Raw genomic sequence first — 72,089 nt, forward strand, 5'->3', positions numbered from 1 at the left:
TTATTCTCATTTTATCCTTCTTTCCAACCCTGTAGTCCAATGTTCTCCTTTATACTGTCCCTCTTACGTGATTATTTTTGTCTTAATATATTTGTCTCTTCTTTTTCTCTCTCACCAAATCCTCGCCTTGCTTTTTCCCTCTGCCTTTGCTTCTTTCTATCAAATATGCCATATTTCATTTTGGTTCTCAGACTTGTGCCTCCCCATCCCTTTTACTGGTAGTTAAAATCAAATGACTCCAATTAACTCTTTAAATCTGAAATACATTAGCATATTCTGATCAGAACACTTAATCTGGATGATACATGAGGATATATAGTGAAAGAAAATGAGATACACTTTGAATTAGGTATTTGTAGCAGATTCCTACATTTTGTTTTCCATTTTTTGTGGTCATTATACTTTGATTAAAGATTATCTATTATTTTTCTATATTTGCATGCATTCATCTCCCTCAAGGCAAATTCCTATTGTGCAATTTTGGAGGTTTCTCATTGACTGGGTAGGTCCCTCAAAAACTGATCCAGTTCCCCTCCCACACTGTCCGCCCAACAAGGAACCTATCTGTAGTTTTTCACAGATCACACAAGTAACTCATCATTGAATGCTTCATGTCCTAAACTAGGCCCTTTCTTAGAGGTACACTGCCTGTAGATTCAAATATGTGTCTAATCATATATCTAGACAGGCCATTTAATACAGTATTTAGAATGAAGCTTCTTCATACTGGCTAGATCGAATCCCATCCTATCACCTACTAGCTGTGTAATCATCAGCAACCCCTATATGTTCCAAGGCCTGCATCCCATGTTTATCATGAGGATAAAATAATAATACAAATCAAGTGCTGAGAACTCTGCCTAGTCTACGTTAAGCAATTTGTAAATGTTAGATCTTGTTATGACTTTGAACTAGAAACTCTGCTGGGCTTTAGAGATAAAATGTTGAACAAAAGCAGACATAGCCCTTTCCTTTGGAGAGTTTACATCACACAAAACCTACATATAACAAATGACATAAATTTGTCATTCAGGCTTCACTATATTTTACTTAATATTTGTTTAATAAAAAAGTAAATATTTTAAATTATTTGAGAATAAATGAAGCATATATAGCTCAGAAAATTTAGAGGGATATAAAAATCAAAGCAGTGTATTTCCTTTTATTTTGTCTTTATAAGCAAATATTTATAAAATTAGTACAAAACACATCAACCACTTTCTAATTTTATTACTAAATAGTATGAACTGTAAAATGTCCTTATATTTACAGAAAAACAAAAATCTATCCATTTCCTAGAGTTCAACACACTACATATTTTTCTTTTTCTCATTTTGCTATTATAAATAACGTATCAGTGATATGCTACCAGTGTTTATTAGTGTTTAACAACATTCTAATTATTAACATGATTCTGAGAGGGGGAACAGTATTTTATATGGATGTTTGTAGCATTTTAGCCACATTATAGATTGATTTCCATTCTTTAATTTCTTTATTATTTTTAGGTCAAGTATTTTCAGGTAGGTTCGAAGATCATATATCCATGATAAAGAGCAAATGATCAAAACCAAATTTAACAAAAATATTATTAAAAGTGTCAAAAAAGTATAAAGGTGTGTTTTTACCTGTGCCCATTATGAAATGACAGCCACAGCCAAAGAAAAATGAGTCTGGTAGCAAAAGAAATGTCATGAAATCAATGAATTAACTACTTGCATTTAGCATCTTGGTTATGCTTAATAATTCATATTTCAAATAACCCTCAAGTATGAAAACAATTATTAATCTAACATATGTTCACATAGGGTTATATAAAAATAAATATAAATCTGAAAACCACTCTAGTTGAACATTTGAACATTATTGTGGGATGGAAATCTCTTTATGATTTCTGCTTTGGTCTAACTCGGACATGAGTGGATGTTTTTTAAATGATAAAAGAGTACACCTGAGACTGACTGAGTAAATTGTACTGTGTCCTCTCACAGGACATATCAATTCCATTGCAGCTGAGGAAACAGAGGCTTCAAGAGGAAGAGCTCAAGTTCTCATCTTACGCTAATTAATTTTGACAATACATAAAAATACGTCCTAAATTCATATATTCAAATATACTGATGGAAAATAAAGCTGTTAGTTTAATCTTAATGCTCAATATATTAATTTCTAGAATCTGCATAAGCAAATATATGCAAATTTTGAGAAACATTCACTACAACTCAATTAGACAAGCTATGCATGTGTAATGTATGATGGATATTAAAGTAGGTTACAGAGCCAATGTGGAACTCACTTTTTCTAAAGAATTTTAAAATCTATGTAAGTATCAGAGTCAACATTTTGAAAAGTTGCATGTAATATACTAGAAAATGTCCTACAAACTCATTTTGCTCAAGGAATACATGGTAGGCTTTAGTTAATGGTAGTTTTAGAATCATGCCTTGAATCTTTATAGAGTTCTAGAAAATATAAGAAAAGTCTATCAATATATCACATTATCTTTAGCTCCTAAAACTAGCTCCTTTAAAGCTCTTTTATCTTTTAAAACATAATTATGTGTGACAAAGTTAAGAGAAAATAATTTAATTTTTATAAAATAAAATTAAACTGAGAGTATTGGTAAATTATAGTATTGCATGTGAGACAATTCTACACTTCCTTAACTCTGGAGGAGTATATCTGCTGATTTACATATGTGTAGCAAATAATACATAGCATATCAATAGGTATAATTATATATGACTATGTTAACTACATTACAAAGAGAGGCACAGACAATAATCATATATATCTTGCATACCAAAAATTTTGGCAATTTTATGTCTTTTGTGTCTTGATAAAAACAGGGCCTCTTTATTTTCAATTTACAATATTTAGTTAATTTATCAGAATAAAAAGCAGCAGGAGTGCTTTCAATGTTGGATTTATCTTTGAATTCACATTTCCAGTTAGCAATAAATGTATTAATTGAAAATTGTATGTGCACTGTATTCAGTGAAAACTTGTTTTCTGTCACAGTATTTTCAATCAATTAGTGCACATTCATCTTTATGATAAATTTTGCTTTTGACTTTTTTAGATAGCTCAATAATAGTAACAATATTATTAAGGAATATTTAAATTAAAAAAAATGAAAGATAAGTGATTTTTTTTTAGCAGCATAATTCAAACAAATTTCTTGAAACATGTACCATGGTCTAACACACCACATTCCCAGTAATATGGTTTCATAAACATAGCTTCAAATTTCTAAGTACTTAAGTGTCTGTGTTTGGGTGGGGATTCATGTAGGTACATCTGTTATACAAGTGACTGCAACAGATGCAGATGACGCCAACTATGGAAATAGTGCCAAAGTGGTCTATAGCATATTGCAAGGACAGCCATATTTTTCAGTGGACCCAGAATCAGGTAACAACATCTAATACTTGGTCTCTTTCTCATTATGCAATACATCTGGATGCACATTTATAGATTTTTCTATAGTTAAAAAGCTATTAAGTGTCATGTTTTTATTTATTCCTTATATTGATAGTTATTCCATGGATACAGAAGCAGAATTCCTATTATTTAAAAAGATTTGAATCCTTAGCCCTTTAGACTAGTATTTACTGAGTTTAAATTTATTACATTAAATACAAAATTTCACAGAGATTCAACACATTACATGTCTTAGGAAATACTCAAAGCCAAAAAAAAGTGACAATCATCAAAATTAAGCTTATTCATCTAAAGACTTTTGACTAAAGTTAGTTTTTCTAGTCAAAAGGATAATTAAATTGATTAGCAAAAATTTCTTCTTGAACAACAGCCCATGGAAGAATTTTTTTCTGTTCTGTGAATTATGTTAAATTGGTTATGTATGGATTGAAAGACTTATCTAGGTACACTGACATCTTATCATCTGTTTGTTCTGATTAATGTCTGTAAAATGGATCTTGCATGGCTTAATTTTAAAACACAGTGATTGAATTGCAAAATATTTGTCTATTTTTTCCAAAAGGCATAATAAAAACTGCATTACCAGACATGAGCAGAGAAAATAGAGAGCAGTACCAAGTGGTTATACAAGCCAAAGACATGGGTGGCCAGATGGGAGGCCTTTCTGGAACCACCACAGTGAACATCACTCTGACAGACGTCAACAACAATCCTCCTCGATTTCCCCAGAGTAAGAGAGGTTTCAGTGATACCATGTGGAAAGTTTCTCAAACACACTATGAACAGTTTAATACTTTTACTAGTAGTTTCACTACTAGTTTATGGATAAAGATGAATCCACAACCCCTCCTCCCACAGAATATCATGATTTCCCACAAATTAATTAAAAGTGACTAGAATCATTTCATCATTGAGTAGGTAATGGAGAAAACAAGGAAATGAGGTTCTTTTTGGCAACTTTATAATTATCTTCTTCTACCTTTTGAAGAGTTATAAAATTTTCCGGACTACCTTTCCCAACATTTCCTATGATCATCTAGTTCTTTTTCTTATCTATTTCCTGGTTATGAGCGTGGACTCTCAAGTCTGACCACCAGGCTGCAAATCCCATGTCTATCACTTGTCTTGCCTCAGTTCTCTTGTTTGTATGTAAGAATTATAATCCCTTATTTAATCAATTCTAAAACACAGGTTTGTTGATGTTTTAACGTCTCTGAAATCAGATACTATATTAAAATCAATGTAAGTTAGTTTAATTGGCCACATTTTTCTTTCTTATTGGCCCACAGTCTCATGAAATAACCTTGGTTGTGATGGCATCTGAGATATGTTAGAGTTTGCTGGTATCTGTTACCTACTTGTGAAGATTAAATCAGTTAATAGCCTTTCAGTTGTCACGATTTCTATGTTAAACCATGGATTCTTTGCAAGCCATGAGGTCCTACAAAAACAGACTCATTCTCTGCTGAAAATATTTCTATGTTGCAGCAAATAAAATTATAAGAGGTCCTATCTTGAAACGTTCTGTTAAGGGCCCTGAAATTTCAATTTATAACATTGATTCCAATAGAGTAAAGCATTTTTTTCAAGCTAATCAAATTTGAAATACTTGATGATACAGCTCTGGATGGTGGACATATACAAATGATAAATATTAAAAAATAAACTTTGCTAAGAATATGAATAATAAGACTAATTAACATAAATCTAAACTTTGCATTCAGGTTCCTTAAACATAAACTGAAAAAGTATGATGTGATGAATTCTCAAATGACTTGCCACTCTATAATTTTATGATCTATTATAATCTCAGCAGAAGGTTTGGAACTCGTAATAGTAAAAATGTTCTTGAACTAAGAACTGGGCTAAGCATGTTAAAGACGTCATTTCATGGAATCTTAATAACAAACCTATGAGTTAATAGCTATCATCATCTCTATTTTACAGATGTGTAAATTAAGGGTTAGAGAATTTAACTAACTTGCCTAGTGATGAAAATTCAAATCCAGGGCAGTTGGATTTAGAAGTCCCTCTTCTTAACCACCAAGCAAATTGGAAAGAGAACAGACTTTGAAGTCAGGGAGACTTAGTTTTGCCTTCTGCTTTTCCCAGTTTTACAGGATGATTTCTTTGAGCCTTATCTGAGGATAATACACCTGCCTTCATTCTATAAGGACTAATGTTAGAATTAAATAAATTAACATAGAGGGCCTTTGGCCTTATATAGATTTCAACACATATTAAATGTTTAAAAACATTTCTAACTTTCATTAACATTTTTTGTGATATTTTCCTATTATCTCTTAAATAAATCCTCACAAACTAAAATGCTTTCATGAACAGCACAATGTAATGGCTGAAACTGCAGGAGACAGAAACGCTCATATCCCACTTAAAGACATTAACAAGCAAAAAAAAAAAAAAAAAAAAAAGAAGTAACTTGCTGTGTATGGATTTATTTTTTCTATCCCTGAGTTACAATATAAGAATAAATGCATGTTCTAAATCATTTAGTATAAGTAAAAATGTGTAATGACAATGTTGAATGCTTCAGATAAGCAGTAAATAATTGTTTTCCTTGCCCTCTTAAGTCAAAAGTTCTGGATTCTAGTATCAGGACTACCATCTATTATCTAAATAACCTTGAGACATTCACTTAATCTTTCTGGAACATATATTTCTCATTTACAAAATGAGAGTACTCTGCCTTTATAAATTATTTTTCTAACTTAATAAATCTATAATTTTTGACAGCTTACAATTCAATATGACGAAAAACTCTCCTAATTTGAAATTAATTTAAGTAAAAAAGGCAGAGGAAATGAAAGATTTTTGTTGTCTAAAGATGAAACAGCTTTGATTTAATTTTCAGGTACGTATCAATTTTATTCTCCTGAGTCTGTACCTCTTGGAACTCATCTTGGAAGGATAAAAGCCAATGACCCTGATGTGGGGGAAAATGCTGAGATGGAATACAGCATTGCTGAAGGAGACGGAGCAGACATGTTTGATGTCGTCACTGACAAGGATACACAGGAAGGGATTATAACTGTCAAACAGGTTTCTTCTTGCTGTCTTCATTTCCTCATTGAGTGCTTTATAGTTTATTTTTGCTTTTCAAGGAAGAAAAGCCTAGGATTTATTTTTCCCATCCTTTACATGCTTCTATCCTTCATATAAGTGGGAATAGTTGCGATTTCACTTCAAATAAGTTAAGCATCTTTATCTTTGACACTTAAAAACTGATATAAAACCTCAACAGCTTGTGCTTATAGTAGACAACAATCAAACAAGGATTAGATACTCTCAAAAGTCTTTGTTTTATATTGCACCATGGTATTATTTCATTCACTGTTTAAAATATTTAAATTGTTAAGTGTGACGGTTTATTAAAATAGATGAAGCCTGAAGATGCTTGATTTTTAAAGCAGTGGAGAACATTATAAAGCGTTATACAGAATAATCAAACTAAATATTGATTACTTTATATCACCCTAATTTCCCTGCTTTCATTCACAGCTTTTTTTCCACAGTGTTCAGATTAATAATTTTTTTTTTTTCTTTTTAAAACACAGTTTTAGAACTGTAGGACTTAAGGAAGCAACTTATGTGAATGGTTTGTTAAATCTCAATTTTATGTTTCTGCTGATTTTAAATTTTTATAACTTTAATAATAATAATATAGTAATAAATAGCCTATGTATTAGATAATACATTTACCTATGACTACCAAAATGTAAAATGCATTACTAAGTGTGAATCAATCTTAATGTGTATACTATTATATTGAATTACTCCTTATAAATGTGTAAGGCAAAAAAAAAATTTCCTAATTTATTTGTTATACCCATGAAGCAATAATTGGGAAAGTTATTTAACCAGAATTACTGGGACTATTAAGAGAGGTGGTTATTAAATTTTGAAATTGTCTTCCATTTTTATGTCTGCTATATTATACTAATTTTTCTTATTTTATTTAACTTCAGAATTTAGATTATGAAAACAAAATGCTGTACACTTTAAAAGTGGATGCAAGTAACACTCACCCTGATCCACGATTCCTGTACCTGGGACCTTTCAAAGACACAGCTGTGGTCAAAATATCTGTGGAAGATATGGATGAGCCTCCTGTGTTCAGTAAAATTTTTTACTTGATAGAAGTAGATGAAGATGTAAAGGAAGGCAGCATCATTGGACAGGTTACAGCATATGACCCAGATGCCATGAACAATTTAATAAAGTAAGTATTTTGAGAAAACTTAAGTTTGAAGAAAAATGATAATCTATTTATAACCTGTGTGAAAAAAAATTGTACCATGTATGATCAAGTACAGTAATACAACCAAACACTTCCATAGCACAGACTTTTAGCTGGGCTGTCTTCTAAGTGCTCTGGATATATTATTTCATTTGACTCTTATCACATATTACAAGGTAGCTCTTATTATTATATCTTTCTGTAGATGATAAGACTAAGGTACTGAACATTTAAATAACTTGCCAAATAATTAGTCACTGGCAAAGCTGGGTTTGAGGTTCAGGCTGTCTGGCTCCAGTGTCCGTGATTCCAATCCCTTAGTTATTGATGTAATTCTTGTCTCATTGCCCTTCTTAGATAAATCATAGTTCGAATAATAAGATATCTAAACAAATACATTAGAAAAGAAGTTCTTCTAGAAAGCTTAAGAGATACCTTGAAAATTGATGAAAAATGTCTTTTGAAAATAGTCCCTAGGCACATTTTACATCAAAACTTTTGAGAAGCAAAATATCAATTGTATTCTATTAATAAAACAGAGAATTGGTAAAATGAGTAATGATATTTAAGAACAGTAAAACTATTAAAAATTGGTATAGTATAGTGCAGAATAGTGTAATACTTTCCCAAAATTTGAATATTGTATTAACCATTTAAAAGTTTTCAAATATGCCAGAAACTATGCTTAAGGAGAATATAAATATAGTTGTGACATAGATGGATGAATAGGATGGGTGGATGAAGATGGGCAGGTATGTTGATGAAGACAAAAGAGACAGACAAATAATATATTGTCTGTTAATATGTGGCTAGTAAAATGCCTAAAATTATGCTTTGTTTAAAATTTAATTTTTTATACAACAAGGACTGACTGTATAGCACATGGAACTGTACTAAATATCTTGTAATAACCTGTAATGGAAGGGAATGTAAAAAAAAGAATATATATATTTATATGTATATATAACTGAATCATTTTGCTGTATACCTAAAACTAACACAATATTGTAGTAAATAAACTATATTTCAATAAATTTTTGGATCAAATTTAATTTTTAATTAAGGAAAATAAATGGTTAAATATTTATTGGGAATGCCCAGATTTCCTGGAATTCATGTCATACCATCATACATAGAAAATCAGTGAGCACAATACTAAGTATATAAGTATTAAATTTAGTTTAAGATGTAATAACTATTCATGTTAATTTACAAAGCCACGTTTGTTGCACTAAATATACCCTAATTTATATTTAATTTGTTGGTCAATTAATATATTTTTAAAATAAAGAAAGTTTGTGAAATTTTAATCTGTAGTTAGTACTCAGAGTTTAGCTTGAAATATTTGGTTAGTTTTAGGTTAATTAGAATAGAATTCACTTAACTTTCTCTTTTAAAAAATGTTCAGGTTCAAATTATATATTTTGTATATTGTTAATTAATTTAAAAACATGACTTATAATGATACCAATGCATAAAAGATTATTTTACTCTGACACTTTTGTATCAGTATACATGAAATGGATTAATTTAAAATCTTCGTATTATATAAAACAAAACTCCTAAAATGAAATGAATAAGTAATCTAGTTTTCCAGTGGTCTACACATATGTTCCAGCATTTTTATATCCAAAATGTTTATTTATGTTTTACTGAAATTGAGTGTGGCTGATTAGTTTTGGCATTTCTTATATGTGCATTTATTTTTGTAAGTAACAAAAAGAAGTTTAAAGTATTTTTGTGTTCTTTGCAATATTGAAATAGAAATAAATCACCACTTATATTAAAAATGGATAAGGGATTGTCCATACCAATAGCTATAAATGCTCAGTAAGTATCTGTTCTTGATAGATTTTGCAATTTCCAAAAAATAGTAGTCAATGTCTTTTCTACTTCAATTGTGGCACCAGATTCATGACATGAGACAAATATTTTGCCTATCCTTTCCTCTATAAAATAATTGTTATCATTTATTGAGCCCTTGCTATGAGCTGGACACTATCCAAAGAGCTTTATATTTATTAGATCATTTAAACCTCATCACCACATTATAAGGTGAGTACAACTGTTATCACCTACATTTTTAAAAAAATTTATTTTATATTGGAGCAAAGTTGATTAACAATGTTGTGTTAGTTTCAGTTGCACAGCAAAGTGATTCAGTTACACATATTTATGTATCTATTATTTTTTCAAATTCTTTTCCCATTTTGGTTATTACAGAACACTGAGCCGAGTTCCCTGTGCTGTACAGTAGGTCCTTGTTGATTATCTAATTTTAAATACAGTAGTCAGGCTCTCAGACTTAGAGAACGAACTTATGGTTAACAGGGGGGAATGGGGAGGGAGAGGGATAGATTGGCAGTTTGGAATTGACACATACACCTACATTTTAAAAAAACATAAACTGAGATGCAAAGAGTTTAAGGAACTTTACTAAGGACACTGTACAAATAATTAGCAGACTGAGGTTCAAACTACTGATGATCTGAATGCACAACCAATTCTTTAGCAGATATATTCTGCGTTCTTACTGACCTAATTATTAATTAGAGATAATTAACATTGTTTCACATTCATAAACTGCTTTGACCGACCTCAGGGGTACAAAGCAAAGCCTCAAGGACAAAATTATACAAAAAGCAAAATATGGCTTTTGTCCCTCAGAATTTGGTCTAGTTTTTCATCATTTTTTCCATTTCCCACAATAGGAAATTTCTTTTTTTTCCTTCCAGTTTTATTGAGATATAATTGACATATAGCACTGTAAAAGTTTAAGGTGTACAGCGTAATGATTTGATGTGCATACATCATGAAATGATTACCGCAATAAGTTTAGTGAGCATCTATCATCTCATATAGATACAAAGTTAAAGAAACAGAAATTTTTTTTTCTTTCTGAAGAGAACTTAGGATTTACTCTTTAACAACTTCCATTTATAACATACAGCAGTGTTAATTATATGTATTATATTGTATATTATATCAATATCACTAGTACTTACATATAACTGAAAATTTGTACCTTTTGGCTGCCTTCATCCAATTCTCCCTCCACCTACCCCCACCTCTGGTAACCACAAATATGATCTTTCTTTATGAGTTTGTTTTTAAAGTATAATTTTCTTACAACACTATGTTTTTTTCCTGTTGCACAACATAGTAATTCAAAATGTCTATATATTTCAAAATGATCACCACGATAAGTCTAGTTACCATCTGCCACCTTACAAAGGTATTACATAGTTATTAACTATATTCCCCACACTATACATTTCATACCTATGGCTCATTTATTTGCCAAGTAGAAGTTTGTACCTCTTAATCTCCCTCACCTATTTCTTTCCTCCCCTATACCTTCCCCTCTGGAAATTATCTGTTCTCTGTATCTATAACTGTTTCTGTTTTGTTATATTTGATCATTTGTTTTGCTTTTTAGATTTCACGTACAAGCGAAATCATACAGTATGTGACTTTCTCTGACTTATTTTATTTATTTACTCTAGATCCATCCATGCTGTCATAAATGGCATAATTTCATTCTTTTGATGGCTAAGTAATATTCCATTGTGTATATATGCATATATACCACATCTTCTTTATCCATTCATTTATCACTGGGCACTTAGGTTGCTTCCATATCTTGGATATTGTAAATAATGCTGCAATAAATGTAGGGGTGCATATATCTTTTCTAATGAGTGTTTTCTTTTTCTTTGGATAAATACCCAGGTGGAATTGCTGGATCATATGGTAGTTTGGTTTTAATAGTTTTGATGAATCTCCATACTGTTTTCCATATCGGCTGCACCAATTTATATTCCCACCAACAGTACATGAAGGTTCCCTTTTGTACACATCCTGTCAACCTTCGTTGTTTGTTGTTTTTTGATAATAGCATTACGACAGTTGAGGTGGTATCTCATTGTGGTTTTAATTTGCATTTCCCTGATGATGAGTGATGTTGAGCATCTTTTCATGTGCCTGTTCACCATCTATATGTCTTTGAAAACACGTCTGTTCAGAACCTCTGCCCATTTTTTAAACAGGCTGTTTGGTTTTTGTATATTTTGGCTATTAACTACTTATTGGATCTATTTTGGCTATTAACCACTTATTGGATCTATCATTTGCAAATATCTTCTCCTGTTCAGTAGGCAGCCATTTCATTTTGTTGATTGTTTCTTTCACTGGGCAAAAACTTTTTAGTTTGATTAAGTCCTATTTAGTTATTTTTGCTTTTGTTTCCCTTGCCTGAGTAGATATATCCAAAAAATATTACTAAGACCAATGTCAAAGAGTTTATTGCCCATGTTTTCTTTTAGAACTTTTATGGTTGCAGTTCTTACATTTAAGTCTTTAATCCATTTTGAATTTATTTTTATTCATGGTGTGAAAAAGTAGTCCAGTGTGATTCTTCTACATGTATGTGTCCAGTTTTCCCAGAACCACTCATTGAAGAGAATATCTTTTCTCCATTGTATATTCTTGCCTCCTTTGTGGTAGATTAATTGCCCATGTAAGTGCAGGTTCACTTCCGGGGTCTCTATTCTGTTCCAATGATTTATGTGTCTGTTTTTGTACGAGTACCATACTGTTTTGATTACTGTAGCTTTGTAGTATAGTTTGAAATCAGAGCTCATGATACCTCCAGCTTCGTTCTTCTTTCTCAAGATTGTTTTGGCTATTCAGAGTCTTCCGAGTTTCATACAAATTTTAGAATTATTTGTTCTAGTTCTGTGAGAAATGACTTTGGTATTTTGATAGGGATTGCACTGATTCTGTAGGTTGCCTTAGGAAATATGGATATTTTATATACATTATACACAAAACTGATTCTTATAATCCATGAACATGGTATATCTTTCCATCTGTTTGTGTATTCTTCAATTTCTTTCATCAGTGTTGCATAGTTTAGCAAGCACAGGTCCTTAACCTCTTTAGTTAGATTTATTCCTATGTATTTTATTCTTTTTGATGTGATTGTAAATGGTATTGTTTTCTTAATTTCTCTTTCTGATAGTTCATTTTTAGTGTCTAGAAATACAGATTTCTATATATTATCAATAATTTTGTATCTTCCAACTTTACCAAATTATTGATGAGTTCTAGTATTTTTTTGGTGGCATCTTTAGGATTTTCTAAGTGTAGTATCATGTCATCTGCAAACAGTGACAGTTTTTATTCTTCCTTTCTAATTTGGATGACTTTTATTTCTTTTTCTTGTCTGACTGCTGTGGCTAGGACTTCCAAAACTATGTTGAATAAAAGTGGTGAAAGTGTGTATCCAGGTCTTGTTACTGATTTTAGAAAAACTCTTTCAGCTTTTCAACACTGAGTATGATTTTAGCTGTGGGCTTGTAATATATGGCCTTTATTATGTTGAGGTAAATTCTATCTATACCCACTTTGTGGAGAGTTTTTTTTATCATAAATGAATGTTGAATTTTCTCAAAAGCTTTTTCTGCATCTATTGAAAGGTCATATGATTTTTATTCTTCAATTTGTTAATGTGGTATATCACATTGATTTGCAAATATTGAACCATCCTTTCTTCCCTGGGATAAACCCCATTTGATCATGGGGTATGAACCTTTTAATGTATTGTTGAATTCATTTTGCTAACATTTTGTTATGGATTCTTGCATCTACATTCATCAGTGGTATAGGCTTGTAATTTTTTTGTGTGATCTTCATCTGGTTTTGGTATCAGGATGATGCTGACCTCTTAGTACGAGTTTGGAAGCATTCATTCCTTTTTAATTTTTTGGAATATAGTTTGAGAGATTGGTGTTAACTTTTCTATAAATGTTTGGTAGCATTCATCTGGGAAAATATCTGGTCCTGGATTTTTGTTTGTTGGGAATTTTTTTTTTAGTTACTGATTCAATTTTATTACTGATAATAAAATAATAATTTTCTATTTCTTCCTGGTTCAATCTTGGGAGGTTGCACATTTCTAAGAATTTGTCCATTTCTTCTAGGTTGTCCATTTTCTTGGTGTATAATTGTTCATAGTAATCTCTTATGATCCTTTGTATTTCTGTGGTGTAGGTTGTAACTTCTCTTTTTTCATTTCTGATTTTGTTAATTTCGGCCCTCTCTCTTTCTTCTTAATGAGTCTGGCTAAAAGTTTATCAATTTTGTTTATCTTTACCAAGAACCAGCTCCTAGTTTTAGTGATCTTTCCTGTTGCGTTTTTTGGTTTTTTGGTCTCTATTTCATTTATTTCTGCTCTTATCTTTATAACTGCTTTCCTTCTACTAACTTTGGATTTTATTTTTTCTTCTTTTCCCAGTTCCTTTAGATGTAAAGTTAGGTTGTTTCTTTGAGGTTTTTCTTGTTTCCTGAGATAGGCTTTTCTTGCTATAAACTTCCCTCTTAGGCCTGTTTTTGCTGTATCCCAAAGGTTTTGAGTCATTATGTTTTTTTCACTTAGTCCATTTACATTTAAAGTAATTGTTGATAGGTAAGTACCTATTGCCATTTTGTTAATTGTTTAGGGGTGGTTTTATAGTTCTTTTTTGTTCCTTTCTTCTTCTTTTTCTCTTCTCCCTTTTCATTTGATGGCTGCCTTTAGTGTTTTGCTTGGATTCCTTTCTCATTTGCATGTATGTATCTGCTATAGATGTTTGAGTGGTATCAGGATGATGCTGGCCTCTTGGTATGAGTTTGGAATTATTCATTCTTCTTTAATTTTTTGGAATAATTTGAGGAGAGGTATTAACTCTTCTATAAATGTTTGATAGAATTCATCTGTGAAGACATCTGGTCCTGAACTTTTGTTTGTTGAGAGTTACCGTGAGGTTGCTGTTACCATGAGGTTTATATATAGCCATCCATATACATATGATTATTTTAAGTTTCAGATCTCTTAAACTCAAACAGATTTTAACAACCCTGCATTTTTACTCCCCAGCCCCACTCCACAGTTACTGTTTTGACATCATATTTTACATCTTTTTGTTTTGTGTATCCCTTAGTTATTTATTGTATATATAGATGATTTTACTACTTTGGTCTTTTAACCTTCCTACTAGCTTCATGCATCGTTGATTTACCACCTTTACTGTATACTTGTCTTTACAAATGAGATTTTTCCTTTTGTAATTTTCTATTTCTAGTTCTGCTTTTCTTTTTTACTCAGAGAAATCCTTTAATTTTTCTTTAAATTTGGTTTGGTGGTGCTGAACTCTTTAGTTTTGGCTTGTCTGTAAAACTCTGATACCTCCATCAAATCTGAATGAAACCTTGCCCGGGAGAGTATCATTGCTTGTAGGTTTTTCCCTTTTCATCACTTCTAATATACTGTGTCACTCCCTTCTGGCCTGTGTAGTAACTGCTGAAAAGTTGACTGATAGCTTTATGGGAATTCCCTTGTACATAATTTGTGGCTTTTCCCTTGCTGCTTTTAATATTCTCTCTTTAATTTTTGTAATTTAGTTATAATATGTCTTGGTGTGGTCCTCTTTGGGTTGATCCTGTTTTGGACTCTGCTTCTTGGCCTGAATGCCTGTTTCCTTTCTCAGGTTAGGGAAGTTTTCTGCTATAATGTCTTCAAATATGTTCTCTGCCCCTTTCTCTCTCTTTTCCTTCTGGACCCCAAAATGTGAATCTTAGTATGCTTAATGTTGTACTAGAGGTCTCTTAAGTTGTCCTCCTTTATTTTTATTATTTTTTTTTCTTTTTGCTGTTCAGCTTCAGTGATTTCCACTACTCTGTCTTCTTCCAGCTTGCTGATCTGTTCTTCTGTATCATCTAATCTGTTGATTCATTCTGGTCTATTTTTTATTTCAGTTATTGTATTCTTCATGTATTTTGGTTCTTCTTTATATTTTTTTAACTGTTAAAATTTTCTAACTTGTCACTTTGTTCATCCAATCTTCTCCTAAGTTCTTTGAACATTTTTATGATCATTACCTTGAACTCTTTATTGTGTTGATTGCTTCTCTCCACTTCACTTACTCCTTCTTGTGGGGTATTATCTTGTTCCTTCATTTGGAACGTATTGCTCTGTCACCTCATTTTGCCGAATTTGCTGTTTTTATTCCTATGTATTTGGTAGGTTGGTTACATTTCCTTACCCTGGAAGTGACCTTTTGTAGTAGATGTCCCATGTGCCCCAGGAGTGCACTCCCCTCTGGTCACCAGAGCTATATCCTCTAGGGGTGCCCTCATGTGGCCTGCATGGTTCTTCTGTTGAGGCAGATTGAGTATTGCAGATGGTCTGGTAGGAGTGGCTGGCCCCAGGTCTAGTTGGTTACCAGGCCCTGCCTTGTGTGGAGGCTGCAGGCTGCTGGGTCTCAAGGGGCAGGGTGACATGGTAGCTGGCTCTGGGGCCCCAGATATCCCGGGGCTATTACTGGCCCACAGGTGGGCAGAGTTGGTGACTGTGGTGATCGTGGGGCCAGGGGTCATGAATTTCATGTCAGTCTGTTGTTGGACAGGGCCAGGTCCCAGGGGATCCCTGGACTGGTGTCTGCCTACGAGTGGGTGATGTTGGTTACTGTGGCTAGTTCTGGCCACTACTGGCAGAGCTGGGTCTTGGAGTCTCTGGTTTCAGGGACCAGGGGCCCCAGAGTTGGTGCCAGCCTTCTGGGGGGTAGGGATGGGGCCCAGGGGATCCTGGGGCTTGTGCCTGCCCACTGGTTGATGAGGCTGGTCCCAGGGCAAGTGCCAGCCCACTGGTGGGTGGAGCATATTAGTACACCTATTAAAATATCCCCAAAATCTTCCCCCAAAGTTTCCTAATTCCCATTTGTAATACTTCCCTCCCAAACATCCTGGAACCAAACCCTGTTCCCAGGTAAACACTGAATTACTTTATGGCAATATAGATTAAATTTGATTGGATTTTCTTGACTTTATACAAATGAAATCATACAGTATTTATTCTCTTCTGTCCAACTTCTTTCTTTTAGCATAACTATCTTGAGATTTTCCATATCATTGTGTGCATTAACAGTTTAATTTTCTAATTGCTGAATAGTATTCCAAAGTGTGGAAATACCACAATTTGCTTATATGTTCACTTATTCATTGATATTTTGAGTTGTTTCAAATACTTGGATATTATAATACATTTATACACATTTGTATATAAGTACACATACAAATATTTGTGTATCAGTATTTGTATAGTTACATGCGTTCACTTTTCTAGAGTAAATACCTAGGAGGGTTATGATTGGAACATGTGGTGGTTACATGTTTAACTTTTAAAGTGGTTATACAATTTTACATTCCTATCAGCATGTGTGATGGTTCCAATTTCTCTACATCCTCACCAACCCTTGGTACTGTCAAATATTTTAATTTTAGCCATTCTAATAGATATATAATAATATCTCCATTACCTTTATGGCTAATGATGTTGAGCATTTTTTTCATATGTTTATATGTCACCAATATATGTTTTTTGATGAAGTGTCTATTCAAAATTTGCCTAAATTTTACTGGGTTATGTCTTTGTAACTGATTTGAAGACACACACACACACACACACACACACACACAGTGGATACAAGTCCTTTATCAGTTTTATGATTTGCAAATATATTCTCCCCAAGTCAGTGGATTGTATATCCATTCCCTTAAAGTGACTTTCAAAAAGCAAAAATTCTCAATTTTAATAAAATCCAGTTTATTAACTTTTAAATTTATGGATGAAGCTTTTAGTGTCTTATATAGGAAGCATCTGCCTAATCTCAAAATTCTCATTCTATTTTTTTTCATGTAGGAGATTTATTCCTTTTAGTCATATTCTCATTCTATTTTTTTTCATGTAGGAGATTTAATGCTTTTAGTCATATTTATATCTATGATTCATTTTAAGTTAATTTTTATATGGTGTGAGTTATGGATCAAAGTTTTTTTTTTCTTTTTTGTATATGGATGTTTACATTGGAAATGCAATGTTTCCTGCACCATTGGTTGAAAAGACTATAATTTTCACTGAATAAACTTTGTACATTTGTCAAAACTCAATTGTTTATATAAGTATGAAACTAACTCTGGACTCTCTCTTCTATTCCAATTATATATTTATCTATGTTTACAAAAATGGCACATTGTTGTATAGCTTTATTAAAAAAGTCTTTAAATTAGGTAGTATTCATCATTTAACTTTTTTTTTTCCTACCTGAAGTTGCCTGGTAATTCTAGGCCCTTTACATTTTCATATATCAAGTGCTATAAAAGAGTCTCCTGAAATTTTCATTGGGATTGTGTTGAGTCCATTGATCAATGTAGGCAGAATTGATAATACCTTAATGATATTGAATATATTAATCCATATACAATGTGCATTTCTCCACTCATGGAGGGTGTTTTCAGCCATGTTTTGTGGTTTTATGTCTACATATCAAGAACATATTTTATATTTTTTGTTGCTTTATTGCACTGGCAAGAACCTCCAGGACAATGCTAAACACAAGTGATAAGAACAGAAGTCCTTTCCTTCCTCCTTGTCTTATGAAGAAATTAGTTTTTCATTATTAAGTATGATGCTGTTAGTCTATTTCTGCTTTTGTATTTAAAATATGTTCCTTATAGAATCATATAGCCGTGTTTTGCTTTATTGCACAATGTAACATTCTGTTCCTTTTGTGATGTTTAGACCATGTATATTTAATGTGACTACTGATACTATTAAGTTTAATTTATCATCTTGCTATTTGTTTTCTTATTGCTCTATCTTTTCTTTGTTTCACCTTTCTAATTTTCTGCTTTCTTTGGATTAATACTGTATTTTATTTTGCATTCCTTTTTATTTCCTTTTTTTATGTTATCACTTTCTTTTTTTTTTTTTTTTTTTTTTGCTGGGTATAGAATTTTAGATTGAGGGTAGTTTTTTTTTTTTTTCCTAGCTCTATAATAAAGATTTTTCACTGCCTTTATGTTTATTTTTCTCTTTGTAACTTAGTTGTTCCTTAGGATGCATTTAAATTTTGTTACTGGTTTTAAGCAATTTGATTACGATGTGATTTTCTATAACATGCTTCATGTATTTTGTACTTGAAGTTTATTAAGCTTCTTGGATCTGTGAGTTTACGACTTTTCTCAAACTTGGAAAACTTTTCAACCACTGTTTCTTCAATAATTTTACCCTACCCTCCTCTCTTTCAGATCATTTCATTTTAATTATGTTAGGTGTCTTGAAAGTGCAACACAGCTCACTGGTGCTCTGTTTTTTAATCTCCCCACCTTAATCATTTTAAATATTTCCCATTCATCTTCATTTACAAGTTTACTATTTTTTTTCCTGCAATATCTAACCTGCTTTAATTCCATCAGAGTATAATTTTCAACTCACAGACTGTAGTTTCTCCTCTAGAAGTTCTATGAAAGACATATACCTATATCTATCTATCTGTCTATATCTATATTATTTCCTTAAACTTTCCTCTAGTTAAATATATAGAATGCATTTTAAATAACTTTTTAAATATCACTGTCAGCTAATTCTGTCAACTGTGTCATTTCTGGGTTAGTTTCAATTGACAGATTTTTCTTTGCAGTCACATTTCCCATTTTTGCTTACCTGTGATTTTTGACTGCATGACAAATATTGTGTTTATGCTGTGTTAATTGTGTGATAGCTTTGCATTTCTATAAATACTATTGAGCTGTGTTCAGATGTGTGGCTAAGTTACTTGAAACAGCTTAAACCTTTTGGCCCTTGCTTTAGCAGCCCTTTGTCTAGATCTAATTTTGCCCCATAAATCAAGTAAGAGATTTCTGAGATTCTACCAAAGCCCCATGAGTTACAAGTTTTCTACTTTGGCTGATGGGAATTAGACTATTTCCAGACACATGCCAGTTCAATTCTGCTCCCTCTGGCCCTTATAATTGGTTACATCTATGGCTTCATTTTATCTGCTCTCATGCATGTTCTGATTAGCACTCAGCTGAAGAGCTGAACAGGATCCTCTTCATATTTCTGTGGCTCTCTCTCTGTGAAGCTCTATCCTATGAAGTCCTCTGCCCACCAAATTCTACCCACCTTGGTCTCCCTGGACTCTCAGCATTATCTCCTGAATTCAAGGGATTGACAAGCTCCATCTGGGCTCCCACTTCCTGCATTATTGTTTAGAAACCCTCCCAGGCAGCAGCCAGTTTTGAGGATCACATCATTTCTTCCTCTTTTCTCAGGAATTACCCTCTCCGTCTCCTTGTATCTAATGCTTCAAAAATAATTGTTTCATATATTTTATTTGGATTTTAGTGGGTTTTGGCAGGGTGTGTGTATGTGTGGTAAATCCAGCCCCTGTCATTTTATATTTGAAGAGGACATCCAAAATATCATTTTGAACATGTTTTTGATAATATAATTGTAGCCATTCATTTTAGAAAACATGGATTGCATAGGTAATTTTGTAGCAAATAAGACATCTATAATTCTCCCCTCAGTAGATACTCCAGTGCTATTTATTCTACTTCCATCAAGTATTTCATCTTTTAAAGTTTATCAATCTCCTATTTTTTTTAATTAAGTATAACTTATATAATATATATGGGTTTATATATTTTACTAATTGTGAATATTTGCTAATGTCATTACAGTTCTTGATAAACTTCTATTGTATAGATAACATACTATCATGTAGGTAATGCATCACTAATGAAAATTTAGATTGTCTGGAGATTTATAACTGATAATTTCCTCATGATACAATTTTAGGAGAAAAATTTCTTGATCAGAGACTGATAGCAAAACTTGCAACCTTGCTTTATGGTATATAAAAGTGGCTGATACCTTTTTAAGTCCATAGCTCTTCCAGAAATATTTACTTTTTATAGGGTACTCAAGTCTTGAAAAAACAATGAGCAGTAGTTTTACCTGTAAAATCTCAAGAATCTTGACAAAGGGAAGAAAAATATTTGGAGAACAGATGAATCTGAAATTATGTTCCTAAAATTATACTGTCAAGTCTGACAAAATATAAGGCCATGCCTGAAAATGTAACATTAGGCTGATTCCTGTTAACATAAAAATGTATGCAAAAAAAGCTTTAGCTATTCAATTATAGTATAAAAATCCAGCAATAATTCAACAAGGAGACAACATTATAATATTTAACTCTTTCGTTTGCTCTGATGGCATTTAGAAGGATGACTGATCCCCAGAGCAGAAATAGGCTATGATAAACATCATGGAACATTTTCCAGGGAAAGTTTGGAAAGTAATTCTCACCCACCGGTAAATCTGTTCATCAAACATATTTTCTGAAATACATCTGCCACTTGCAACATAAGATTATGGTTACAATTAGCAGCTGTTGTCAGCTCCGCTTCACCTCATTAGAAATCATGGAGTTCCTAAGTTATAGGGTTGATTATAGCTTTACAGGTTCTGAAAGAACATGTTGTCTCATTTCACACCAATTTTATGCTCAACATATTTAAAGGTTCAATGAATTTTAGAAGAAATCAGTTCTACCGCAGTCAAACAGAGAAGTAAATAAAAAACAAACTTGCTGGTGAGAAATTTAGTGATGTCACCATAAAATGTACATGATTCCACCATAAACTGGAATAAGTGCCTTCATATATACCAGTACTTCTTTAATATTTGCTTGATTTTATTACAGAGAGTAAAATAATAGTAATTTTAAAATCATGTCAATAATATATGGAAAAAAATAAAGGTTTGAACTATTTGTTAAAGCAGTATAGCCATTCTCAAGGAAGGTTACATAGTTTGTAGCTAGAAAACACATTTCTGGAAAGCAGTAGCTGGAGAGGAATAAGCAAACTCACAGCCTAATTATATTGACTTAGTGGAAGATGTACCTGGAATTCAGGAAAGGAAAAGGAATACTATCTTTGATGTATTCCTACATATTACTGATTTGTTCTGGTGTCTGTAATTTAATTTACATGTTTTTTTGTAGTAGGTGAAAATATAGGGATCTGCTATGTGTTTGATTCTTAATTGTAGAGCTTAAAAAACAAACAAACAAACAAACTAGAACCAGAGTTCAGCTTCCACAGTGTCAGCTCGCCTGTGATCTTTTTACCTTGTTATTTTTGCTGCCTATGTGATTGGCTCCTGTTTCTGCAAAAGGTATTCATTCAAAAAATTATGCCAATGATCTTTTTTAAAACTTATTGTTATAAATTCAATATAATGAGATCAATAAAGTATTGTTTTAATAAGCCATCTGCTGGGACATAGAGACAGTTTTGTCTCGTGTTATGTGTTTATCAGCCTCTTTTTGGTCACTTGCTGTAATCCAGTGTACTTATTATCAACAGGTAAACCAGAACATCCTATTCTGTGTTGAAAATAGAGCACTGGCTGCTAAATAAATGAAAATTATCTCTGGGCTTTGAAAAACTGCAAGACATCATTTGCAGTGGGGCAAATTTATAAATACAGATCCGGAAGTTTGCAGTGTTAATGTTAAAATGAACTATTTATAAATCATCAAAGTGACTCTCCTTCATGAATTATTAACTTGAGAACAGTGCTTTTCAAGGTTGAACCTAAGAGTAGGGCAGCCAGAAACACAGACCTATTTTGATCCCACATAAGCTCAAAGTGAGTCAAAGCTAGATTTGTATAATGTTAGAATTGTTAACTATTCCTCAATCATAGAAATCCCCATGCTAATCTCTGGGGCATGTAGCAATGGGCAAAAAGAGATTTTTATTTTATTTCTGATCTTTGATGCAAGTGATAGGAAGGAATCCAAGATCTGTTCAGCGATAAGCAGATAATGGTTAACTATTGACCTTTCCAACAATGGAGATAAATATATACAGGTGAATATTATGAATTGAGATTCATTCAACACATAGATGTGGTTATGTGGTTATGCTCTTTTATTCGCTTTCTTTGTGTTCCTTTTAGGATTGTTTGTATTCATAAGCAGAATTTGGTGTAAGTACTTTAGGAAAAAAACCCATTTTTTAAATGTTCCAATGACTTTCTCAGGCCACATTAGGAACTAAACTGTAGGAGAATTGAAACCTAGACATAGGAAACACTCTATTTTCTTTTGTCTTAGCACTATTTAAGCAATAAAAATTAAAAAGAGAAAATTTCATATGACTTTTATTCTTGATCTTAGTACATTAATGAGTATTTTAAAAAATAAGAACTATCTCAGATCCTTGTCTGACAATGAATGCTTAGTTAAAACTCAACGTAACTTGTGCTTCTAGGAAATATATACACTACTATGCATTTTTATATAATTATTTTTATATTTAGGTTTAAAATTTTTCTCTATTTACTTAGGATTTCCCACCCCAGAAGGATAGTTACTCTTGGGCAGCGACCATATGTCACATGAGTTTTTATTTTTTTTAAATCCCCAAATTCTTTTTATAGCAACCATGTAGAAAAACTACAATCATAATTATTGCAAAAATAAGGGAATACTACCATTTCCATGTAGCTCTATTGTACACTGCACAACACTTCCAAAGGGTAACAAGGTGACTGTCCTGGTTTCTTATTTTGGGAGTGAGGTACAGGAAGAAATCTGAGACCAACTATGCAAAGATTTTAGCTATTTTATCTTTGAGATGAAATCTAATATATATACATATAATACGTATATTTTCCACATGCCCAAATACTCACTTTGAAGCAGTATTTGTGAGTTTGAAACAATAATTTTACAAAATTTAGCAGAAAGTAAATTAGGTAAGCACCATCATATACTATATTAAGCTGTTAAAAATTCTGAAATCTGAGTTTACTAATGGATCCCTTAAGTTAACCATAGTCCTTATAATGATGGACTAAGTCACATGTTCTTTATTAAAATAACCCAAAGAAATCATCGAATTTAGATAAATGTATTCTTATCCAATATTTTAAAAATTGCCAATGTTTCACAATGTTTAGAAACCTAAATGTCTATTTTTTGTCAAAGTCAGTGCCAGACAGTGGATATATTACGGATTTATAATGGGAATTGTTAATTCCCTAATTCACCAGATTAAAAGGGAGTTCATTTGCTAAGTGTCTTTAATAGAGACCTAGAAAAGTGAGGATGCCACCAGATGCTGATTAGCCTGTTAGTTCTCTGTCATTGTTGCTCCTTTGGCTGTCCTTATTCTAACCAGTTTATCCCATGGTCTTAACCTTGCTATACAAAGCCTTATCTATGGACTTTACAACATGGGATTCACCTAAGAGTTTTTTAGAAATGCAGAATAACAGTTCCCACACTAGACTTACTGAATCAGAATCTGTTTTTACCAAGATCCCCATGTGATTCATATGAACATTAATGTTTGAGACACACTTAAGATTCCTACATGGCTCAATTAAACAGTCAGCAGCAGAAATCTCAAACATGCAAAAATGGTAGCTAGTACATCTGTGGTTCCTTGTCATTTCAGTTTTTATTTGGAAAAGGCTAAAGGGAGAGACTGGAGGAAGACCTTTGATTCAGCTGAAATGATCTTTGAATAGAGAACCATTCAAGAGCCATGTATTTTACAACAGCCTCTGCATATTCACTTATAAGGACTCTGTGGACATGTTTTTATGTGTTATTTTCAACATAATTTCAATTTATCCAATGCAATTGACTCTATCAACTTTAATATGACTTTAATATGTCTCAAGCACTGCAATAGGTCTATGATAGGATAAATTAATCAAGTGACAATTAAAAACTCACTTAAAAGCTGCCACAAGGATTCATGAGTATAACTAAGGACTCTGAAGTACACATAATCATAGAATAGTAATAATGAAAACAGCCAACTACATCAAATTATCTAAATGACAATTACATTAAATAAAAATTCAAGAAAATTATCGGTATTTTACTTGTCATATTTATCAGACCATCGTGTGAACTGCCTATAACTTTAAGAAATAGTAGATGAATTAATAATTTTAAAACAATGCCTGGAATTATGAGTCTCTTTTCTGCTAGATACTCTGTTGATCGGCATTCGGATATGGACCGGATTTTCAGTATTCACTCAGAAAATGGTTCTATTTTCACTTTGAAGCCTCTTGACCGGGAGTCAACCCCTTGGCATAACATCACCATTACAGCCACAGAGATAAGTAAGTTGGAAATACATCCACCTGAACACATTATTTTTCACCAAAGTAGTAAAATAATAGCATTAAGTAGACTCTTTTACTTGAGTGGAATGAATTTCCACTCTTGCTGAATGAATTCTCTCAGCAAGAGCTGAGAGAAATGATTTAGAGTGTGTTGGATTTTTAAATTATTTTAATGATTATCAAATATTCACTTTATTTTAAACTTGATTTTCTTTTACATCTTACTGTAGGATGAAAATACAATCTAACCTCATAAAAATAATTAATCAGTCTAAGAAAATTATCTCTTACAAATAATATTCACTCTTAATTATATTCTCCTCTTTCTATCATGCTCTTCATCTGAACCGTGTAAGAAAGCTGAGATATCCATCAACAATCCAATCAAGAAGTGAACACCCCAGAAATGATCTGTTGCTAAGTTACAAATGGGGCAAACAATATCACTACTACTCTGTAAATGAGACTGAAATCTTACACATGTTCTCATTGCAGATAACTCAAAACAAAGTAGCCGCATTCCTGTTTTCATCAGAATTCTAGATATAAATGACCATGCTCCAGAATTTGCCATGTACTATGAAACATTTGTCTGTGAAAATGCAAAACCTGGGCAGGTAAGTTATTATAAACTTAAAAAAAAAATCCTCTTCACGAAGGCAGATGACACTGCATTAATTTACTTGCACATTTTTTTTTCATGCAAACTATTGTCAGTCCTCCTTGTCATTTGTTTATCTCTCCTTACCAAAAAAATCACAATAATCTTAAAAAGATGACTTTTAAAATATTTTTATACAATCCACGATATAATAGGAAAAATTATAATATATGCTTTAATTTATAGACTAGGTACATAATGAATATCACATATATAAAAATTTCCTACCTGGATTCATAATCATACTCATACTGAGCTATAATCACGAATAGAATGAACATACATTATTAAATAAAACATGAAGTATGAAAATAAAGTTGTTCTGTGTTAATATAAAGGAAATCATAATAATTGTCTTGTTGATTACATTTTGCTACTTTGAGTTGCTCAATCAGGACATTTTGGTTTGAGACAAGTTATATTTTGTTTGTGATTTTTCGACTTTAATATTAGTGCGATAAAAAAGAGTGTACAAGAGTTACAAAGTCCTCATATAAAGTAATATTTCAGGTGTCTCTAAAGTAATTTTAAGAAAATGCAGAATATGTTCATGTTTTACACTAATACAGTATTTTACAAATACAAATACTGTATTTTACAAGTACAAACTGCATAAATGTTATTGAAAGAAATTTTAACGAGTTATTTAGATATTTCCTTGAGGAAAAAGTAGGTAGATGGTAAGAGTCATATATAATTCTATCATGTCCTTTTAATATAGAAAATAAAGTGAAATATAGTCTTTCTTCTATTCCAGTAGAGATTATAATGAACTGAATATTTCTGCCCCCTCAAAATTCATATGCTGAAGCCCAATCCCCCAGTGTGGCTGTATCATCTGAAGATGGGGTCTCTAAGGAAGGAATCAAGGTTAAATGAGGTCATAAAGTGGGGCTCTGATCTGACAGTATTAGTGTCCGTTAAAGAAGAGACACCAGAGAGATCACCCTCTATTGTCATACACACGATCAAAGGAAAGGCCATGTGAAGATGTAGCAAGAAGGCAGCTGTCTGAAAGCCAGGAAGAGACCTCTCACTAGAAGCCCACTATGCTGATACCCTGATCTCAGACTTCCAACCTCCAGAATTGTGAGAAAATAAATTTCTGCTATTTAAGCCATTCAGTATATGGTGTTTTGTTATGGCAGCTCAAGCAGACTAAGAAAGAGGTACATACCACATTCCACTTTTATACACAGAAATACAAATGAAGTTTTTATTTTCTTTTCACCAGCAAAGAATCATTGCACAGTTATTTGGATTAAAAATTGTTTTCCTTTTTTCACTTCGTAACAAGTAATGGGCATATTCTCAGTTCGATGGATGATTATTTTTAATTTGCTGCTTACTTTTCAGAGCATAGCTACAGATTAGTTAGCTTATTCAACTACCCATTTATTAATGGAAATTAGGTTTACCAACAAAATGTTACTCCAGCAGACAGCACTACAGTGAGCATTATAATACATGTATAGTTGTATACTACCTGGAATCATTTTTCTGATGAAATCCTCAAAGAAGAAATAAATTTTATCGATAAATACTCATCAGTGCTTCCAAATGGTGCTCAGAATATGTTATATACCTAGTAGTAACTTGCACCAAATGTGGATAATTGCTCATTTATTGGGCAACACTAGATTTTAAATACTATCTACCAATATGTAAAATCTCATAATAATTTTAACATGAATTCCTCCAAAATTATTGAGGCTGAACATTTTATAGCTATGTTAGTTTCCCAAGGCTACCATGACAAATTTACACAAACTAGATAGCCTGAAATAACAGAAATGTATACTTTGACACAGTTCTGTAGGCTAGAAGTCCAGAATCAATGTGTCAGCAGGTTCATGCTCTCTCGGAAGGCTTTAGGGGAGGATCCTTCCTTGCCACTTCCTAGCCTCTGTGTTTGCTGGTGATTCTTAGCGTTCCTTGGTTTGTGGACCCAAATTGCTCCAATCTCTGTCTCCATTGTTATATGATATTATTTCTGTATCTCTATTTGTGTCCATATTTCCCTCTTTTTGTGAGAACTCCATTCACTGGATTAGGGTCCACCCTAATTCAGTATGACCTCATCTTAACTTGATTACACCTGCAAAGAGCCTATTCCAAATAAAGTCACATCACAGGTACTGGGGATTAGGTCTTAAACATATAATTTGAAGGGACACAAGTCAACTGATAATAGCCTGTAGATATTCTTTACTTATTTATCTATTATTATGCTTTTTTATTGTTTCATGTGAGTTATTTAAAAATTACAAAATTAATATTTGATAATGATAAAGTATAATTGATTTTAACTAATTACAATTCTTTTAATATATACTACTGCTATTAACATGTCTATGTCATTGTTCATATAATTGGTGGAAAACAATTTTCCTGTTAAAATTAACAAGGTTAAAAATAAAACATAATATAGATGTCAAGCTACTGATATATATTCTCTCTTAAAATATGTTTAAACAATGGCTCATCTAATCATTTCAAGAACTCAGAGTCATACAATGAAAGGATCAATGATTTTTATGATTAAAATATTACTAAATATTAGTTACATTATTGCTATTCTGGAACAGAAGTTTGAGCAAGAATATTAGATCTTATATAAATTTTTCTATGTCATGCGCCAATCTTGTAAGGAGAAAAATCATATCAAGTTTATATTAATAATTATGCACTTTCAGAAGTATTGTATAAAGAAACCTAAGATTACATGTGTCTCTGTCAATAAAATGAACAAAATTATAATTAATATCAAAGAGGAAAAAGTATTAACTAGTGAGTATGCAGGTTGGTATGGCCATAGAAGGTACACAATAACCAAAACAATGGATACATTAAACTACTGTGAAATTCTAATAATTCTTCATCACAGAATGTTGGACTATTATACCTGGAAGTGGTGCCACTATTTGTTTTTGTAGAAGAGAAGTTTGAAAGTAATGGTAATTAAGTGACTGTAATTACAAATCACACAGACGGCAGACCCAGGACTGGAAAACAGGCACCCTGATGTGTAGCTTTGTGTTTTATCCACAATAAAATGCTCAATGGAATTTTTCTGCCCAACCTGTCATTTGCTGCTCCATCTTCACACTGTGGTACACCTCTGACCTACAGGGAGCACAGCTGAGAGGTGCTATAATTTCTCAAATTCAACAATGATTTTACAAAACTTTAGAAGCATTTATTTGTATATCCTTCTAAATTTTGCAAATACCATTAAGAAGAAGAGTAAACAGTTTGAATAAAGTATGCAATATGATTGTAATTATGGCACCCCATAGCTTTAAAATCTTCTCCTTTCTGGTATTATATGGCATATTGCTCATATTCCCAAAACTATATTTATAGTTTCCTTAATCTCTAGGAGTGGTTGTGCTAAGCACTTTTGTTTTTTAAAAAAAACACATCTGTTATGTCCTTTGCCTTTGAAACAATCATTATCTCGTGGAGGCAACATATTGGTAACCAATTCATAATAATATGGGCTGGTAGTATATATTAACAATGTTAAAAGACAAAAGATTGGCGTGATCAAATTTTTCTTTTCTTTTCTTGGATACTATAGTGGCCAGGAATCAGATAATGATCCATAGAGGTGCTCTACAAACTGATACTTGATGGGCATTTTTCATTCTTCATTAAATAAGTTACATGAGACAGAACTACAAAAAAATCTTGGCAAAATTTTCTGAAAATGGAATTTTTTGTTTAATTTCAGTATTTAATTTCAGTGATATATTTAAAGCTTAAACACTGATGTAAAATGTCTTGTAATAACAAGAGTTGCTTTGTGTGCTCTATTTAATTAATTTTTCTTTGGTTTTAGTTGATTCAGACTGTCAGTGTCATGGACAAAGATGACCCTCCCCGAGGCCACAAATTCTTCTTTGAACCAGTGCCAGAATTTCCCCTCAATCCAAACTTCACCATTGTAGATAATAAAGGTACAGAACATTTTTGAAGACAAATATTATGAAACCTTAAGAGGAAAAATTTTAAAACTGGTCTGACTTTTTGTTTTTTCAGATAATACAGCAGGAATCATGACTCGAAAAGATGGGTATAGCCGCAACAAAATGAGCACGTATCTGCTGCCAATTTTAATCTTTGACAATGATTATCCAATCCAAAGCAGCACTGGCACACTCACCATTCGTGTGTGTGCCTGTGATAATCAAGGTAACATGCAGTCCTGCAATGCCGAGGCCTTGGTCCTCTCTGCTGGCCTGAGCACGGGAGCTCTCATCGCTATCCTTCTCTGTGTCGTCATACTACTTGGTAAACTATGCCCCTGAAAGATATGCCCCTGAGATATGCTCATTCAACTCAAGGAATTCTCTCCCTCATTACCCAGTGATTGCACACTGAAAAGCACTCTTCTTTAGAGCTAAAGGCTGAAAATTTTAACTTGTTATTAAAATTGTTCTTCCAATTGAAAAACAATTGAGTTTTTGACTGTGGATAGTTCTAGCTTTAAAGAGACTGAAAGCAAGGATATAATAGCTAGTGATATATACGTATATTTTAAAATATGTTTTATATTTATAGTGTTAACTAAGATGGTCCCATTTCTAAGGACATTTCATTTAATAATTGATTTAATTTTCATATCAACTCTATAAGGTAAATACTTTTATTCTTCTACAGAAAGATTAGATAACTTACACAAAGTCACTCATTCAGAAAGTGTTTTAACTAGGATTAAAACCCAGATTATTCCATTTCAGAATCCACCTTTCTAAGCAAATACTAAGTTATGTATATCATAAATGGAACTGGCCAGTGCATTTAACTTGTCACAGTAAGATAAACTTTTTTTTTTCATAAAATGTGTTAAATGTAGGCGCAACACACCAAATTAAATTTTAAGCTCATTTCTTAAAATATCACTATGGCATTGTGGTCATACCTACTCCAGCAATATTTTCTAAATAAAGTCATGCTTCCAAGTGCAAATGCTTTCTTTGAGCATGCCCTAACAGGACAATGATTTAATTCAATCAAACAGTTGTTCCACTGTAACACATTCCCCCAAAACATGTTTCCATCAAATATTCATCCAAAATGAATGCTTAGGGCAGGAGAGCTAGCCAAATTTATGTCCCAATGCTCATATGTGCTGGCTCCTTTTCACTGCAAATCCTCTCAGGCTATCTGGATAAAATCCCTTTGGCCAGATATTCTTGCAGGACTTCAGTGGGGAACGGATGAAAGTGAGAGGAAAACATTTGTCTCAGTTATGATGATCCAACTATTTAGAAAAACATTTTCGTAGGATGGTTTAGAACTTAACACACTACTACCATCAGCAGCAGCAGCAGTCCACATCTCCACCTGCTGCTAGAAAGTTCAACTCCTCCATAAAATATTTTTGTATCCTCATGGAGATTAAATGTTGGCGTACGCTTTTAGCCAAGTGCTACTGATATCATATTGCTTTATTTGCTCAAATAGTTCTACTTTCCTAATTTAGGACAATATGGAAATATGTATATTTCAAATTTGATTTTTTAATTTCAATATTAATATAACACATACTAACACATAAAGACATGCATGCCTACATGAGGGAACATAATCCACCCCAAAAAATAGGTTTAGATATTGGAACATTATCCAACTAAATTGGATAATATTTTTCTCTACACAGAAATCCTAGAAGGCTTCTTTTATTCTGAAAAGTCTGCCATCTTTCTGCCCTGGGAAATATAGAAGGCACACAATTCTTGTATTTTACCTTCTCAATTTATTGCCTAAATGTGGAATGATTTTCTATTATTTTAGTCAAAATGGGTTCTAACTCATAAGGTTTCATTATAAAAGTTCTTTAAGCATCCTTGCTGTTATTTCATGTCTTTATACTAATGGCTGGACATAGTTACTATATTTCTGAAGTTAGAGGAGTCTGCTTTTTGCAAAATGGTGATATAGCATGGACAATAATATTTTAGACCTCTCCTGCTACAGTTTGAAGAAATTGTAATTCATAGTTTATATCCATGATACAAGGCAAAGTAGGGGGTTAAAACCTAGGGCAGGGCTTTTTAATCTTTTTGGTTCCTTGGACACCTTTCGTAGTGAAGATGAAGCTATGGACCTATTTAGAATAATAATTTAAATTTATAAAAATAAGACACGTAACACAAAAGGAAATACACTTATCCAAATTAAACAAAAAACAAAAAAGCAAAACGTGTTTAATTATTGTCATACGTGTTTTGTTCTAGAACAAGTCTAATGATTATTTGTAATATATCCTTACTATAATACAATATAAAGTATCTGTGATTTCTATTGGTTTAAAAGTCACACATACTGTTACTATCACTACAGTTTATGCTGATATCCATAATAGAAAAAAATGCTAAATTCAAGTTATAGTGAAAATATAACTTTCTATATTACAGAATATAGCATTTTTTTCTACTCCTTACCTTAGTCTCTTTGAATTCCGTTCATATACCCCAGATTAAAAACCTCAGTCGAGGGAAAAGAAGCAGATAATTTTGGCCTGACAAAGCAGAAAACCCTCAGAGCAGATTCTGAGGACCATTTGTGAAAGTTCGTAAACATTATATTAGTTAAGAAACCCTTAAAACTATTTGACTATATGGTTGTTCTTCTATGCATAGAGAATTTATAAATTAATTCATTCAGTATTAAACTAAGAACGCTGTTTTTCTACTGCATGATTCACTAGATTTGTGGATTTCAGGTCTATGTTGGACTTAATTTATGATCATCCTTTAACAGAAGAGAGTATAGATATGTCTCATTATTAATGAAAAGTTTTTAAAAATGTCTTCAACATGACTCTGAATATAGCTCAGCACCCAAAGCCTGATCTGTAGAGGTTCTTTTGTTTTCTTCTTACCAATTAGTATGAGCTGAGGAAAGTGTATTGGCCAATATGACAATAGCATTGTATGGGCCTTAAGTGTAGTTACAGGGGCCTCAAGGGCCATGGTGAAGTGCAGTCTCAGTGGAAATGAGTTTGTGTAATCTCAAAACAAAGACTGAGAAAATGAATGGTAGGTTTCTGAGGCAACATGTTCTTATTTTTCAGTAAGACATCAGTAGTATTGACAAAACATTTAACTTCCATAAAGTAAGGAAAACCTGGTTTTTATTTCTCCCCAGCAATGTATAAGTATGCTTTTGGAAAATATTCTTTATTTAATTCTTAACTTTCTTATGTATAAAATTATGTACTTGGTTCATTTTCTATGGAAACATATTTTGTTGGAAATCATGTGATCTTTCTTACGTTTTAAAATGTAATTTTTATTTTCAAAATGTATTTATCTTTCAAATGTTCATTGTCAAATATATGCATAATAATTTAAATTCCAGTAGTATAACAAGAAATAAGGAAGTATGTCATATGTGGGGAAGTTCATAGTTAACTTGATAACATAAGCATGTAAATAATAATACAGCATATAGAGGGAGCACAATTAACATTTCAGCCCCAAAGTTTGAATGCAACTATATATCAAGGAAGTCCTCAGAAAGAAGGTAATATGTGTAAGATGAGAACAAGGTAAGGATGAGTTTGAGTTTTAATTTTATATTGTAGCTTATAGAGTTATATTTCAGATTTTAAGCAGGCTTTCAAAACCAGGTCAATAAAAATAATTAACTAAACAGATGTGACATATGGGAATAGATGAGATTAGTAGCATATATATATGTGTGTGTGTGTACATATGTATGATATATATACACATAACATATATTATACATACATATGCACATGACATATGCATATATTTGAGCAATACTTTGCCTGTATTCCCTTGAGTCATTAATATTAAACTGGTACTCAATTTCTCTTGGGATAATAATGATTGTAGCTTTAGAATTTTAGTATTTTGAAACAAACATGCATTGGGGAAGAATGAGGTATTACATACTTACAGTTGGCTAAATGCATTTGCCATAATTGAACATTTTCAATGCCAGAGCCCCATAGGAGATTGAGTCTTGAAAGTAAATAAATGGCATTGTAATATCTGTTTCTTTATCAATATAGTACATCCAGTCATTGGCCCAAATCATCCTGTATTTGTGTAGGATAGTTACTCTTTATATCCAAATGAACTTAACACTTCTTACACCACACCAAGGTCACAAATACAAAAGTTAGCGATGTTAATTTAAACCCGAATCATGGAATCTCACTATTTTCTCTCTTTGGTTTTTTCTTCTTGTTGTTGCTGTATTTGTTTTTGTTTGTTTTTGGTTAATAGTTTTAGTTGTGCTGTTTGCTGCATTGAAGAGGCAAAGAAAAAAGGAACCTTTGATAATTTCAAAAGACGATGTCCGGGACAACATTGTGACCTACAATGATGAAGGCGGCGGGGAAGAAGATACCCAAGCTTTTGACATTGGCACATTAAGGAATCCAGAAGCAAGAGAAGATAGTAAATTTAGAAGAGATGTAATGCCTGAAACAATTTTTCAGATAAGGAGGACTGTACCTCTGTGGGAAAATATTGATGTGCAAGATTTTATCCATCGAAGATTAAAAGAAAATGACTCAGACCCAAGTGCACCTCCTTATGATTCACTGGCAACATACGCCTATGAAGGGAATGATTCCATAGCAGATTCACTCAGTTCTTTGGAATCTCCCACAGTAGATTGTAACCAAGATTACGGTTACCTCAGCGACTGGGGGCCTCGTTTTAAAAAACTTGCTGATATGTATGGGGGTGATGATAGTGACCGAGATTAAGAGTATGGTATGACTTCATGGACATCAGTGTGGAAGTACTCTCTTTGTTACTAGATGGAGTGGCCTGCATTCTCTTCCTTGGAGTAAAATTTTTAAAAAATCAAAATTACAAACAATACTTAGGTGTTGTCTTAGTAAGAGTTTGCTTAATCAGTAAGTTTCTGTGAATGAACACGAATGACCTAGATTTTAAAAAGTAATAATAACCAGTTCACCCTCTTTGACTAACAATCTCTGAAGGAAAGTATATCACATCAATAACCAATAAAAAGTACATAAAAGGCTTTTTGTGCCTTTGCTTAGATATAAGAACTTTATAAATAATGTTTTCTTAACTGACTTACAGTCACCTTTACTATTAAATGAAACATTGTGCAAATGCTTTGTAAATTAATATGAAAAAATATATCTCTAAAGAAATAGGAATGACTATTACTGCCATATTTATTTAGTTGAAGAATGTCTTTCTGTTAATTCATTCATATTTTTATAAATGTATATTTATATTTTTGTATTTTTATGAAATAAAATAGTATTTATAAAAATAAATTTCACTTTATTTAATTCCTAGAAGCAGTTCTGATCTCACTTATAACATTTTTTAAACATCTTTAAAGGTAAAACATGATTTACTCAGGGAAAAAGCAGCTAAATTATTGCATGCAATTTGGAAATAGAATGTGGTAGGACTATAGTGAGCTTTGGTACAAGTTGTGGTTTTCTCCTGCAACCACTCGAATATGGACAAGTGTTTATTGAATCACTGATGTCTACCCATCGATAAGGATGTGAGACACATTTACAATATAAAATATTATAAATATACTTGTGAACAATTAACTTTAATTTTTTTGTACAATTCTTTCCTATGGGATCAACCAGTAAATTTTATTGAGAGTAAATGAACTATGTGTCAGTAATGTGTAGATGAAGAAAAAAATCTAAACCACTCTTCCTTCATCAATAGTATAGTTTCAGAATGAGAAATGATACTTCCAACTTTTCTCTTTATGATTAGATAACTGATATAATATAATTTGGGTAACATTTAAAATGTGTATTAACAAATTAGTGGAGTTTTTTTTAATTGATAATTTTGTTGAGGATGTTGGAAGCCACTGTATTTGAAGAAATCTTGAAAAAACTAGTGACAGGTAGACTGGAGATAAGGAACCTTAAGGAATGTAAAGTTTTATTAATGATTGGGATTGTCCAGAAAACAGAATATAGACACCCTAAGACATAGGAAATAAGAATAGAGAGGGATAATTGTGCATAGTAATCATTTGCAAATTTTGAAAGACTGCAATGTAGAAAACTTGCCCTGGATTAGCCTGGAGAATAAAACCTAAACTGAAAGACAGAAACTTCACAGGGAGATTACATGATATCCATTTTCTATGTCATGAATTATCCTCTTTTTCTCCTGTATTATTGCTCCTTTGAGGAACAAATATCTTGCCCAGGGTAATTTCTAGGTGGAATTTATATAGAAATTTGTCTTTGACTAGTCTGTTAGCAAGTCTTTTAAAATAGCAACTATGTATTAACTTATAAATAGGCACTTATGTATTCTGCTACTATGTTATAAAATATTTAAAGACCATTTCAATAACTTTACCACCAGTAGCTAACACGTATTAAAGGTTTAATTTAATGCTAAGAAAATAAAAACATACTGGGTATTTAAAAAATAATTGAAAATTTCTTATCATTGGAATTGCCCAGAAAACAGAAAATTTTCAGTTTTAGTTCAGAAAGTATTAGTTTTTACCTTAATAAGTAATTAGTTTCTCCATTGCTAGAAATCTTTCTGCATAAATCAGACAAATATTTGAGGAGGATTATATAGAGTGGCTTAAGGTAGTAAGAAAAAATGAATTAGATGCCTATTAATGCCTCTTATAATCATTTATGCTATAATCACCAGAGGGAGAAGTGACAATAAGTAAACACATTCTAAGAAGGCCCATAATTATGGTATAAGTAGCAACTATTTATAAAAGAAGAGATTATGTCAAATCAGAAATGGGGGAATTGGTAGTTGCATTGCCTGCCTGAGTTCACCATGCTGTAAATACTAAGAGCACCGCAACAAACCAAGCTTCAGTTGTAGACCTGTAATTGCTATGAGAAAATCATACTGATACCAGAGAAGGCATATTAAGTTTTTAAGCTCGATTATGAAGAATTGTTAATTTGACTACCATTTTTTGGCGATTAAATATTGAAATTAATTTCAGAGTTATTCCTTTCCTTCATCTGGAAATCAATGATGTACTACTGGAGTCTTCATAAGGGCAGAGTTAACAGATTTCATACTTAATAGGTACATGATTGCTTCTGCTATAAATTGGAGGGTCAGATTTGATCAAATAAGTTACCAGATCTGTGTAATACTGATACTTCCCATAATTTTCCAGTAATGCTTGAAAGTCCTTCAGTGGAAAAATGCATTTAGGAGTCAGATGAGATTTTATTATTTCCTTACTGGCAAGTAAAGAAATTACCCAACTTCTCCCGAAAAATAGACTTGAAAATATTTACCCTATTGGGTTTGGTTAATTTTATTTCACTAAATGCACACAATACACTCGATAATATTAGTTTCAATCACTTGATTCTCTTGGACTGTGGAGTTGGTAATATCTGAGGAAAATTAGTACTTAATGTGTGCTTACTTTTCAAACAAAATAACATAATTACTTTGACTGCTTACACTTGAGATAGAATTAAATTAAAGCCATTTGAGTAACCATTGTTCCAAATATAATTAAAACAATCATTGTTTTATTTTGAATGTTCAATAATTTTCAGAAAATATAAAATAACATAATTACTTTGACTGCTTACACTTGAGATAGAATTAAATTAAAGCCATTTGAGTAACCATTGTTCCAAATATAATTAAAACAATCATTGTTTTATTTTGAATGTTCAATAATTTTCAGAAAATATAGTATCTGTCTATATTCGTATCTGAATATTTTTCATTGAGAGGACGCTACCTACATTATTAGAACTTTAACACACAACCTGAATGTTATTACATTCAATCCTGCTCTCAGACATATGAAATAGATTCCAATGACTTAAAAATCAAACTTAGTAAAGAAAACTAAAGAGCATTAACAACAAAAACAAGCCAACAAATAAGAAAAAAAAAAAGTAACAACATCTTACCTTAGCCAGTGGTTGAACTGACCTCAGTTGATTATTCCTTTTATCCTGGCAAAAGCACCACAATTGGCTTCCAGGATTCTTCATTCTTTTGGTTTTTCTTTTATTTTACTCAGTCTCCTTTACTGGTTCCTTTTCTTCTTCCTAACTCTGTATTTTGGAGTAATCCAGGCTCTAATCTGTTTTTTTCTCTATTTAAATCCTGGCCCTTGATGATCTTACTTATTCTTTCAGTTACTATACGTATCTATATCTGTATCTTGATATAGATGTAGCAATAATTACATATATAAACTGAAAATTTTGAAATTTAGACCTCCCATCTTTACCCCTTTCTTAAAATCCAAACATATATACAACTAACTATTCTAAATTTCCACTTGCATGTCTAATTAAGTGGGATATGTCCAGATTTTAACTTTTAATTTTCACCCCAAATTTATCCTATTCTCCACCTGTTTTATGTAGTTTGATGACAAATCGATCTTTTACTTGCCCAGGCCAAAAACCTTACAGTCATCCTTCATTCCTCTCATTCATATCCAGTATTTTAGAAAATCCTGTTGACTGTACCTTCAAATTTATCTGATATACAATGACTTTTCATCACGTCTCCTACTACAATCCTGGTCTAAAAGTATTACCTGGATAACTGCAATATGCTTCTAAGTGTTCTTTCTTACTGGCCTTTGCCCCTACAATCTATTTGAACACCAAATACAGAGCGGGTTGCATTTCTTTTTTCTTTTGTTTATTTTGTTTTAATTAGATAAAGGTGAGCATCTCATTTCTCGACTCAAAACTTATCAACTGTTCTTCAAAATGAGAGTCAGTCCTCCCAAATGATTTACTAGATCCCGATCATATTATCTCTTTGATCTTATTTGCCTCTATATCCTTAACTCATGTCACTTCAGTTTTTCTGGGTTTCTTGTTGTTCCTTAAAAATGCTAACATTTTCCCCTTTGAACTGATTGATCACTCTCCTTGGAACAATCTTTCCCCAGATATCCATGAAGTTAACTGTGTAACTTCCTGTAAGTCCTGGGTCAGATGCCACTTTCGAGATGAGGACTATATTAAACAATCTATTTAAAACTGCAATCCTCCAAACCCATTTCTCCTTTCCACATTTATTTTAAAATAAATATTTTCTCAGCAAATATCACCATCCAACATTATACACAATTTGTTGGTCATCTAATTGTTGTCTGCCCATTTCTACTAAAATTCTTTTTGGTTCGTAAACTGGACCTTGTACACATAGGACAAGGAGAGAACAAAGAAAGAGGCAGGCTGCTCCAGATTAATATGTGGCAGTTTTAATAACCAAGGAATCTTACATGTGAGACCTGCCTTTGTGGCCTTAAGACAAGTAGATCTCTGCAATCTCCCACCAAAATCTTAAAGGTTTATATAGAAGTCTTACCTGGGTCCAGTCAAATATTCAATTCAGATGGTCTCAACATACCTTACTCTCTCAAGGCTGTGTCTTTAAAACAACTCCTTGGTGTGGGAATGGTGGGCAGAAGGTGCTTCCCAAGGGCGGAGAGTGGGCATGGAGCCTCCAATTGCCCGGTTCCAGTGTGCAGGTTAACCGGCAGTCACATCCTCTTGATAACTTCCTCCAGCAATGACTGGTACCTTTGGTTGACAATTTTCAGATATTATAATCTTTTCATATGTTATACTAACTAAAATATCCCATGTGTCTAGATTAGTGCCTCATACCTTGTTGAAAAGCAGCAAATATTTTACAAATGGGGAATGGAATGTGCAATATTTAGATATAATAATTAATTTGGTAAAATATTATGAATACATAGGAGATTAAAACAAAACAAATGTAAACAAAAATAATTATACTCAAATTTATAAGTGTGCATGCCTTCAATATGATATTGATTACAGCCTAGAATTTAAATCAAAATACTGTTTACTGAATTTTGGTTGATCATCATTAAGTCACTATTTGAAAAGACCTTTTCAAAATTACAAAAAAAGCATGAATAATTTTTCCAGTTTTTTTTTAAAGCTTCACACTGAACTAAAATTACACTCAATGATCTTTGTTTCTCAAAGAATATAGTAGTGAGATTTACTAGATTTCAGGCCATCAGTTCCAAATGTGAGAATCAAAACAGAAGCCAACACAAAGGAGGAATAAAATAAGTATCTTGTGCTTCTGCTGTTTTAATTATTTTTACAATCTTCTAATCATTAAACTGTTCTCAGCCCACAATTTTCTGGGACTTGGGTAGTAGAGTAAGGGTGAAGGTAACTGACCAAATCTAAAAAAACATTTTCTTACTTAAATATGTTTAAATAAATTTCAGTAATAATATGTGCTTATTTTTAAAGAATAAATATTATTTGACGATAATTTATATGAAATAGAAACACCCATTATTTAAATCTATACATTCAAAATAGCAATGCACCAACATTATCTGATTTGCAGTCTTTGTTGCTGTTGTTTGATGGGATATTGTTAGCTAACTTAGGGTTAATAACATGCATAAAAATCACCATATTATTGTCAGCATTTAAAATTCAAGATATTTTACTTATAAATTATTTCCTCTAGATTTTCTTGAAGAATTTACTAGTGAAATTAAGCATTTTTTTCTTATGTTTATGTGTCACTCAGTTAATTTCACAAATTGCCAATTCATGTCTGGAACAGTTTTCTTTTACATATTTTTATTTTCTTATTGTTTCTAAACACATAATTATATAATTTTGATAGCAATAATTTTTAAGTGATGTATATTATAAGTATCTTTCACAAATATGTGGCTTGTTTTCACTGTAATTTATTTCAATGTAACCAAAATGATATATGCTATGGTTTATGGTTTCCCTACTATTTTTGGCTTGGTTTTCTGTGTGTCCTTATTGCTAGTTTAACTCCAAACTCTGTGTCAATTGTCTAAATTTTCTCTCTAGAAATTTAGAAACACAAAAATGTAGGGAACCAATTTCACTCCTTGAAGAAATCTTTCCTTCAGTCACTAAACCACTCAACTGAGACATTAATTACCCTGTAATGCCAAGTATATCCAGGTACCTCCTCCCCTGATCAACCTGGGCTTTCCCTGGATCTCTCCTTCAGAGTTAAGTCCTGATTCCCATATGTCATGTCAGTTTGCTTTCCTTGCTCCTTCTCCCCATCACATTTAAAATAATTTGGTCTATATATCTACCTAGTGATGGCATTGCTTATTTGTGTCTAATATTATAGTCCATTATATTTTTTCTTCCAATTTTATTGAGATATAATTGATATATAGCACTATATGAGTTTAAGATATATAGAATAATGATTTGACTTACATACATCATGAAATAATTACCACAATAAGTTTAGTGAACATCTGTCATCTCATATACAGAATTAAAGAAATAGAAAAATTTCTTTTTCCTTGTGATGAGGACTCAAAATTTACTCTCTTAACTTTCATGAATAATGTACAGCAGTGTTAATTATATTTATCACGTTGTATATTAGATCACTAGTACTTTTTTATCTTATAACTGGAAGTGTGTACCTTTTGACTACCTTCATCCAATTCCCCAACCCCCTACCTCCCGCCTCTGGTAACTACAATCTGATCTCTTTTTCTATGAGTTTATTTGTTGGTTTGTTTGTTTTTGAAGTATAAATTGACCTGCAACACTATGCTAGTTCCTATAACACAACACAGTGATTCAATATTTCAGAATGATCACCTTGATAAGTCTAGTTACCGTCTATCACCATACAAAGATATTACATAATTATTGACTATACTCCCCACACTGTAGATTTCATACTCATGAGTCATTTATTTTGCAACTGGAAATTTGTACCTCAATCTCCCTCAACTATGTCTTTCCTTCCCCCCCCAAACCCCTCCCCTCTGGCAATGACCTCTTTGTTCTCTGTATCTATGATCTGTTTCTGTTAAGTTGTTATTTATTCGTTTGCTTTCTTAGATTCCAGATAAAAGTGAAATTATACAGTATTTGTCTTTCTCTGTCTGACCTTTCACTTAGCCCGTGGGTCCCCAGTCCGCGGCCTGTTAGGAACCTGGTTGCAGAGCAGGTGGTGAGTGGCAGGCGAGCGAGGGAAGCTTCATCTGCCGCTCCCTATCTCTCCCCATTGCTCACATTAGAACCACCCCCCCCGACCCCACCACTGGTCTGTGGAAAAATTTTCTTCCACGAAACCGGTCCCTGGTGCCAAAAAGTTTGGGGACCACGGACTTAGCTTAATACCCTCTAGGTCCATACATTTGTTGCAAATGGCAAGATTTCATTCCTTTTATGGCTGAGTAATATTTCATTATATGTATATGTATGTGTGCGTATGTATATACATATATATATTTATATATATATACATATATATTCAAAGTGGTCTTTCAAAGGTTTTGAAAAGTTCTACCTGCAACACAGTGAGGTGTCTGATTACAGAAATAAGTTTTAGATAATGATAATATCTGAAACTGAAGCCATCTAATATCTAATAATAAATAGCAAAGTCTAACAGAACTACAATATATTAAAACAAAGTATTGAAAATGTATACTCTGCTATAGTATAAAACAAGCCGTTCAGGGGCGCACATACAACAAAGATTTATTGTGTCCTTATAGTGAGCCAGGGACTGAGTGCTTCATTACCATTCTTTAATGGCATGAACATCAAGTATAGGCTGGATGGAGCAATGGAAACTTTCATCATTGAAATGCTTACTATTAAATAACAACATATATAATAATCTCTACATTATAGAAAAGAATCCAAAGAGTCAATACATATTTTTTATTATTTAAACATAGTAAAATGTTAGGATAGTGTCCAAACAATATCACTGACAGCAAAACTAAGATGCAACAAAATGAACAATATTTCTGTTGGTTATTTTTCCTTAGGTGGGAAAATTACCTGTGATTGGAGAAATTCCCATAGAATTATGTGTATTATTACTTTGCCTTGAAAAATAATATGGAAATACATATAGAATTAAATATGTCTACTTTTCTTTAAAAGCTAAAATAGAGTTGAGTTTATTTTGAATCTTCTGTTAAAACTAACAACAACAGGTATTCATACCTTGAAGGTGGATAACAGTGGGAAGCTTGCCCTGTTTCCTAGCACAGGATTGGGCAGAGAAAGCACAACGCAAGAGCAGGGATTTGAGGTCAGAAGTGAGACCTTACATTCTGAATTTCCACATGATACTTTAAAACTTTTGAAAGACCACTTTGAGTTAGTCTGTGGAGCAAGCAAATGAAGATGGGGTCTAGCAGCAATTAAATCTAATTCCAAGAACGGTTATTGTACATTATACCTGTCATTAGCCATATTAATTCTAAAGAGGACAATCTGGAACTTGGGCATCTCTTACAAGGATGAAAGAAGGGAAATGGACAATGGTGACAGTAGTCCCATTACCTCTTTCTCTGGTCACTGAATAAAATATATGTATTTATTTACTTATTTTTTTGCCATGTGTATTCAATTAAATCAAATAACAGGTAAGCCAAGGTAGCATTTTGATGGCCCTCCCCTCTGCCCCACACACACCCATTCCCCAGCATGATTTTAAATTTGTCTAAATCCAAATATTTCTGAAGTGCTGAGACAACTTTTCAATGATGAAAAATTCGAAACATTGGCAAGGGTAAAACTAAAATAATACTGTACTAAACAGGTTCATATACTCATTCCTAGTCATTGCTGGCACCTATATAATGAAATATTTTGAAAATGTACAGGACAGTTCATATGTTATCTGAGTGTGTTTTTATACTCGATTTTAACATTTATAGGAAAAAAACATACTTTGAATTACAACTATCCAAACAATAGAGAAAAACTATCTGTGAAGCTTAGAGTATTCTAAATATTCCCTTGTTTTCCTGTATTGATGCCATCATGCTAATAAACTACATAACTTATAAAAAATGGAGCTAACAGATTCACACTTGTTCCAGCTTCATAACTGTTGATATTTGCTTAATGAAATAAGGCATCTTATCAAGAAATAATCATGTAATATGATCTGGTTCTTACTTGGGTATTATTTATTGAATTATATTAACCTAATGAACTGATGGAAATGTCGATCTAGTGTCACTAAATAAGAGAAGAGACATGCTCTGAACAGGGGAGTTGATTATACTTATCTAAGCATTGGTTAATAAAATAGTGGGGAAGTTATTTCCATTTCATGGTCTGTAAAATTAATTCCTTAACCTTCCAGCTATAATGAAAGATCATATTCTGCATTTTTCATTAATAATCTACTCTCATACATATTATCATGAAATTATATTAAAAATTCTCAACCTTTATTCATTAAAACTTTAATGCAATAACCATCAGTTTTGCTCACTGAATAACAAATAATTTAGAAACAATGTTAAAAGATATTTAAATGCAAATCGATGTTAAATGGAAGAGTGATCTGAATTCCTAAAAATTTTTATTTAAAAACTGACTTTAATTCAGTTGAAATGAATAGAGTTAAACTGCTTGCTGTTAGTTCATATATGACAAATTAATTAATTAGCATGATTTGTTATTTTCAGCAGCTTAACAAAAAATGTTCTATTTATTCTTTAAATACTATATTCACCTTCCTTTTAAGAATAAACATGCATGCCACCAGGCAACAGAAGCCTATAAATAAAATAATATTTCAGAAGAAAAACAAATGTGTACTTAACAGTTTTGGGCATCTATTGTTGATAAATTTCTGCATATGCAGTAAAAACACCTTTGTGAATTGGGATCAAGGATGTGAATTTAAAATTAAGAGGAAATTCTACTCATCTTTGAGGGAAAATCTCTTTTTACAGATTCATATGAGGGTCCAAGAGGAAAAGCAGTGAAATATAAGTGAACAAAAAAGAAAAGCCCCAAGCTAAAAAATATGCTCAAACCTCAAAAGGTAGTTGCATTTTCAGAATTTTTCTAAAAGGAGAATACTGTTCTGAGAAAAAGGGGAGAAAGTTTATCCTTATTCTTCAATTATGAGGGAAAGGAAATTACCTCGTTAAATTTTAACTTAAAATTAAATCCCAAATAAAATAAAATCAATCATAGAAAAATGAGTTAAGTTCTAATCCACTGAGAACCAAGATGACAATGATTTAAGCAATAATATGCTCATATGAAAGTTTTCATGTTCTCTTATAGCATTCATCATCTTTCTAGACAAATGTTCTTTACGAATACAAGCCTATCAATGCATACTGACAGGAGAAAAATAAGTGGCCAGGGAGACAGTAAATAAGAAGAAAGGCCATAAATCTTCCCCTGGTTTATCTTGCTTACCTTATTTAAATTATGTTTTTTACCATTTCCATTTTAGGATTTGTCAAGTGTCCATCATCATTAGCTTACTCAGTAATATACATTGCCAAAGGAGAAATCTTCAGCTCTGAAACTGTTTATAATGAATAGGAACATGCATATGAGTATATTATGACTCTGTCAAGTACAAAGGGGCAAAATAAATTCTGGAATCAAAATCTGGATAAAAATTCTTAGAAAACTTACTTCCTTGGAGCAAGTATAAAATTTCAAATGGGAAAAGAATCAACTGTAAACATATAAATATATATGTATATGTGTATATATATATATATATATATATATATATCTCAGAACATGCATTTTATTATATTCTGATTAGCATCTCATAGGTAGTTTCTAGGGAAAATAAAAACAAATGCTTACAAACATAAGCATTACAAAAATTATTAAGGTCATTACACTAAAATCTGTTCTATACTAAGCTGTAGACTTTTGCATGGACACAACATTTAATCGCTTTGTTGTGTACATGTGGTTTAGACCCAGGCACTGTGCTAGAAATTAATTGAGCACAAATGACAATAGGGTTTGAACCTCTGTAACTTAATGTCTGATACAAAAGTATATTCCCACTAGGACAATGATGGTCAAATTTTTGTGCTAATAACACAATTTTAAATATTAAAATTTTGATAGCACACCTAAAGGAATTAAAAAACTCAAGACAACATAAAAAATTTTACCATCAAATTCTAACAGTATCTGTAAAAAAGTCACCTCCTTGCCGTTAGGCAATTCTGTATAGTACTATTTACTGACTTGACCAACTGTCTTCCCACTCCCAAATTTAAATTTTCTTGTTTTCTAGGGATCATTAGTCATTTTACTTCAGGCAAATTCTCTGTGCTTTCTGTAGTCCTTCATATGGAATTTCAGAAGTTCTAAGATACTCTTAAGGGTCATGGAGAAAGTGGGGAAGGGGACAGGATTGAGAAATTGAGAGACAGCTTCCATCTTTTCCACAGGCAGTTATTCCTATTTTGTTCTCACCCCACCATCATGGGCTATTTCAGTATCATAGTTTTAAGAATATAAGCAGTAGTGGAAAGAGCCTCCAGAATTTTGCTCACCATTCAAAATCAGGAGATACATGTTGGATTTTCCCTAAAAGGTATTCTGGTCCATTTTCTCTATTCTGCTTTGATGACAGCACTAGAGTAAATCACCTATTCAGGAGCTTAGAAAGCATCTAATTAAGAAGAAAAAGGAAGCCAGATTCTATTTTTAACAGATATCCTTGATCTGCTTATGTGAATTATGCTTGATTCTCTTGGAGTAACACTTCATCTGACTTTGGGAGATAAGACTATGGTAGATTGAAAAACTGGACAGATTCTCTTCACAACTCCTCAAACCACAACAGTAATCTATTTCCCAATACCTTAAATCTGGACTGGCATTTCAACTTGTTTTAAACTAAAAGAATGTGGGAGAAGTGATTCGTACAGGTTCCAAGCCTATACCTCAAGAGGGAGGACTTGCAGCTCTGCCCATTCCCTGGGACCTATTCCTCCCTCACTTGAACAAGCCTGGCTAGCCTTCTGGAGGATAAGAGATCATACTCATATGAAGAGAGCATCTAGCTATTCCAGCAAATGCCCCAGAATTGTGATCAAGTCCAGAAAATAATATCCAGGCCAATATTAGAAGGACCACACACCTGAGCCTAGGCCAAATTGCCAACCCACTGAATGGTGACCTAAATGAAAGTGCTTCTGCTTTATAGCACTAAGTTTTAGGGTGGCTTATTGTATAGAAAAAAAATAGCGGAAGCACTAAGGAAGAATCATTTCCTACCCGGCACATTGAGGAAGCAAGTTAAAATGTCAATTTTCCATGAACAAGATCCTTCGTAAATCTGACGTCTCATGTTATCCCTCTGTTTCCTTGTAATCTTAAGCACATAAAATTAGATGAAGAGTAGGTGCTTGGTGATTGGAGAGCAAAGACATTTCAGGAATCTCTTAGCTTCAGAGAAGTATTTAATGACGTATTTTTGTCCTCATCTTACATTTATCAAAAAAGAAAGATGTCATATCCAACATGTTCAATGTGTTTAACTGAAGAAAGGGATTATATATGAAAGAGTGAACAGAATTAAGAGAACAAGAGAGAGTGAAGCACCCAGTGACCAATGACAATGAGAAGACTTTCCACCAATTCCAAAAAGAATACGGAGAAAAGCAATGTGACAGGAACAAAATTTGGAATAAGGTTCCTAATCAGGATCTGTATCGAGAAATCTGTCTAATATCACACTCAAAGCAAGGGGAGAGGGGCATCAATATTTTGACATCTCTCTCTTCTTAGCTACTTCTGGTGTTTTCCATTGGCTAAATGCTGTAGGAAGCTAAAAGACATGGAAGCCCAGTGATGTAGTCACACACTGTTAGATTTTAGCATCCTGCAGCACAGAGCAGGTCAACACAGCAGATCAGAGAAGCTTGGAAAATTTATCTGGAGAGACAACAAAAAAGGTCTATTATGAGATCTTAGTGTAAGTCCCATCTAACATACATTACACACATAAAACTAATGCTTCCCGAATGAACTTATGTGCCAGGCGTTTTGCTAAGTGCTTTATGTCTATGTATGCACTTATTCCTCTCAACAACACTATGAGATGTGTATTATTATTGTCCCTATTCCTCAGCTGTGGAAACCAAAGCACAGAGAGATATTTTACCAGAATCACATAGCTAAAAGGAAGAAGACTGAGGATTCAAACAGAAGACACTCTGGCTCCAGAATATATGATTTTGTGCACTTCCCTACATTGCTTTCAAAAGATTTTATAGTATCATCACTGGCTAAATAAGTAATGTTGACAGCCCTGGAAACCTAGAGCTAAAAAGCACCACTGGAATTAATTAGCAGAAGTTAAAACAGGTTTTTCAAAAGGAACCCGAGTATCTAGAGGTATAAGTACTATATCCCTATCATTTCCCACAAACAATGAGCAGACTCAGCCAGGAGCTACCCCTATAAACATGCTCAGTCCAATTAGAAGAGACAGTCACACTCATTCCACCCCTGGGGATTCCATAACAATTCTCCCCTAACACCTGGAAGAAAACTCTAGCATAGTGCTTTGTACTAAAACTTGTTTAATACATACCTAGTAGCTGTTCAGTCAGCAGATCACTCAGTCAATTGGCCTAAACCTGTCTCCTATGAATCTCCTAAGGGGATTCTGAACAAGCTGAATAACTGTATGTGTCAACTCTTTCCAAAGGCCCCAACCCTGGTGAGCATTCTTATAACCCAAGGCAGACAGTATCTCCTATCAACCTGAACATGATATTACAGGACTGTGATTTGCTTCAGAGACTTTAAAAGAAACTGTCATATCAGTTATAAATCAAATGATAATCTGAAGAGCAAGTGATTTCAAATTATTTTTGAAAGACAATATTACCAGAATAGTCAATCCATATTAATTCTATGATTTCAGTTTTGATAAGAAATTTGTCAATTTAATTTATATCCAATTCTATATGTCTGGGATGGCATTACAAACTTCTATATTAGAGGTAATAACATTCCGACTAATCATAGTTTTGATTAACCTACATGTATAGAAGTGTATTATTATAAAACACTCTAAAGGTCAAACTATGATTATGCAATTATTCCATACTCCAAAAAAAATACTACACCAATATCAAAAAGATCATTTGGAAGTATTAGATCTTAGTGTTAAAGCAATAACTTCTTGATATTAATATACTTGCAAAAATGTAAAGATTACTGGATTCCTAAAGTCTGAAGTTAATAAATTCTCAGAAAATATTCTTTTTGATTATTTAGTGGGCTATTGTACTTTATTCATCTTAGCACTGTTTCAGCAGAAAATATGAGAATGATCTTATATGTCTAAAATAAATAATTCCTATTTCTTGATAACAGACCGTCTTAAAATATAGTAACTGACCGTAACGTAAGGGACATTCATGAAGTTCAAAAGTTAACCCAATTAATATCCCAGGTGAGATGTATACATTTCCCTTTGTTTTTAAAAATTTAATACATTAGAGCCCTGTAATATAAGCTTTAAATGCACTAGCTACATTTCTCACTTTTATTTTTCTACGACCATCTACTGCACCAGTGTGGCAGCTCCAGAATAACACAGATCAAATCCTACTTATTCACTTATCCTTAGCACATAGCACATGCCAACACTCTGGAATTAGTTTACATATATTTGTTGGTTACATGAATGAAAATATTTGGGATGAATATATCTATTACATTAACCCATATTTTGAGTTTTGAATTCTTTGTGTTAACAAATATATAAATGATGTAAGATATTTTAGTGAAATACCTTAAAATTTATTAACCCAAGAAACATTTTAGTGCTTACTCCATACCAGGCTTTTTGGGCGTTGGAGATAAAATAGTAAACAAAAGAGACAACACCTTACCTTATTCCTTACCCTACCTAAAAGTGCTTATTATTTTAGTTGACAGTATTCAATATTACTTATTGAGTATTGACTATGGCTTTGCTACTATTCTCAGCTTTTTAAATCTATTAATTGATTCAATCTATCATTGAGGTAGGACTGTTATTACATGCTTTTTTGAATTTTTGAATTGTTTTTTTTATACAGCAAGTTCTTATTAGTTATCTATTTTATACATATGAGTGTATATATGTCAATCCCAAACATGCATTTCTGATATAAGTAAATAGACACAGATTAGATAATTCGCTTAGGTTCTCAGAGTTAATAAATAACAAAGTTGGAAATACTCCCCAGTAAGTCTGCCTCTAAATCCTGCAGATGTAACCACTATATAATAATCCAGGAGTAGTTTATCAGAGGGCTATCACAGCTTCTAAACTGTTTATTTTAGTCAACCCAAAAATCTGCTTCCTTAAGGATAAATAATGGAATCTAAAGATGGAAAAAGTTCTTGAATAAGTTAAATATTATAGTTTATAATAGGAAGATACACAAGCCTCAAATATAAGCCAGAATTCGTGAGCTGGAGATCATAGAGAACAGAGCCATGCCTGTGTGGAGCACAGCTATCAGCTGACTGTAACACTGACCTTGATTTATAACACGAAAGAGAAAGAAATTCCTATCCTTTTTAAGTAACTAAATTATTGTTGTATCTCTCTGTTACAACCTAACTTTACCATGACCAAAAAAAGATTATTAAATAATTTAACTCAAGTCTTCTCATTAGAAAAGGGTATAATTAACAGTACCAAATAAGTCATGTATTTGGAAGAAAAAATGAATTTAGCTTATCTATTTGCTGTCCTCCAAATATAGAATAGGAGCCATTTTAGATTTTCAGACATTTACTAAATATTATCCTTAGCAGCACTGGAATCCTCACACCATTTATATGAAACGCCCCATACTTAGTAAATTCTATCTGGAAATCCAGCTTTAGTATCCTACTCGTCACATACTCACACATGCGTGCGCACACACACACACACCAACCAGTCAACAAGTGGCTGGCTTATGTTCATTTTATCTTTGTCACCTTGTTAGCTATACACAACAGCTATAACACAGGAAGATTATAAGGAACAAGAGCTGGAAACAAGAGATTTTGTTTTGTTTTGTTTTTATGAGTGCAGTATCAGTAAAATAGTGTCAGCAGAACCATGTTACTGTGAATTAAAGAATGAGAGATTAAGAAAAAAAGACAAAGGCAGAAGATTCCATCTAAAAATTGGGGAATTGATAAAAGAGGGGTCTTGTATTCTATTTATTTAGTTGGTTTCTTTTCAGGCTTTCTTTTTTATTTGGTACATGTTACTAGTATATTAAAGAAAGGTGCCCCATGGGATATAATACAAATGCAAGTGCTTCTTTAAAATTAATTTAGTAAAATACGGTAGAAATTGCTGGTTTTTGTCTAATATCTATTACTGTCTTCCTCCAAAGTAGTAATACTTTTTGATTAGCAAACGGTCATGCACAATAAATATCATACCTCAGTGTCCCTTGCAGCAAGTGTGGCCACATCACTGATACTGAATGTGAGCAGGATTCATGTGTTCAACCACTGTAGTGGTACTCTTTGCCTCTTCCACCGCCTTCAATGCAGGAAAGTTGGAAATATATGTATAAGGGTAAATTACTAGGGATAGTGGTGAAAGAAATAGATGAAGCAGAGCCAAAATACTAGCTCAGACTTTTATATGATAAAGAGATCCATTTCTAGCTTGCAAAAAAATGCCAAAAGTTATTAAATGTTGAAAACATGGTGTCTATAGGTTTTTGGAATGTTCAGTTCTTCACAATTATCAAAACTGTGAACTCATTTTAATGTCAAATACTCTTAGCTAGCCAAGCCAGAAGGTTGTGGATTAATTCTTTGTTTTGGAGTTTAGTTCCATCATATCTCTTGATGTTTCCTCCCTCACTGGGTAGCTAATATTCCTGACCTTTCCAGGTTTGGATCACAAAAAATTAAGAAGGGGAGGTAAGAAGGCTGCTATAAAATAGCTCAGTTCTTTCTCTGTGCGGTCCACATCTGGTACTTGTAAACAAACACGCACATATACTTGGAACTTTGTCTACAAATATTTGTTTTCCAGATGTAGCAGTGTGCTTCCTCAATACAGCTCTTTCAAAGTATCTCATCGGTATAAATCTTAAGCCCTCCAAATTTCTTAGGCAAAAATTACTTCTATTAACCAATAAGGAAGAAACAGCCTTCATGTCCCAGTGGCTTAATTCAATTAAGTGACGTTTGTTTTATACTCATCCAGTAGTTCAAAGTGGTTATACTGAAAGTGATTTTCCATACAGCCATTCAAGAAATAAACTAGGCTCTTCCATTTTGCAATTCTATCAGCCTTTGTATTTGGCCAGACAGGAGAGGGAGAGAGAGGGAGAGAGAGGGAGAGAGAGGGAGAGAGAGGGAGAGAGAGGGAGAGAGAGAGAGAGAGAGAGAGAGAGAGAGAGAGAGAGAGAGAGAGAGAGAGAGAGAGAGAGAGAGAGAGGAGGGTCTTTGGGGGAAGGCTTGGAAGTATTTGTATCTAACTCCTTTCCACATTGCAGTGCCCAGAATGCAAACATACAACCACATGTAAGGGAAGTTGGCAACCTTCATCTATATATAGTCCGAGGAAGAAAGATAAATTATTTTAGTGAATCAGGAGCCAAAATAATAGCTATTCTCTGAACAAACCCCAGACTTCTGTTTCTTGCAAACTTCAGTGATACCTCTCAGTCTCTTCTACTGGTCCCACTGAAGTCCTTCCCTCTAGACAAAGCACCCCAAAGATGTCTCCAGAAAAATCATTGCTATTAATTTTTCTTTGTAATTTTACTACTTCAGGTTTAGCGTAAGGTTTCTATCCGAGAGATTCCAGACTCATGCTACAGGGTCTAGGGCAACAATTTTGACCATTTGTCAATTTGTATTTGGGACTGATATCACAGCATTAATCATATCACTGTGTCTCTGATATAATTTCCACTTTAACATCTAAGAGAAGAGTAAACACTTAGAGAACAAAAGTAAGTAAAACTGGAGAGGTTGAAGACATAGGAAAGAATTGGGATGGAAGAGAATTCTGGGAAGATGAGAATCAATGGAGCTCAGAGAATAGTTGGAAGTGTTTCTTCAAGTAGGAGAAAATTAAACAAACTGATGCAAATACAAGCAATTCTGCTGGATTTCTCATAGAAACTTGAGTGGGTTTCTAATTACTGGCTTCTGTTTTCTACTGAGTAATAGATAGGGAGTTTTGAAATGGGAAATTTGGAGAAAATGAAGAGGCTTTGAAATAGCTGACTCTAGAACATCTCAAAGTATATTTCATGGAATATTTGTCTTGCAAGATGCACTATGAATAAAGAGTCTGTGGTCAAATGTAGGGAGCATTACCTGCATATTCAAAGAAGATTCTCACACTACACTAGCGTATGATAGGGTCCAGATTTTGGTGCTGAGCATGGACGAGTCATTCAACATTTAATCCAGTAATTCACCAAGAAATTTAAAACTATAACTTTCTTTGAATATATCTATTTAAATACCATTGAATATAGCATTGCATGTAAGCCATATGAGAGAGTAGTCTTAATACATTTTCTCAAGCGCTAGTAATTATTATAACATTCTCAAAGTAATAAAGAAAAAATAGACTATGCTTATCCGATTTGTTCTCTCTTTAGACATATACCATCAAACACAACAATTTTAAATGATCAAGTTTAATGGTTATGTGGATGACTGTGGATTGACTCAATTTCAATTTTGCTGTCAGACCATACTGCAGGAAGAAAAAATATATAGAGGTTATGGTAAGGGCAAGATTGTTTCCCAACATCTAGGAGATACGTGTTTACTTCTGAACACTAAAAGACATAGTTGTATTTTTCCTAGATCTGATTGGAATAAATTTACTCTTTTCCCATGTGGTGAGTTTATCGGAAGCCCATGGTAAAATGATTGGCCCATTACATTTCAGAGTGAAAGAATGAGGGCCAAAAGTATAACTCTTTGAGGTTCACAGGATTTTTATGGCTATTTATTGAAGTAAAAGTTCCAGTGTATTCATTTAAGAAGACAAAAGAATTCTTCAAGTCTGCTGAAAGAAAAGTCTTCCCCAAAGCATGCAGAAGTTACTGCATAGGTCAACTCAGTAGAATCATTTCCAATCTCATGTAAAATTAGCCTTTTTGCATAAGCCCATAAACAATTTTCGTAATATCATTTAAGGCAATTACCCTCCTCAGAAGTGAATGTGGGAACCTGTAATATTTCTCTTAATATTATCATCTGAAATTCTTATTTTCTTCTTCTGAATTCTTAGAACTATATGATATATCAACTAACACTGTAATCTTGGATCAAGTTTACAATAAAACACTTGGATCAAGTTTACAATAAAACTCCACTCTGATCTTTCCAGATGGCTCCCTGACAATCTGTGAACATAAAATAATTATTTAAAAATACTAACTTACAATTACAGAAAAATAGGAAAAAAAGCATATTAATTTAATTAATCAACAATTCCAGGGCTGAAAAATTGTACAAAACTAAACTAAGTTGTTATTCATCATAAAGGGTTTATTCCATGACAACTATGGACAGTAAGGAAAATAATACAAAGTTATTTACTCAGCTTACCTCATCTGACATATGTCCTCATTTTAAGTCAATCAACACATACTGTATTATTTACCCAATATAGAATGTGGTACAAAGAACTTAGTTTATGATTAAATGTATATTTAAATTTATTAAGTCATTACATTAAATACTATATATTTCACATAAATAAAAAAACACCTATCATAGCAAAAGTGTATTCAATTTTGTGTCAGGGTATTCACTAGGTAGTTTGTAAAACTCTCTACTTTGGGATGGATTTTTAGAAATTTCTTACTTCTTTCTGAGCCATCTTCATTCAAATTGTCTTCTTTCCCTCTATTGACTTTTACCTGTTTCAGTGTACTCTGTAAGCAAGAGATTTCTCTGAAATGATCCAATGTGTAAAAAGGATTAATTTCATTAAACTTTCATTTTACTTATTGAGAAAATTTATAAACTCTCTATGCCCTTTGCTCTTTCTTTTTCACACTTTTATTTTTCTCTTTGAAGATTTTGCTTCTGTCACTTATTGTGACTCTCTTCTTGTCACTCCATCTCACTTCATGTAATAATAATATCAATGCAAAATAGATATTCCATTGTGTAGTGTGATCCCTTTATAACTTTATTTTGGAGGATGGTTACTTTATCACTTTTTTGCACAGTAGGAACATTTTGTATTCTTAGGAATCCATTCAATATATTTGGATTTAAAAAAAAATGATCCTTGGCAAAATACCAAAAGGATGATCAGAACCTCAGGAAACAAAATTACTCACCTGCAAATGAAACTCCTGGTTAGGTCACTCTAAAGTGTCCCAATTATAGCTCAAAGATCTAAAGATCAAAGAAGACACTGGAGTCAGGGAAAGTAGGAAATAGAATAAGAGTGCTTTCACATTTAACTTTTTATGGTCCACCACGTGTAGATTGAAATGATCCAGCAAAATTTTAGATCTGCGTTGGCAGATGTCTCTACCCATCAGCCTTCAGTGGTGCTCTTCACAGTTTTTAGATAAATATAGTCATAAGCATTAAACAAAAGGCTCTTGTACTGAGTGTATGGTGATAAAATTAAAGATGTAGGCTTATCCTTAGAAAAATGCGTTTAAAGACTTGCGATCTGTGCCACTTGAAGAAACAAGACAATTGAGGCAGTCTTAACACTTCTTGGAGGTCTTTTTAGGCATCAAAAACTTAAATAAGTTTAATTTTTTAACTGGTGTACCTGCCCAGCTGGTGCTTTAAGTAAATAGTTTATCTAATGGCTAAATCTTCAAAGCCTACAATAAAGACCATGTGAAAAGACTCTGCTAAGTGTACTTTAAAACTACTCTCTCCGGGACTTCCCTGGTAGTCCCCGTGGTTAAGAATCCACCTTCCAAAGCACGGAACATGGGTTCAATCCCTGGTCAGGGAACTAAGATCCCACATGCAGCAGGGCAACTAAGCCCAGGTGCTGCAACTAGAGAACTCATGCGCTCTGGAGCCCACGTGTCGCAACTAAGACTCAACGCAGCCAAAAATAAATAAATACCTTTTTTCAAAATTAATTAATTTATTAATTTATTTATTTTTGGCTGCGTTGGGTCTTCGTTTCTGTGCGAGGGCTTTCTCTAGTTGCGGCGAGCGGGGGCCACTCTTCATCGCGGTGCGCGGGCCTCTCACTATCGCGCCCTGTCTTGTTGCGGAGCACAGGCTCCAGATGCGCAGGCTCAGTAGTTGTGGCTCACGGGCTCAGCTGCTCCGCGGCATGTGGGATCTTCCCAGACCAGGGCTCGAGCCCGCGTCCCCTGCATTGGCAGGCAGATTCTCAACCACTGCGCCACCAGGGAAGCCCTAATACTTTTTTTTAAAAGAAAAAAGAACAAAAAAAAAAACTACTCTCTCCAATCATAGCACTTATTTTCCTACGTAGAAACTGTTTGATGGTTGTTCTCCCTAGTCAATGATATCTAGTTTTCGTCATTTATTTTTGTATACCAGTTACTTACTGTGATGTCAAACACATGGTAGACACTCAAAACTATTCATTTATATCAGGAAACCCTGAATAAAATTGAGTTCTAAGGTTTTATAAATGAACATAGAAAAATAGTTATTGTTTATCTGGAAAAACAATGATTAGCCATGTTAATTTTTTCCTACACAAATAAATTCTAATTATATTCTGAAATCGTATTTTAATGTTTGCATATTTCTAGACACATTTGGGTTTTCTGTAACCTCTGAAATGTATTCACATTATTCCTTTCATTTATTCATTCGTTTATTCAGTCAATCGTTTATTTAGAAAATAGTGTGGGATTAATATGTGCTACCCTCAGATTTCTGCATCATTAATACAGCTGTGAATAAAAACTGAAAACTTCACTGTAGTCATATTCTAGTGGATGCAACTTCTATTTTAGTGAAGAATAGACAGAAACAAATATATAGACATTAAACAGTATAATAGAGAGCTGATTAAGTCTATGAAGAAAATAAAGTAGGTTAAGCAAGACAAGTATTTTTTAGTAAGTGTTTATTATTTTATATAAGGGTATTAGTAAAACGCTCCCTGATGTAGTAATATTTGAGCAGACAGACACTAGGCAAAAATGGGAGAAAAAACGTGCTCAAAAATCCCAGAGGAATATTTCCCAGGCAGAGAGAAAAAAACACAAAGTCATCAAGACAGGAATTTGCTTGGCATGATCTTTGGAACAAGAAATCCAATGTGTCAAAGTGAAATTGAGAAAGAGGGAAAGAGGTAAGAGATAACGTTATAGGCATAGCGTGGCTCAGGTAATGGTCCTACAAGAGGACCATTATATGGAATTTAGATTTTAGTCTGAGCAGGATTGGGAAACACTGGAGAATTTTGAGCAATATGATGTGAAATATTTTAAAAGGATCAAATTTGGTGTCATAGACAAGGATGGCTGCAGTGGAGGTGGTGAGAAGTGGTCAGACAAGGTATACATTTCAGTGGAACAATCAATATTATTGATGTGTTGGTATGAAATATGATGAAGAAGGCTCAAGGATGATTCCCCAGATTCAGTCTGGGCAAGTAGAAGAAAAAGGGTCTATTTTCATTAGATTGGAGTACTGTAGAAGGTTTGGTTTAATGGGAAATTACCATGAGTTTCATTTCTTACACATTAAGTTTGAAGTACTTTTTAGGCATCTAAGTACAACAACTTAGGACATACTTTTATGGAGTTAAGGAGTAGACTCTGGGCTGGGGATATGAATTTGCAGCTCATCAATGTATAGAACATTTTAAAAGTTTAGAGACTGAATAAGATTATCTAGATGAAGACCAGTTTGTCAAATGCCACTGATGGTTGAGAAAGACGTTTTCAAACTGTCCATTGGATTTGGCATCCCGGGTCTATTTGTGATTCCAAGAAGAGCTATGTGAATGGAGTCATGGGAAATGAATCATGACTGAAGTGTTTTTGAAGGAGAAAGGGAGGACTAGACCAGAGGATTTAAAAATTCAAATTTAAATAATTTCCTCTAAGTGACAAGCCAACAAAGTTTATGCTAATTGGAAGGGGTTCAGAGTCAAAGGAGAGTCTTGAAGTTGGGAGATATTAAAGCCAGGTATATGTTAATGAAAATGATTTAACAGAAAGAAAACATGCTGGTAGAGGAAGTAGAAAGCAGGGATAATTTCTGAAGTGATGGTAAAGAAGGGAAGGGATAAAAATCACAAGTGGATATTTTTGCCTTAGGAAAGAATCAAAACAGTGATCCATTGTGATAGGAAGAAGACAAAGAACAGATTCAGATAGATTTGATAGATTTGGTGGTAGATGCAGGTAGAAATTTTCTTCTCAATTCTTCCATTTTCTTAGTGAAAAAGAGCTAAACTTATCTTAGAACAAGGCAAGAAAAGGAAGTCTTAAATGAAAGGAAAGGAAGTCCTTTCCTTTCTTCTTAAAGGAGAGAGGAGAAGGTGTGACATAGGTATCTAACAGAGTACATCTCTGCTATCAATTGTACTTAAATTAATTCTATCCAGAATAAGAGCACTTACTCCCTTTTACCCTTTTAAGACTCTAACTCCCAGTAGAGTAGAACTGACCCCAGGTAGAATTGACTACTCTTTCTTCTGGGTTACTACTTGACTCTGAATTTTGTTCTCCTTCTGTAACACTCTCTGGCATTTTAGTTTTATCATGGTCTCACTCTGATAGACTAAGTGGCTCAAAGGTAAGAACTCTTATCTTACGGTTCAAGGTATGCCCAGTGCTTTTCACATACTATTCTCTTACTATATGTTTCATTGAAGGAACAAATGATACTTCATACACTGATGAAGTCTTAATTAAGAGATACAATTTGAAGCCCTCATCATAAGCTTAAATATCAGACAACTCCCACAGCACGATAAATAAGGAATATTCCAAATTGCACTATTTACACAGTCTCAGAAATCTAGGGTTTCAGCAGAAGTGCCTTCAGTAATCTACTTGGAGTACTTAAAATGTCTTTGGTGCTTCTGAAGCCTAAATCTTCACTAGTAAAGCAAATCAATCCAATGACATTGTCTTGGGTGAGGGACTTTATTTTGGCCTATACTTGAATCTGTAAGTATATAGGAGTATTCCATTCAGATACCACTATTTGTTTTGTGTCTATTAGATTATAATTTTTACTTGAAATTTAAATATGTTCCTAAATAGTAGTTTAAAGATCAGCACTAATTTAAAAATAGAGGAGATATTACTCATTTGCATAACAGTCATATTTGCGAGTGGATTTTAGGGTATGATTGCATTAAATTGGGTTGGGATGAACACAATTTTAATAGCTGTTCTACACTGTCAGCCAAAATTACTTCAAAAAAATTACTTCTAGCCAGGTCTGCTTCCATATATAAAACTCTTTATCACAAAATACTCTTAGCTGTAAACCTACAGTCCACATGCCTTCTTGAATCACTCCCTGGCTGACTCAAAGGCAAGTTAAACTCAACAAGATCAAAATGAAGTCATGATCTTTCTATGCTCAAAAATGATTATCTTACAGCATTCCCTGTCTTAGTAAATGACAACTGATTCCACCCAGTAATACAAGCCAGAAACCACAATATAATACTCTCCTGCAGTCTTCCTTATCTAATCCATCATCACATTTCTGTCAATTTTTCTTCTCCTATACACGGTTTAAATGTGTCTACTTCTTCCCACATGCAAAACTACCTTGTTTCTCCAAGATACTGCCAGATCATTCCAGGATTTCAGCAACAGCCTTTTAATTTGCCTCCAAGTATCATAGCCTCTTTCAAACCATTTTATTTATTCTGTATTCAGGAACAGTTTTACAACGTTTGAATCTTATCTATGTCCCTCCATATCCTTAAAATTAAAACTAAAAACAAAAATCAGTGCATTCCCATTGTTCTCAAACTCTTGAACATGACAGAGAAGGTCTGGCTCCTATTGCCTCTCCAGTTTTGCCTCAGATACACCCCCCCTTCTCTCTGAATACCAGCCATTTTGTCCTTTTTTACATTTCTGCAAATGTGACATGCTTCTGTTCAAAGACACTTTCAGTTGTTGTCTCCATTACCTGGGACACTGTTAACTTTGCCTCACACATCATTCCACTTTGCGAAATTGTACTCTTCCTTCCAATTTAACTTAAAAATCACATCTCCCGAGAAGATTTCTCTGGTCTATCTGAAACAATCAACTCCTCCTCTTACACCATTTCAAAGTTATTTATTTATTTTATATTTATTCAATGTTACAACATGTACTGTTTCATCAGAGCCATGGTATTTTACATGTATTTGTATATTTTGTGATTATATGCTTGATTACTGTCTATCCCATTAGATAGAGACTCCACAAGGTTCAGCAGAGCCTGTGTGCTTTGCTCACAATTACTTCACTAATGTCCACTTCAAAATGAGCTCATAGAATGTCCTTATTAAATATTCCTGAGAGGATAGCTAAATAAAAATACACAGACACATTTATGTAGAGAAATAGTGCTCCATAGAATATATAATAACTTCCCAAAGACAGAGCCATTATAGACTTATTAGAAACATTCTGGTTTTAAACTAACAAAAACATGCTTCTTTTCTTCTTCTTCTTCTTCTTTTTCTTTACAGAAGCAAGGTGCCAGAAGCAATTCTGAAATCAATTGTTAAGAATTGCGCAAGCTAAAAGAGGATTCTGCAAACTTTTTGTTTGTTTGTTTGAACAGATGGCAGGTGCTCATGCAAGAATATACATGCTATGTAAAAAATAAATAAATAAAGCAAATTAAAATCAAATAACAAAATATATTTAGGTTAATGATATATCTATCTATAGAGGAAACACTTATTCTTCCAATGATTGTTCATAAATCATTACTCAATTTTCAAATTTTCTTGGTCTAATTTGAAGCAAGTTTCTTTTACAATTGAGGACAACCTAATGACTTTCTTATACATAATTATTCTGTTGTGTTTTACAAGAAATAACATATATAGTGTAATATTTAAAACTCAATTTAATACACATTAAAAATTATTAAAGTAAGTATCACAGTTCTAATCAATATGAATTTTAAACATAATATTAATGGGAAAGTTTCATAAAGGAAGTATTTTATACTTTTATACTTTATACTCAAGCCTTTTTAAAAAAAAAATACATGTTGTGTAAAATATACTTCATTCCTAATTATATGGATGACTCCTTCAATTTATATTCTGTATTTGTTACAGTTTAAGTACAATAGTCCCTGAAAAGGAATAGGGAGAGCTGTATTTCCCTGGAGGCTCTGCCAGTCATTAGCTACTTGGCCTTGGGAAATGCACACTGGCATCCTGGATCTTGCTTCCTCATAACTCAAATGAATGTGCTACTCTTGATTATTTCTAAGGGAACATTCAAAGCCATGATTCTGCAGTTTGATTTTCTAATTCAAATAGAATACAGCATTAATGTAGTCATAGATTTTTATCCCTGGAGTTTCTTTAATGGGGGAAAATAAAATAGCTTAAAGAAAATCACAAAAGTATAAGTAAAAAGGGTAAGTAGACCTGGGGATTATTTCCCAATTTGGATTTTGTTGCTGAGAGATTGTTTCCATGGTACACATTCTGTCAAAATCCCTCAGGAAAGATGTCTATATTACCATTATTTGCTCTGACAATATCAGCTGTTAACAGTCTTATACTTCCTTTTCAAAACAGAGATTGAAGCAAGGACAAAGAATGAAATGGTGTAAACTCATTATTGGGCCAAAATTTAATTCAAACGCATTATCATTTAAAAACTATAATCTTGTGCTCTCTCGAGATACTCACTCAGGGATACTGCATCATTATCTTTCCTTAGAGACCATTAAAAAAATTCTCTGCAGGGACGTAAAGGCCAACAAAAATCACCATCTCATCTATTTAAAACTAGAACATATTTCATCTTTCTACATATTAGATTTATTTAGAAATTAAATAAATTTTTAATTTGAAAAGTTAATTTTATATAGCAAATCAGAAATAAATTACATGCTTATATGTATGTATTATATGATATGTATGTACGTACATACGTATGTATATATGTGCTTACATACACACATTACAAAGTCAGAGCATGTATGTTTAATAAAATTGCCCTCTGACATACTTTTTCTAGCTAATAATGAATCACAGATACCCATCAAGTAAATTAAGATCTAACTTACTCTTTTAAACAGCTAATTATTCTTCATATGGAGTTTTTTTTTTTTTTTAATTACATGCTTGGAACAACTAACATTAGGTAACATATTACTCAACATATTTTTGTATACTACATGTATCAGATTGTTGAGTTCTGCTGATCCACCATTTTGTTAAAATTAATCATGTAATGAACTTTGTCTTGCCTTGACTGTTAATTACTTTTTTCTGAATTTGTGTTTTTCTCATATATTGTACCATTTTATACCTGGGGTATATAGCGGAATAAAGAATCTGAAACAGAGCAAGCAGTTTGCTTTAGTATAATATTTACATTTTATACAATAACATATCAAATTGTACATTGTGTATATTAATATTGTTAATTCTCTTCTTTATGTGAGATATCTGAGACCTCACAGTTAATTTATTTTGATTCAGAAGTATTTTTCAATGATAAAATTAGTATGTAATTTTAATGCATTTAATTTAATCTAAAATAAAATATTTTATTTAATGTTCTACTCCAGATTCTTTAAATTTAGTCATTCAACCATATACTACGTAGCAACTGGGAAATATTGAGTTATTTTTTTAATAAATAGATACACACCTTAAGTACATGCATTTCTTTCCATTTGAACTTAGACTGAAATTACCTCTTTTAGGAACTATTGTGAATGTTTTTTGGTTTGTTCTTGATCTGTTAATTTTTTCTCTTAATCTGTGGTTTTCATAGCTCATCACTTGTACTTAGTGCTTGTATATCCTTCTGTCTCGTCTAATTTATGCCTTATCCATCCTGACCCTTGTTCTGACTTATGTTTACTTTGGCTTACCCCTGCATTCATAGCTTTACTTGATCCATGATTTTGACATTCCTCTCAGGTCTTGAGTGGGAATTTCTCTGTTCAAGGTTTTGGACAAACATAAAGGCACTGGCTATTGAAAACCCTAGGTTTCACATGAAGGGAACTGATGTGACAATTTGCCATGGTTCTTGTAAGAACTGGCCATAAGAAATGGAGACCTGGCTGTTCTCCTTTCTCACTCCCGGCATCTAATACATATGGTCTATGATTTGTGGCTTAGCTCAAAATTCAGTTGATATAACTGTACTTCTAGAAGGTTTAAAATATTCCATTCTGGTACTCTTTTCATCACCAGAGAGTGGCAGATAGGATAGCAAATTTCAATAATGTTTCTCAAGTTCCTCTACAAATATATCAGTACAAAAATACAGAACTCTTGGTTTGTGGCTGATAAAGAGTAGACAAATTTTCTTATATCTGTTTTATCAAACAAGGAGATTTATACTCTTGTAATGAGTAAAAATCCTATTCTTAGAGGATTACAATATACTAGTCCCTAACAAGTGGTTACTTGCCTCAGGGCAGTAACCCTGAGTTTCCATAGGCCCCTGGGGGAAGGGCATTGGTTCTTAATTACATTTCACCAATTAAGTGTTTGCCTGCAACTTTGAGACAATCCACAGAAAGAATTGCAGATCTTTTCAGGCTTCAGATGCAAATTCTGAATTTTTATCTCTAATTAAGATACTTTTACTAACTGATAAAATTATAATGAACTAAAAGATCAAGAACACCTTTTTTCCTTCCACTTCTCATGCAGCAGGAGTGTGAAAAGTGACAACTCTCTTGTAAAGAACAGTGATATTGTTTCCTTCTTCTCACTCTTTCTGCCTTTCTATACCTCGTATGGCTGAGAAAGTGGGCTACAGAATTAACCTTTTTCCTGCTGGATCAGACTTCCAGCCAGCAATCTGTGTCTGCTGTCTCTTTTTGTAATGATTATTTCTTCAGTCTCTTATCTTTGCAGGTGGTAGTATGATGCTGTTACAGGTTGAACTCTGCCCCCCCCCCGCCCCTCCCGGCAAAGTCCTAAACCTTAGAAACTCAGAGTGTGGCCTTATTTAAAGACGGGGTCTTTACAAAAGAAATCAAGTTAAAATGAGTTCATTAGGGTGAGCCCTAATCCAACCTGACTGGTGTCCTTATAAAAAGCAGGAATTTGGACACAGAAACAGACAAGCATAAAGGAAGATGATGTGAAGAAACAGAACAAAGATGGTCATCTACAAGTCAGGGAGGGAGGCCTGGAACAGACTGTTCCCTCTGTAAGAACAAATAAAAATTAAAAATAAGATTTTAATTCTGCCTCATAAATAAGGATACTTTTCCTCCACCTCCCTTTTCTCAGATCATTTACTTTAGAAAACTTGCAAGTATAAGTTCTTTCTCTGCCTCTTTGAAATGTATGTAAATATTTTTAGAAACTAAATGAGCTTTTTGTCAGCTCTATGACCCAGGAATGTCTTTTTTAAGGAGCTGGGAGCCATCTCTTTGAAATCTAATCATCTAAAAAGACAGCACTCCAACCTCCCAGTTTTTGTGGGAGGGTAGGAGCTTAACCTCTATGGGTAACTTTTCTGAATTGCAAAACTGTCTGTTACAAAAAAGATGAGAAGTTTGCTTTTTCTGTTCATAAAGCCAATTAGATAACAGAGGTGGTCACCCTACTTACCAGATGAGTCTAGAATAAGCTATGTGTGAAAAACGGTGCTGTCAAGTACTCTTACCTCAGGACTTATTATTGTTCATCTTGAGAACATGTAGGTAATGGGTTGTATCTGTTTGATTATATAAAAGGATGAGAGTTTTTTCTGTCTTTGCAACCTCTTAGGGGATTGCCTGTTAGAGCATCCCGTTCTGCTTTAATGCTTATTCAATAATAAAAGTATTTTCTTTGTCTACTTACCTTTATGGGGCTATTTTCTTGGATAGGAGAGGATTTTGTTTTTAATTATATTTCCCCAGTACTTCACATCCCTCGAAAGGAACCAACATTGCCAACACCTTGATTTTGTACTTCTAGCCTCTACCATCTTGAAACAGTAAATATCTGTTACTTAAGCCACCCAGTTAGTGGTACTTTGTTATGGCAGCCTTAGCAAACTAATTAAATGTTAAGACTATGGTTTGAGTTTAAGGCCTAGGAACATTTTAAGACATTAACCCAGTTTGTTAGACTTCTATTCATTGGTCTATGTTATGCTAAGTACACACTTCCCTTTAAGATTTCATGGGAATGCAGAAGGCTGACAATGAGAAATCTGGTATTCTTGGGCTTTAACAACATAACACTTTCCTAACATACATTCTACCATTATCTGACACAAGTGTGATACCATTACATTTTTCACCTACTGTATTAGAGATTAATATCTCAGAAACATATCATTGACTTCTGTAAAGGAATTCCCTACTTAAATCTTCACATGTCTATATGCCTGCATGATTCTTAAACCATTCCAGAACTTGTTAAGAATACCCATCCAGCTGAGCCCCGGTTTAATACCCACCCAAATAATGTCATGATGAAAAATGATCAGTCAAAAGAGAAATGTTTAGATTTTTTTTTAGTAACCAATCAAAAAATGTCGTGAGAAGCCTATCATATTTTAAAGTAACTGTTTGTTTTGGTCCTATATCAAGCACCTACACTACAGAGTGAATCACTGAACTCTCTCCAGAGTGCTATGACTCTCTCTTTCCTCGCAAATTAATAAATTCAGACTTAATACAAACTATTTCGTTGTGGTGGTTGTTTTTGTTAGTCTTCAATGCCTCTGTTTATGAAGATAAATAGGTAGAGATAGCTTGTTTATCTTTTTATCCATGATGGGGAAGACCACAATAAAAAAAAAAAAATAAGTAAGTTTTGGCTAAGGCTTTAACACAAGTTTTCACTGTTAAATGAGTTTTTACTCAAGTGCTAATATGGAGAGGAATCCAAGCAATTCTCCATCTGCCCCAGCTCTCTAGGCCCATGGAAGGATGTATCATGGATAAGGGACAGGGGAACATGTATGGAAATCAGCTTGGATATTTCCTCAGAACAAATAATTGGTCCTACTGGTTCCCAGGATGAGCTGACAGGGGGCATGAACCACTCTTTCAGCTCTTGCTCAAACTTGGGGGAAGTTAAAATTCAGAAACTTGTAGAAAGGATAAAAAGCCTGACTAATGTTTGTTCAAGACAAAGCAGAGTGTATGAAATGGGCAACTGAGAACATTCGGTCAGTGGGGGATGAAAACCTTCTCTACTCCAGGAAATGTGGTTCCTGTGTTCAAAACTAGACCATGGGGCTTCCCTGGTGGCTCAGTGGTTAAGAATCCGCCTGCCAATGCAGGGGACACGGGTTCGAGCCCTGGTCTGGGAAGATCCCACATGCCGCGGAGCAACTAGGCCCGTGAGCCACAACTACTGAACCTGTGCGTCTGGAGCCTGTGCTCCGCAACAAGAGAGGCCGCGATAGTGAGAGGCCCGCGCACCGCGATGAAGAGTGGCCCCTACTTGCCACAACTAGAGAAAGCCCTCGCACAGAAACGAAGACCCAACACAGCCATAAATAAATAAATAAAAATTTAAAAGAGATAAGCAAAACATTCTCTCTATAAATTAAAAAAAAAAAAAAAAAAAACTAGACCATGATGAACGGGGGTTGCTTGGCAGTTTTGTGGACCAAACCCAATTTTACTAACACCATCTCTTCCGGTAATCCAACTCTTTCCCTACAGGGGAAGCACTCCCTTTTAGACGTCGTCAGGGAGAAAGCCCATTAACAATTTCTAGGAACTAAAAATAGAATCTGTGTAATAAAATAAAGTCTAACCTTTTTTTTTCCTTTGTGCTTGCTCATAAGGTGACGCTCGCAGAGGCCTTGCAACTGGCACCTCAGGCCGGAGTTTCTAGCGCCAAACGCCAGTGCCCGACACCGCCGCTCTAGAACTCTCAATTCAAGATGGCGGCGGCGGGCCGTGTGCAGAGACGCCGCGCAAGCGCCCTGCAAGGCACTGCGAGCTGGAGCCTGAGCAGCACAGCTGCGCCTGCCTGTAGAGAGCTCCGCCCACTTCCCTCCCCGTTGATGGAGCCCTAGAAAGCCGTCCCGCTCACAGCCTGTTCAGAGAGCATGGACTCCAGTCTGAGCTCACCCCTCTCCATTCTCTGATCAAAGACTAAAGCTTTCCTTAGAGTCTGAACCGAACTTGGTCATGTTCTATTGGTGCAAGCTACACTGGGCAGGAGGACGCTTGTTGGGATCAACTTGGGAGGGTTGTAAGAACTTCACTATATCACTTTTTTGGGGAATCACAACATCCTCTACACTTGGAAACCGGCAAAGCTGTGAAGTCTCAAAACAAATCTCCAGGGAAACACTGTTTTTTGTTTTTGTTTTTTAAACTTAGTGTATAGGAGCCTTTAATCTCTGTTAAAAAAAAAAAAAAAAAGAACGAACAAGCAAATGTATCTTTAATATTAAATAATTATTCAAATATACTATTCTTTAATGATGCTTTATTTTCCATGTATCTTGAAGTTATTTAAAAACAGTGCATTTTATAAATTGAAGCAACATAAGAAAACAAATTACAGAACACTTTAAACAAATACTCTTATCTCTTATCAATAAATGTCAATTTGTAAACATGAAGTTTTTTTTTTTTTTTCTGAAACAGTGGGGGGTAAAGATGATAAAGGTGATAGAACTATATAAGAAATACATAAATGATGCAATAGGAAAATAAAGTAATTTTACTAAAACAAAGGACAGATCTTACCAATGTCAGAATTTTCTCAGCAATGTTTATGCTTTATAAGTATATATTTATAATCATATAACTATTATGAATAATCCTTCAGGGTAGAAAACATTAATTTAACTCTGAAAATTGTTTAGCCGCTGACTACTGATTTCTGTTGAAATGACTGAATCTATGAAATCATAATTTTCCTTTTTTTTTTTTTTGCAGATTTCCTGTTCTCAAAGCTCTCATTATTACCCTCTGGATCCATTTTTCTCAGAGATAGACTATGTGCTTTGCTTCTTATATTCCCAGAAACATTGGGCTTAATTGCAGGTGTTGTGGGAATACATTTATGAAATTTAGAGAAAGGCCATAAGGGAAATGACTCACTTGGTAGAAATCCATGTCAATAGTGTATCTGGAATGATCCACATTACTAGCTTGGAGTACAAACACAATTACCTCACTTTTATTTACTCAGTTTATTACATGAGCACCCAACTGCCCTCAGTGATGGGAAGTCCCCTTATTACCCAAAGCCTCCCCCAACCACCCTACTCTGGCAGGAACACTAGGGACTCAGTTCAAAGAAGATAGGTCCTGCTGCAAGAAGCCAGAAAGAGAGAGAAAACTAGGAAGCGTGACTAGTCCACTAATGCCGTGGCTCGGGTCTCTGCCACGTGAGGTTACAGGTGGTCCTGCACATTCTGATGGCAGGAAATTTGTTCATGTTTACTACAATACTACTATTGATTCAGCTCTTTTCTTCCCATCACCCCAGCAGCATCCCCCTGAGCTCTGAGGACGCTTCTCTTTTAGATCACGCTCACATGCTCAGCCTTGTCCCCCTAATACTTAGCACAGTGCCAGGTGGACCACACTGGAGAAGAACCCAGCCCCAGTCTCCTGAGGTGCTGGAATAAGTCTTCCCCATGGAGTCTGGTTTGCTCCGCCTGCATGGGATCACCTTGGCACATCCCAACAAGGGATCTCCCCATTGCACATAAAGGGGAAAGGCAAATGTTGTTAAGCAATAAACATATACCCATTTTACATACCTACACCTACACCTACACACAAACTTTCACTGTCAAGGATTTCCTGTTTGCCTTAAATTTTCATGACTTAGAGGGTCTTTATATCTTTCTCTACAATGAAGCAATATCCTCCAAGGGACTGTTCTTGGCTATACAGTAGAAGTGGCACCTCATTCCAATACTAATTTTTCATAAAGAAAAGTCTGCTTCAAGACTGTGGCTACTGAGTGAGGTCAAGTAATCATTATTTAGGGCTTGAATGCTCACAGGAGGAGAGTTAATCAGCCATTTGCATCTCCCCCAGCATCTGGTAATTTTACCCATCATTAGAATTTTTTTCTATTTGTAACACATGTAACTGCAAATGATTAATATCCAAAATATATAAAGTTCACCAATGATCAAGGAAGAAACAGCGTAGTAGAAGAGTGGCACTTCACACAAAGGAAATCTAAATGGCTAATAAGTCTTATTAGTAACCTTGGAAATTGACATGAAAATAATGAGATCCATTTCACACCCACCAAAGGGGTAAAAAATAGCAATTGGACAAAACCTAGCGCTGATGGGATGTGGAGGAATGGAGATGGTGGTGGGAGAGCAAGTTGCCTCAACTCCTTAGAAAGACAGTGGCATTCACTGGCCACCGTGCTGTTCAAATAGCCCCATGTGTTGGCGGGTCTGTGAGTAGTGGTGCATTCATCCAACGGGCTTCTGCAGCAGGGGATGAACAAGGCCTTTCCAGGACTGGCCAGTGAGAGCAGCCCATTGCCCTGAAGGAGGCCCCATGCCACCAACACCAGTGAATTTCAAAACCCTGCGCAGCCCCCAGGCATTGGGGGTGTGAGCTGGGGGAGAAGCTAGTGCTTCCCCAACTGTAACGGGTATGGTCAGCAGCCTCATGTTGGCCCCGGTGAGCTTGCCCATTGGCAGTCGTGGTCCTGGTCGTCCCTCCCAGTCTGAATGAGGCCAACCAGTGATATGACACAGGTGACTTTGTAGGCACTGGAATTTCCTCTTGGCTCTCTTGGATCACTTGCTGTGGGGCCCCAGCTGCCATGCTGTAAGGACACTTCAGCTGTCCCGTGAGGTGGAGAGGCCCCATGATGAGAAGCTGTCACCCCCCAGCCACACCAGCATTAACTGGCCAGGCAGTGAGCGGCCCTCCCGCCCCAGGCAAGCCTTGGCCAGATCTTACTGCAGCTTTAGGAAGGACTGAGCCAGAGCCATCCAGTGAAGCTGCTCCCTGACCCTCAGAAATGATGTGAGATCATAAACGTTTACTGTTTTTAGCATCTATGTTTTGGAGTGATTTGTTATGTAGCTATAGATAATCGAGAAACCTTGTAAAATGCAGTTTCTTTAACAATCCGCTGTTGAAAGCGTAGGATTCGGCACTTTAACAAGATCCAGGTGATGCCAGCGGGCCGTCAGGTGGTCCGTGATGAGGAGGCGGATTAGGGCTCCACCCCCGCTACAGTGAGAGGCACTAACACAAAACAGTGCCCACGTCCGCAGATTCCGCACTGCAGGAGGGGTCAGAGCAGCCAGGCTGTGAGGACGGCGAGGACAGCCCAGCACAGCAGCGGCGGCCCACCTCGAGCATTAGGCCTGACGGGGGAAGGATTCATGGTGGACTCCAGAAGGTTCTGTGAGCCTGGAGCCTCCTGGTGAGTTCTGGTTCTGTTTAATTCCGAGTTTGTTCAGTGGGCTCTGGAAGCTTCTGTGAGTTCTGGTTCTGTTTAATTCCGAGTTTGCTCAGTGGGCTCTGGAAGCTTCTGTGAGTTCTGGTTCTGTTTAATTCCGAGTTTGCTCAGTGGGCTCCGGAAAGTTCTGTGAGTTCTGGTTCCGTTTAATTCCAAGTTTGCTCTGTGGACTCTGGAAAGTTCTGTGAGTTCTGGTTCCGTTTAATTTCAAGTTTGCTCTGTGGACTCTGGAAGGTTCTGTGAGTTCTGGTTCTGTTTAACTCAGAGTTTGCTCCGTGGACTCCTGAAAACATAAAGTTTTCAATGATATATTCTTTTGGGGTATAACGATGTGAGACTTATATGTGCTTTTAAAAGGCCCATTTTAAATTATTCAGTATGACTGTAGTTATATTTGAAACAAGAGATAACAGTATTTAGTATATGTGTAACATAAAGAACAATAAAGTACAATCCAAAAATTCACTAATGCCGAACGCCACAATAAGCCATATAGATAGAAGTATCTATGCAATCTATTTTCGGATTAAAAAGTTTCAATTTATTATGAGGCCCCAGTATACATGAGGCATGAGTATTTGGTAAGTCGCTTAACTATGATATCTTTTTGTTTCATACTTTTATTTAAAGGAAACATAGTTGAAAATGTACAGGTGACACGGTAAGCAAGGAAATACCTTTAATTCTTAAATTTGTATGAATAATGTTATAATCATCTTCCCTGTGACTTATTTTTACCACGGATTGGAATGGTTGTGACATTGCTTTTAACTTAATAGTTCTTCAATTTGTTGAAAACATTTCTGTTTAGAAATATTATTGAATAAACTAGCACAAATATAAAAAGACTACTCATTAGTAATTGATAAATTAATCACCTAATTATTTTTTAAATAGAAATTGTAGCATCCTGAAATCCTCTAGCATTGATTTGCACTAGGTGTAAGAATCAGATTTGAGGCTCATGCTGGTCTAAGTCCTAAGAAAGGAGTTACATTTTAAAAATATGGGCTTTGGGCCTTGTCATGTTGCCATATTATACACAACTAAAAACTTCTGATAAAATATTGATATTTTCAAAAGCCATTGTCACCTGCAAACATTTCAGCTTGAATTAATTTCTTAGATTAAGAATCCTGTGTCTAAGCAGAATACTACAGGGACGAGTGATGACAGAGATGAAAGCAATAGTATGATCACTGGGGAAGGTATTGAGCTATGATTCAGGGGTGACCTAATGATATGACATCAGGCGAACTATTTTTTCTTTTAATAGCTCAGCCTCCTATTTATAAAGAAGGGTTAATACTTGCACTCATTACATTTGTAAGATGTAGATAATTTCTTTTCAAAATAAAGTATTATTAACCTATCACCCTGACCTCCACAGATGAGATAATTAACCACAAGAAATTCAAAACTAATAATTATACTTGCAAATAAAAGAAAGAAGTATTATGAAAGTTAGCTGGTTCTGGTCCACAGTACATAGTTAGAAACCCATGAGGCCAAATGTGTTTCAAATTAAGAAATTTTGGATTTCAAAAATCTAATTTGATGTATTTACTGTATATTGATTATCCTATCCCCTAACCAAACATATGTATACAATGAAACATGAATATTCATTAAAAGGGATAAATTAAGACTATAAATACCTCATACCAGTTCACGACAGTTTGGGTTTTTTGTGAGTTTTTTTTGGATCAGAAGATAATCTGGTTTTCAGAAAATTTCTATTTCACAAATTAAGTAAGTTAGAATTTTCTTTCATGTAGTCAACATGAACATATTACAGAGTAAAATATAAACTTTGCCTTAAATTTGAAAAGTAAAGTCAGGAATTTCCAGGAAATTCTGTACTTTTGGAGAAAAAAATGAATTTCTAGAGATTCCTGTTTGCTCTCTGTCACTTAGATATCATTGTAATCAACCAGTTTAATAAGCAGTGTTTCAGTGTTCAGTGTAAAGATCAAAAGATGTAAGAGATAGGAAGTACTAAGAACATACACCAGTCAATGTAAATAACTAAATAGCTGCATGAATAAATGTGTTGTAGTATGATACCGTTTGATGGAGAGGGGAAGGGCAGGGAAGCCCAGAATCAGAAATAAGCTGGGTGATGTGGGGATGGGGGTGGGATCAGACATAAGAGAGCTCACTAAGGGAAGAGGAGGTTGTTATAAAAAGGAGAAAATGAAAAGGAAATGTGCTACCAAAGGACATAATACAAACTAATGGCAAGTTGTAATATATGAAATAACT

At 33.8% G+C, this 72,089-nt stretch overlaps 1 protein-coding gene across 3 annotated transcripts; it reads left to right on the forward strand.

Annotated features, from left to right (window-relative positions):
* The first annotated feature begins 3,326 nt into the window (after nucleotides 1–3,326).
* On the forward strand, nucleotides 3,327–36,991 carry LOC309656811 (cadherin-9). 3 transcript variants are annotated; one of them, XM_082453789.1, is made up of 9 exons: nucleotides 3,336–3,414; nucleotides 4,007–4,174; nucleotides 6,317–6,504; nucleotides 7,431–7,684; nucleotides 24,610–24,746; nucleotides 25,245–25,366; nucleotides 29,255–29,372; nucleotides 29,455–29,706; nucleotides 33,681–36,991. In XM_082453789.1, the coding sequence occupies exons 2-9, from the start codon at nucleotides 4,033–4,035 to the stop codon at nucleotides 34,166–34,168; spliced, it is 1,701 nt and encodes a 566-aa protein (XP_082309915.1). In that variant the 5' UTR covers nucleotides 3,336–3,414; nucleotides 4,007–4,032; the 3' UTR covers nucleotides 34,169–36,991. The 3 variants fall into 3 exon arrangements, with proteins under 3 accessions (XP_082309916.1, XP_082309915.1, XP_082309917.1); XM_082453790.1 differs by having other exon boundaries at nucleotides 3,327–4,174; nucleotides 29,455–29,607; XM_082453791.1 differs by lacking the exons at nucleotides 3,336–3,414; nucleotides 6,317–6,504 and having other exon boundaries at nucleotides 4,094–4,174.
* Nucleotides 36,992–72,089: the final 35,098 nt, after the last annotated feature.

The sequence above is a fragment of the Balaenoptera physalus genome (genome assembly GCF_965194825.1).
Source record: "Balaenoptera physalus genome assembly, chromosome: 3".
Taxonomy (NCBI): domain Eukaryota; kingdom Metazoa; phylum Chordata; class Mammalia; order Artiodactyla; family Balaenopteridae; genus Balaenoptera; species Balaenoptera physalus.

Coding starts and splice junctions, on each gene's coding strand:
- LOC309656811 (XM_082453789.1), top strand. CDS start 4,033: ATGAGCAGAGAAAATAGAGAGCAGTACCAAGTGGTTATACAAGCCAAA. Junction 4,175..6,316: donor TCCTCCTCGATTTCCCCAGA/GTAAGAGAGGTT, acceptor TTTAATTTTCAG/GTACGTATCAATTTTATTCT. Junction 29,373..29,454: donor CACCATTGTAGATAATAAAG/GTACAGAACATT, acceptor TTGTTTTTTCAG/ATAATACAGCAGGAATCATG.